The sequence below is a fragment of the Euphorbia lathyris genome, chromosome 2 (genome assembly GCF_963576675.1).
Source record: "Euphorbia lathyris chromosome 2, ddEupLath1.1, whole genome shotgun sequence".
Taxonomy (NCBI): Eukaryota; Viridiplantae; Streptophyta; class Magnoliopsida; order Malpighiales; family Euphorbiaceae; genus Euphorbia; species Euphorbia lathyris.
The window spans coordinates 45648429-45720517 of record NC_088911.1 but is presented as its reverse complement, the minus strand read 5'-3'; the positions used below and the strand labels follow the sequence as shown (position 1 = coordinate 45720517).

Below are 72089 nucleotides of genomic sequence, written 5' to 3'. Positions count from 1 at the left end.
TGTGCCGACTCACAACCTGAGATTTTGTTATATTCTGCAGCATCGAGCGCACAGTGAAGCATATTAATAGCCGAAGCATGGTTTTGAAGCTTCTTAAGATCATCCTCTGTCCATTCAACCTCAGCTTTAACAACTGACTGGCCAGCAACAACTTTCACAGGTACAAACGGGCCTTTGACTATAGATAGCCAGGCACTCATGTTTGTAGCTTGAATGAAGTTTTTCATCCTATTCTTCCAAAAGGTATAGTTTGACCCGAAGAATAGGGGAGGCCTGGTAATGGACAGCCCCTCAGGTAATATCTGAGTTGTCTGGTTTCCAGGGAGAAACCGAGTGCTGTTTTCGCCCATGGTATGGATCAACTCAAGGTTGTTAGACCTTTAGTAATGAGCTTTTAGGCTCTGATACCACTTGTTGGTCCCTTGTTTAGTTGCAAGTATAGTTCCAAGGGGGGGTTAGGAACTATTTAAACTTTTTTCGCAATTTAGGCAGACTTCTTTTTCTAAAGAAAAAGGTTTGAACAACGGCGCTGAGTAAGCAGCAAGATACTGGCTTAGTCAACAGGTGACTAGGTCAGTTCCTCAAATTAGACAGTCCAGGAAGAACAAAGGAATTGACACAAAAATCATCTAAATTTGGAACCCATGGGTCATCCCATACTTTAATACTTTCACCATTTCCCACCCTCCATCTCATTCCTTGTTTAAGGATACTCAGGTCACTCCAAATACCTCTCCAAACCATACTAGGATTATTGCCTAATTTGGAGAGTAACAGGTCCTCCCTTGGAAAATATTTAGCTTTAAACATTCGACTCACTAAAATATTTGGAGTATTAATTAACTTCCACCATTGTTTCCCTAATAAGGCTAAATTGAACACATGTAGGTTCTTAAAACCCATCCCTCCCAAATCTTTTGAATTACATAATTTAGCCCAGTCAAACCAATGGATTCCCCTTTTCCCATTAGGTTTCATTCCCCACCAAAAGGAATTTATTAATTTTTGCAATTCATCACAGGTAGAAAGAGGAATAAGAAACGTACTCATACAGAATGTAGGTAGCGCCTGGGCCACTGACTTCAGCAACACCTCTTTCCCAGCTTGCGATAAGAAACGGAAGCCCCAACTTCCAAACTTTTTCCTCAGCCTGTCAACAAGAAATGCAAAAATATGCCTCTTTGATCTACCAATAAGTGATGGTAAACCCAAATATCGACCCGTATCAAGTGGGGTTTGGACCCTTAACATTTCCTTTATCTCATCCTTCAGTTCCATATTAACATTCGAACTAAAGAAAATCCCAGATTTTTGCAAGTTCACTGCCTGCCCTGAGGCCACTTCATATTCCGTCAAAATCCGCATAACTTCACTAGCCTCCCTAGACGAAGCTCCAAAGAACAAGAAACTGTCATCAGCAAAAAATAAATGTGTTACTGCAGGTGCTTGTCTGCAGATTCTACACCTTGAAATCAAATTCTGACTCTCAGCCCTTCTTATTAGTTTAGATAAGACTTCGGCGCACAGTATAAATAGGTACGGGGAAAGCGGGTCTCCCTGTCTTAATTCCCTCCTCGGCTTAATCGGATCAGAATATTCTCCATTCACTACCACCCTGTAATTCACAGTTGTGATGTAGAGCATAATCCACTTAACCCATTTGTCACTAAATCCCATGCGAATCATGACCAGTTTCAAGAAGTTCCAATCCACCCTATCATAGGCCTTGCTAATATCAATCTTCAGGGCAACATGTCCAGAGTTGCCTCTGTTTTTCCTTTTCATAAAGTGTATTGACTCAAAAGCCACCTGCACATTATCAATTATAGACCTTCCACGGACAAAAACAGATTGTGTTTCTTTAATAATAGCAGGGAGCACACTCTTTAGCCGGTTAGCTAAGGCCTTTGCAATTATTTTATACAAAACATTGCATAGGGAGATAGGGCGAAAATCCTTAAGTAAGGATGGCTTGTCAATTTTCGGAATCAAAACAATTGTGGTATCATTCAAATTCGGAGGGAACTCACCCTGATCCAACCAATGCTTACAAGCTGCTCCCACCTCACTTCCAATTGTATCCCAAAAGGCTTGATAAAATCCTGGATTAAGCCCATCAGGTCCAGGGGATTTGTTCGGACTCATAGAGAATAGAGCGTTCTTAAAATCAATTACCTCGAACGGGGCCGTGAGCCTCTCATTTGTGAGTGTGTCAATCACAGCTTTAATAACATTGACCGTTTCTGACTCAGTTTGACCATTTGAAGAGTACACTGATTGAAAATACCTCTGTGACATATCCAATATAGCTTCTTGGTTACCAGTCTCCCCACCTGAATCGTCTTTTAGAGTTACAATTTGATTCTGTTGTCGTCTGGCCTTTACATTAGCATGAAAAAACTTAGTATTTCTATCCCCTCAGTCAACCAGAATACCTTAGCCCTCTGCTTCCAAAACCTCTCCTCAGCTTCCAGCACCTCATTAAGTTTTCTCTTCACAAAGAAAAATTGAGCAATGGAATCCCTGTCTCTCCTACCATGTAATCGCTCCATTTTCCTTTGCCATTTCCGAATTTGGCTTTTAAAACGGATATTGAACTTTTTTCCCCATTCTTCCATTGACCTTATACATGCTCTCAATTTGTCAGGCACATGCCTTCTCCCCTGACTTCTCCAATTCCCCTTTACCAATTCACTAAATTCCCTCTCATTCAGCAAGCTATCTTCAAAGTAAAATTTCCTTGCCCTCCTCCTTCTATCTGCATACTCTAGAAATTTGGGAAAAAGAGATTTGTAAATAAAGTTTTGAAAGAAAAATGGAAGAATCAGATGCCTTTCAGAAGGGAAATTGAAAAATGACGTCCATGTGAAAATGACAAATTAAAGTAATACTCTTTCAATTTTATTAATGGGATAATCACCCATATTTATATTACGGGTTAATTATAAAAATGGGTCAAATGGGAGGCTCATTTACATATTTAACCTATTTACTCAACCTACTACATATCTAGGCTGATTTTGTGTGACTTTCCTATAATACCCTCAATATTTAAGCGCGGCTGTCTTCCTCCCGTCTGACTTCGCAGAGGTTAGCATATGCGAAGCCTGCGAAGCTAAATATGCGAAGCCTGCGAAGCTAATGTTTGGTTTAGTTGATGATTTTAGTTAGCATATGCGAAGCTTGCGAAGCTAATGTTTGGTTTAGTTGATGATTTTAGTTAGCATATGCGAAATCTGTGAAGCTAGTGTTTGGTTTAGTTGATGATTTTATTTAGCATATGCGAAGCCTGCGAAACTAATGTTTGGTTTAGTTGATGATTTTAATTAGCATATGCGAAGCATGCGAAGCGAATGTTTGGTTTAGTTGATGATTTTAGTTAGCATATGCGAAGTCTGGATGTGTTTTTAACAAAATTCGCTAAGTGGTATATAACAAAAAATGACAAACAACAACGGATTCTAACATTATTTAACAAAAAAATCAGAACATAAATGAATACACCAACAATAATTCAATGAGATTTATAGAATTTGGCATTTTCTCTGCGTTTCCCAATCTTCCGCCTCACGGAATGAGGTTGCCGTTCGCTCTAAAATCGCCATCTTTCTTCCCTTTTCTCTGCTGTTCGCCTTCTTCCTCGTCTTTTCTCTCACTGTTCACTTTCTTCTACCGTCTGTTCGCATTCTTCCTCTTCTTTGCTCTCACTGTTCACATTCTTCTACCGTCGTTCACCTTCTCTCACCGTCGTTCGTCCTAAAATCGCTCTCTCGTTTTTCCTCTACTGCCGTTCGCTTCCCTTTTCTCTCACCGGAGTAGGAGTTGCTGGAGAACGCCGTCAAACAACAACGGATTTTGCAGGTTAGATCCCTGTGGAAGGAGGAGGAGCCATTTTGGGTGAAGAGGAAACCGTAAGGAAGAGGAAGAGGAAGATGAAAGATTGGGGGTATTATGGAAAAGTCACACAAAAACAGTCTAGATATATAGTATATTGACTAAATGGGTTAAATATATAAATGAGCTTCCCATTTGACCCATTTTTGTAATTAACCCTTATATTACAGTGAGTAAATAACTCATTACAATTAACTCTACTACTGTAACTATAATATTTACAACATTACCTTTAATATAATATACTCGATTATTGAACCCAATCTATTATTTTTTTTAATAGAGTAGGAAGTTTGATAGTAAATTTCACTTTTAGTTGCAAGCCTCTAACAACATTGGCTTACTGAGTAAAATTTTGTCTAAAATCTTAGGTTTGAATTTGTTCTTGATGTAGGCAGTGGAGAGATGGGCAGTAGAGAGAGGGACAGAAAAGTAAAAAAGAAATGATGTTGTTATTATTTTTTTCTATATTCTTAGTTTTGTCTTACTTTTGACGAGACTACGCTATACTTTTTTATGCTGTCTTTAATATTCTTAGTTTTTCTTATACACGAGTAAAAATATACATTTAGTTTTTTGTTTTCAAATTTACTTCTTAAACTTTATCTAATTAAATTAATTTTAGATTTTAGTTAAATTTGTTAATTTGGTGTTTAATTTTAGTTTATAATTATTAAAAAATTGATTGATTAGTTAACACTTAAGAGCATCTCCAATGGCCTCCTAAATTGGCTCTTAAGTTAAAATTTGAGGAGGGAGAATAAAAAATCAACTACAACAGCCTCTTAGTGGCTCCTCAAATCACTAAGAGCATCTCCATCCTCTCTCCACCTCTTAGTACCTCCTAACTCATTTTTTATTAATAATTTATTATTGAAGATTCTCTCTCATTTCACTATTGGTAAATATCATAACAATTCATAATTTTAATAATAAAATAATAAATAAATAGTGAATATAAGGAGTATTGTTGGAGATGATATGTCTTAGTCACTCTTAAATCACTAAGAGTCAATTATTTATATTATTTTTAGGGAGTGCACTAAGAGTCTCTTGGAGATGCTCTAATACACTGGAAAAAAATTCCAAACCAAATTTTGTATAAAATATATTTTAAGTACGAAGTAAAGCACAATATATCGTCAGAAAGATCTCATGCCATAAAATGCATTAATGTATTTTAAGTATCACTTGCTTTCTCCTTGGAATTAGAAGGAGAGCTTGGTTAGACTTAATTGATTGCACTTTTATTTCCAAGTACTTTATAGTTTTTAAGTTATTTCAATTCAAAACATGATGATCTAGGGTGAGAATTAATCGACGGGTTAAGTCTTTGACCAGGTACGAAGCATGAAAATGGGAGCAAAACAAAGGAATGCCCAATAGAAAAGAAAATGAAAATGAGTTAACCAATGTTGATTTAAAAGGGAATTTGGAGTTCTTTCATCTCCGCTGCTGTTCAACGGATATGAGTTTTGTCATCTGACAAGTTTGGTTTTGTCTTGTCATTTGACAAGTTTTTTCTTTTCTTTTCAATTCTTGCATTAAAAATTCTTTTTCCATCTATGACATCATCAAGTAATCATCCTGGAGAATGCATTCTAGCTAAGATGAGGGTTTGTCAAGGAAATCTCAGCCTTCAGCTAGCCGAGGCCATGACTATCAAAGAAGCTTTAAGTTGGATTAAAATGCATTGCCCCAGTGAGAAAATTCAAATTCAGTCGGATTGACTCGTCATAGTCATGACAATTCAAATGGGTTTAGAAGGTCCTTCATATTTAGTTGATATTATTTTTGATTGAATTCATTTATTACGAGATTTAGAGTTGTTTAAGCGTTCATCGGATTCGGCTGCCCATGCTCTAGCAAAAGCGGTCAATTCTGTGTCAGTTCGGGGCGAATGGGCATGTCCACCACCATTTCTTAGTAATATTCTTTCATCTAATTTAAGTTAATAAAACTTGACATTATTAAAAAAAAAATGAAGTAAAGCCTTGAATCGTAAAGAAATATTAATAATCTTGTGTTCTGCCGAATTCTTTGTCATATGTGTCATTAACTCTTAACATGTAAAGTGCATTTTTTTTCTTCTTGAAGATTTTCTTTTTCCTTCTTGTATTTTTTCATTTGTTCATCATTTTCTTTCCTCAAACATCTTTTCTGTTTAAATAACTTCTGGCTCTTTACTATTTATGTTGTTCAGTCATGTGATTTTGGTTTGTGCTATTGACGAATATTTAAAGGACCGACGCAAATGGTTTAATCATTTGCATCGGCCAACGGCCGATGCAAACACATTTGCATCGAGGGCTTTTGCATCGGCCAATGACCGATGCAAATAGCCCTAAATGGCCGATGCAAATGGTTTTTTTCCACTAGTGTAGGTTTCTACTTTGATCCGTTCATGACTAATTTTATGATGAATCTCGTACCATTGCTCAAATGATTTTTCGGTCAACTCAGGTCGGGTCTTTCCGCTTATGTTTGGCATCGATCCATCGTTTTTAGTCTCTATTTCGTCAACATTGGAGCCTTGAACTTTCGAGCATTCCGTTTCTTTTCTTAATGACAATTTTCCATTTTTTCTTTCTTAATGACAAATTTTTCGTTTCTTTTTCTTATTGACAATTGCTGGCCCTCAAAATAAAATTTTATTTCTCAAGTATATGTAAATAAAAACTATATAACAAATTCTAAAATATAGTCCAAGGAAAACGGTTCACACACAGCGTGGCTAAACCCACACGCCGTGTGAACCATGTGAGCCTGCCACCAAGCAGGCGAAGCCACTCACACAACATGTGGAACAGCCACACACTGTGTGGGTGTGAATTTGAAGTCCATGTCTAAAATTTGCTAATTCACACGTCGTGTGGCATAGCTCACATGCCGTGTGAAGCATAAAACGTTACAAAAGAAGTGCGTAAAAGAGAGCCACACACTGCGTGGTGTGAATTTCCAACAGCCTATCTACAGAAGGTACAATGATTTTGGATCACGAAACGCACCCTAACGAGCCAGCAATCGGATGAAAGACTAACCACTCCAGCATGATATATCTTTGGTACATGTGCAAAAAGCCATCCACTACCTGTTGGTCCCTCTGTGACCCAAGGATTAGTTCCAAAGGGGGGATAAGGAACTATTTAAAATTTTTATCCTTTAAGGCTGACTTAGTTCTTATATCAGTTAAGATATTTCTTTTAATGCTTAGCACATATATTGAGCGAGGTTAGAGGCATCGTTAGTGAATCAAAGACTAATGCTGCTTCTACCGTTGAGTCAGGAGATAGCACTAAGAAGTCTATTCCTGAGCTCGACGTCAATACGCACAACTCAGTGTTATGTCAGTTAAGCGTTTTATTAGGAACAATATAAAGCAAGCATATAAGAAGTTGAGGGTTCGAAAATAACCCAGGAAGAAGAAGGTGACGCTGGGTGATTATTGGTAATGATGATGCCGAGGTGCAACCAAAACCGCCTAGTTGGGGGCTCGTCGGTCGATTCCTTATAGATCGAGGAATAAAAATTCCTACAATGAAGAATATTATGGAAGATTTATGGCATCGTATGTGCATAAAACTAGGGTCTAACAGATTTGTCTTTGAGTTCTTCCATCCTCTAGAATGTGAACGGGTGGTGAAAGGTGGACCTTGGACGTTCGAGCAAAAACTCCTGATTTCTGCTAAAATACAAGAAGCTCAAAACCTAATGACAACTCTCAATGACAGATTTTTGGATTTAGAGTTGTCAATCAGATTTATGTCGGAGAAGGTAGCAGTTCATATTGAAAATTATACGGATAAGTTTATAGAAGCGGATGCCAATAATTAACAAGCTGATAATTCATGTTAATGTTTCTAGAGAAAACTGTGGACATTAACTATTCCTCATAGAGTTAAAGATTTAATTTGGTGCTCTATCTCTTTTTTCCTTCCAACTAGAACAACTCTTAAAGCCCGATGCGTTCCAGTCCTGGAGCTTTGCCCTCTATTTGCTCTCTTTGATGGAAATGTTTATCATGTTCTTGTTGAGCATACAACTCCAAACAAGTTTGGAGTTTCTCTAACATTGGGAATATCAGCTCACTTTTTACCAATTTAGCTGATTTTTGCTAATAAATCTACCTCGGACTCTCCTATTGCAGCGATTATGTGTTGGGGTCATTGGCATAATCAGAATTAGCTTGTATGGGGTAACTCTTCATCGTCGACGGGAGTATTTTTTTTAGCGTAACCACCGTTTTTTTTATCTCGCTGAAACCAATGTCATACCATTAACCTATTGCTTCTACTTAACCAAGCTCGAAAGCTCGTTGATTACCCCCTGCCCCTGGTTCACTTATTTGTAATGTCGATGCTGTTGTGTTTCTGTTATCTCAACATGTTGGATATGGTTTCATCTTGAGGAACTTTGTTGGTTCTGTGTTGTTGGAAATGATAGGCTTCCTTACACTTCTAATGTGTTGATTGCCGAAGGACTTAGTGCAAGGGAAGCTTTAAGCTGGCTGAAGGCAAATGAGTTTCAAGATGTCGCGCTTTAATTATATTCTCAACTTTTTATTCAAGCTATCAATAATCAGGAGGATTCCATCTCTTGTAAGGACTATCAATAATTGTGGTGTCCAATTTGTTAGTTGATCTGCTAATCATGTAGCTCATACTTTAGCTAGAGTCAGATTTGTTGGGCTTATGGAGACTAAAATATATAGGCCCAACTGAAGCGATGGGCCCAACTGCAGCGATTAGGGTTTCAGACGGTTAGGGTTTCAGGAGTATAAATGTAACCTCTTTCTCTGTAATCCGTATCTTATTCATTATAGTGAAATATCCTGGCTTGGTAGTGCCCCCAGACGTAATCATTCTAATTGAGTGGCGAACTGGGTTAACAATTCTTGTGTGTTTGCTTATCTTTCGTTTATCGTAATTTCAATTATTCCTAACAACTGGTATCAGAGCGAGGTTAATTACGATGGGAGGCGGAAAAACCCCTGTGGAGAAATTCGATGGTTCGGATTTCGGTTTCTGGAAGATGCAGATCGAGGATTACCTGTACGGTAAAGATCTGTACCAGCCTCTGGGTGAGCAGCCGGAGGATATGTATGATGAAGAGTGGAAGCTGTTGGACAGAAAAGCGATGAGCGTGATTCGTCTGTCGCTGTCCAGAAATGTGGCGCATCACACGGTGAAGGCAAAGACCACGAAGGAGATGTTGGAGATCTTGAGTTCGTTGTACGAGAAGCCTTCCACGGCAAATAAAGTTCATCTGATGCGGAGACTGTTTAATCTGCAGATGATAGAGAATGTAGCAGTGGCGGCGCACCTGAATGATTTTAATATGACAATCACTCAATTAAGTTCTGTAGATATTGATTTCGACGAAGAGGTATTAGCCCTAATTATGTTATCTTCTTTACCAGAGAGTTGGAGCGGCACGGTTACTGCCCTAAGTGCTTCAGCAGGGAAAGAAAAACTTAGGTTTGATGATGTCAGAGACTTGATTATAAGCGAGGAGATTCGCAGGAAAGAGTGAGGTTCCACATCTGGATCAGCCTTGAATGCAGAGAATCGGGGCAGGTCAGATCGCAGGTCAAAACAGAATCGTGGCAGGTCTAAGTCCAAAGGGAGAGTGAAACCTGTGAAGGACAAAAGCCACATCAAGTGCTGAAATTGTAATGAGAATGGTGATAGGGGTCAAAAAACCCCTATCTTTGGGTACGGTTTTAGGACGGGTTTTAGCATTATTTAGTTAATAAGCGAACATTTCTCGCATTTAAATGCTTTTGTGTGAGTTAATTAGGAATTGGAAACGTTTTATTTATTTTTCGTTGTTTAGGCTCGTTTTATGACCAATCTAGGCAATTATGGCCAAAATAGCATGCATAGTGTAATTCCGTTATCTTTTGAAGCTAATTGGTCCGTCAAAAGTCGCACCAAACGAAGCGTTTGCTCAAAATAAGCGATTGACGGATCAATTTAGCTTTTGGACTAATGTTATCTGGAGTTTCTGTACGTGCGCAGGTGTAAGTTCGGGCGAAAAAGGACATCGACGACATTCGGCAAGCATCGAGAACATGCCGGGCGAAAACGCTCGATGAGCGGGCATCCGTGGGCCATTTCTGCTCGCCGAGCAGGCCCCTGGAGGCCTACTCGCCGAGCAGGCCCCTGGAGGCCTACTCGCCGAGCAGGCCCCTGGAGGCCTGCTCGCCGAGCAGGCCATCCTTGCTCGTTGAGCAGGCCAGGCGCCTGCTCGGCGAGCAGGGGGCTGCTCGGCGCGAGTAGTCCTGCTCGCCGAGCAGCTCGCCCTACTCGGCGAGCAGGCCTGCGGGAATTGGTCAAAAAGACCAATTCCGCCCCCACGAAGCCACGATGGACCCCACGTCTTCCTACACCAATAAGGACACGAAAATATGTCAAAAAGAGGGCCGAGCCACGCCTATAAATAAAGTTTTTCCAATGTAATTTAGATATCTTTCAATTTTGTAAATTATCTTAGCTTTCCCCTTGTAATTCCTCTCCATCTCCTCCATCTTCTTCAACTTCCATTGAAGCTCCTTCAAAGCTTTTTCTCGAGGAATTATCAAGGTCCGTCCTTAAGATAGATTAGGTTTTTATTCAATAGACCTAATAATCTATCTTCATTATTATCGTCCACAGGATTTATTTAGTTAAAACCCCTATCTTTGGGTACAGTTTTAGGACGGGTTTTAGCGTTATTTAGTTAATAAGCGAGCAATTCTCGCATTTAAATGCTTTTGTGTGAGTTAATTAGAAATTGGAAACGTTTTATTTAATTTTCGTTGTTTAGGCTTGTTTTATGATCAATTTAGGCAAATACGGCCAAAATGGCATGCATATTATAATTCCGTTATCTTTTGAAGCTAATTGATCCGTCAAAAGTCGGACCAAACGAAGCGTTTGCTCAAATAAGCGATTGGCGGGTCAATTTAGCCCTTGGACTAATGTTGTTTGGAGTTTATGTGCGTGTGCAGGATAAAACATGATCAATTTCAGGCAAAAATCGTGTCTCGGGTACCCCCGGCAGTCGCTCGGCGAATTGAGCATCGGCGCGCAGCCCGGACGCTGCTCGGCGAGCAGCCCAGGCACTGCCCAGACACTGCCCAGGCACCGCCCAGGCACTGCCCAGGCACTACCCAGGCACTGTGCCTGCTCGCCGAGCAGGGCGCTGCTCGTCGCGAGTAGCGCCTGCTCGCCCTGCTCGGCGAGCAGACCTGCGGGAATTGGTCAAAAACTTGATGCGCCCTCACCTAAGTTAAAGATGAGAACTCACTAAGGGATAAGTGTACCCCGTCGTTATCAAGTAATAAATTTCTGGAAAGTCCAGGTTATCGTCCACAGGATTTATTTCTGCAAGTATCGAGCTATCGGTTTCAGGTGTTATCTAGGCTTAGGGGGGTTTTGAGTTTGTTTTGCTAAGTTAATCTACTCCTAGGTTGAATTATACTAGTCCTAGCTAAGTTATCTGATCCTAACTAAGTTATTCTATGCCTAATTAAGCTACTCTACCCCTAATTAAGTTAAACTACTCCTAATTGATCTTTCACTAATGCAATTATCCGAAGGAACATGGTATGAACGATAATAATGAAGATAGATTATTAGGTCTATTGAATAAAAACCTAATCTGTTCAAGGCGATTAACCCTACTTACCCTCCTGCAGTTCCTAGCGTGTGATTCCCTAAGGCCGAAACTAGGTCTAAGGCTCAGTAAATTGGCGCTTAATTAACTAAGAGGTCATCAATCTCCTAGGCTCTGACTAGGTCAGATTCAACTCGCAATATGAGCCTACTAGATTTTGGGGCTTTTGAATGAGTTAAACCAATTGAATAAAGCGTAAGACAGAGATTAAACAAATAATCATAGAACAAAATAAGAGCTAAATTATTATTAAAGGCGAAGATAAATGTCACAAGATACAATAAGTCAAGTTCGGCAACTGTATCAAAGAGTACAAACAAGGAAAGATAAAAGGAGATACGAAAATCTCTTTCAGGGAACCTGTTTACTCTGCAGCCGGCGACTTAATCTTAAGGACGAACCTTAATAATTCCTCGAGAAAAAGATTTGAAGGAGCTTCAATGGAAGTCGAAGAAGATGGAGGAGATGGAGAGGAATTACAAGGGGAAAGCTAAGATAATTTACAAAATTGAAAGATATTTAAATTACATTGGAAAAACTCTATTTATAGGCGTGGCTCGGCCCTCTTTTTGACCTATTTTCGTGTCCTTATTGGTGTAGGAAGACGTGGGGTCCATCGTGGCTTCGTGGGGGGCGGAATTGGTCTTTTTGACCAATTCCCGCAGGCCTGCTCGCCGAGCAGGGCTACTCGCGCCGAGCAGCCCCCTGCTCGCCGAGCAGGCGCCTGGTGGCCTGCTCGGCGAGCAGGCTCCTGCTCGCCCGAGCAGGCGCCTGGCGGCCTGCTCGGCGAGTAGGCCTCCAGGGGCTTGCTCGGCGAGCAGAAATGGCCCACGGATGCCCGCTCGTCGAGCGTTTTCGCCCGGCATGTTCTCGATGCTTGCCGAATGTCGTCGATGTCCTTTTTCGCCCGAACTTACACCTGCGCACGTACAGAAACTCCAGATAACATTAGTCCAAAAGCTAAATTGATCCGTCAATCGCTTATTTTGAGTAAACGCTTCGTTTGGTGCGACTTTTGATGGACCAATTAGCTTTAAAAGATAACGGAATTACACTATGCATGCTATTTTGGCCATAATTGCCTAGATTGGTCATAAAACGAGCCTAAACAACGAAAAATAAATAAAACGTTTCCAATTCCTAATTAACTCACACAAAAGCATTTAAATGCGAGAAATGCTCGCTTATTAACTAAATAATGCTAAAACCCGTCCTAAAACCGTACCCAAAGATAGGGGTTTTTTGACCCCTATCAAATGGTCATTACAAGAGTGAATGTAAGGCACCGCAGAAGGAGAAGTCAGTGAATTCAGCCAGCGAGGATTTTGGTGATGCGTTGATTCTGAGTAATTCAACTGCAAAAACAACAGCAGAAGCCCTGGTATTGAGTGTAAGAAATCCTTTGGAGTCTTGGGTATTAGACTGAGGAGCTTCGTTTCATTCATGTAGTAGTGCAGATTTGATGGAAAACTATACCCCTGGGAAATTCGGAAAGGTTTATCTTGCTGATGATGAGCCTTTGGAGATTGTAGGGAAGGGAGATGTTTCGATCAAATCTCCGAATGGATCTGTGATAAAGCTGTCTGGAGTAAAGCATGTTCCTAGCCTAAAGAGAAATCTGTTGTCAATTGGGCAAATGGATGATGAAGGTTATTGTGTAATCTTTGCAGGTGGTGCTTGGAAAATGACCAAAGGAGCCATGGTGGTTGCCCGTGGTGAGAAGGTTGGATCGTTGTACTTAACAGACAACGTTTTCAATAGCATTGATGTCGTGAGGGAGAATGTCAATGCAGATTTGTGGCACTGTCGTCTTGGTCACATGAGTGAAAAGGGGATGAAAGTGCTGTATTCAAAGGGTCTGTTGCCGGGCTTGAAATCTGCTGATCTTGGGCTGTGTGAGGATTGCATCTTTGGGAAGCAGAAAAGAGTCAGTTTCTCTAAAGGTGGCAGAACTTTGAAGAAAGAAAGGTTGGAGTTAATTCACAGCGATCTATGGGGTCCTGCACCTGTGAAATCTCTTGGTGGAGCTTTGTATTACATGGCCCTTATTGACGACTCCACTAGGAAAGTGTGGATCTATTTTCTGAGAAAGAAATCTGATGCTTTTGATTCCTTTCGAAAATGGAAGGCCCTAGTTGAGAATGAGACAGGTTTGAAAGTAAAGTGTTTGAGGTCTGACAATGGTGGGGAGTATGAGCTTAAGGAATTCAAGGAATTCTGTGCTGAGAATGGAATTCGCATGGAGAAGACTTTGAAAGGAACTCCTCAGGAGAATGGAGTTGCAGAACGAATGAACATAACTCTGTGTGAGCGTGCTAGAAGCATGAGGCTGAAGTGTGGACTTCCGAAGATGTTCTGGGCAGAAGCAGTTAACACTGCAGCATTCTTGATCAACAGAGGGCTATCGGCTCCCTTGCAGAGCGGCATTCCAGAAGAGGCTTGGAGTGGTAAGCAGGTAAATTTGTCTTTTCTGCGAGTATTTGGATGTGATTCATATGTTCATATTGCTCCCCTTGAGAGAAGTAAGTTAGATGCGAAGTCTGTTAAATGTACGTTCATTGGATACGGTGGTGATGATTTCGGATATCGGTTCTGGGATAGTCAGAACAGGAAGATTATCCGCAGTCGGGATGTTGTTTTCAATGAGCAGATGATGTACAAGGATGGTCTGGGAGCATCTGATCGAGTGGCGAACTGGGTTAACCTCCCAGTTAAAAAATTTTTTGGGCTTTTTTGGGCGATTAGGGTTTCACACGGTTAGGGTTTCAGGAGTATAAATGTAACCTCTTTCTCTGTAATCCGTATCTTATTCATTATAGTGAAATATCTTGGCTTGGTAGTGCCTCCAGACGTAATCATTCTAATCGAGTGGCGAACTGGGTTAACAATTCTTGTGTGTTTGCTTATCTTTCGTTTATCGTAATTTCAATTATTCCTAACAAGATTCTGGAGTTTAGGTGTTATCCCTCCTCATTTTCTTGTTTTTGTTTTGAGAGCTGATCCATAATATCCTTTCATCTTTTCTAATTTTTTTTTCTACATGTAATGGAGCCCTCTGAACTTTCAATCTTGGCTCTACCACTGGGTCCGTTTTTCTACAATCACCTTGAATAGCATTAAAATCACCAAGCACAACTCAACTGGAAGGACTTCAAATCAAAATAGAGAGCAATCCTATTAATTAAGAACTGTCTTAATTAAAAAAAATAGTTAAATCGCTATTATTAATTTGCTCTTTTTTAAATTTTATTGGGTCTTATCGAGTGGAGGTACTACTTAGTAGTTAGATGTTCTCCCACACAAAATTAGCAGCCATAAATCAAATTTTTGTGGTCTTAAAACTCAAGTGATCAAAATAACAACGAAGTCTGGCAGCCCACTTGGGTTGAAAATAGAACTAATAATTGAGAGAAACAAAAATAAAGATAACTATGCAGATATAATAAACTAATATAATAAGGGTCAAAATATGTGCATATTGAAAGCAAATTTAGTTAGCTATAAATAAGAGAGCATTCAGTTAAAGATTTCTCAACCTTATAGCTTTGTGTTAATTAGCAAAAAGCAATCAATATTCCAATTATAATGAAAGTTTCCATTAGTTTCTTAGTTTTTGTTGCTGTCTTGGCTCTGGCATCCACATTTGGCATTGCCTATGATCCTAGCCCTCTTCAAGACTTCTGTGTTGCCACAAATGACACTAATTTCTCTTGTAAGTACTTAATTTGTTAAGTCCTTAATTTTATCATAGAATATATAATTGATGAAATTTGTTACTTTTGCAGTGTTTGTGAATGGAATGTTTTGCAAGGATCCAGAGAAAGTGACAGTGGAAGACTTCAGTTTCTCAGGATTTAATATTCCAAGAAACACATCCGAGCAACTAGGAGTTTACGTGACACTTTTGGATGTGAGCATTATACCAGGACTCAACACAAATGGCATTTCTTTAGCTCGTATTGATTTTTCACCAAATGGGGGATTAAACCCACCTCATACTCACCCTCGAGCAGCTGAAATTCTAACAGTTTTAGAAGGTACTGTTTATGCTGGTTTTGTTGGTACTAATCCAGATCATCGCCTTTTCGCCAAAGTTCTTCATCCTGGAGATGTTATTATCTTCCCATTTGGACTCATTCATTTCCAGATGAATATTGGAAAAACTCCAGCAGTTGCTATTGCTGCTTTGACAAGCCAAGATCCTGGAGTTATCACTATTGCTAATGCTGCTTTCGGTTCTGAACCAGCTATGGACCCTCGTGTTCTTGCTAAAGCTTTCCATCTTGACCAACATTTAGTCACCAAACTTCAGAAAGAGGAATGGATCAATCCAACATATTAGTTTTCTTTACCTTTACCTGCATAATAAAATCTAATGCCTCTTCGTTATTAATTTTCTTTTTATTTGGAAATCTTTGTATGCCTTTCACCAAAATAAAATTACCTGTTCATTGTTTGTTTAGCACTTCAGTCCCTTATTGAATTAATAACAAATTTAACAGATCTAATCCGTTTTCCCTCATTAATACATGACACAGTCCACTAATTACCTAACAATGGAAAAAGTTACAAAATAAAAAAGAACTGATTTATGGAATTAATTCTCTATACGAAGACTAAAAGATGAGTTAAAATGCATTCATACATTTTGTTCAAAATCTCAGTACAGTAGCATTTATCAAATGTATGTAGTGTACTTTAGTTTAGTTGGAAGATAATTAAAGGCTTAATACATTACCAGCTCCCTGAACTCCCTGAACTTTGCAAGTGTCTCACCAGCTCCATAAACTTGTTTATTTCCTATCACCAGTTCCCTAAACTTGTCCATAAAAATAGATTAGTTCCTTGAACTTTGCAAGTGTCTCACCAACTCTCTAAACTTATTAAACCTAAATTCTAAAAATACGTCTTCATCTATTCGAGAGGTAATTTACTTTTATGGAAGTTTAAGCAAGTTTGAGGAGTTGGTGAGACACTTGCAAAGTTGAGGGAGTTAATCTACTTTTATGGAAAAGTTTAAGGAGCTAGTGATACGAAATAAGCAAGTTTAGGGAGTTGGTGAGATACTTGCAAAATTCAAGGAGTCAATCTACTATTTTGGATAAGTTCAGAGAGCTGGTCATATATTAGGCCATAATTAAAGTGGATTACTATTCATAGCTCTAATTTCCCACATTTAGCCTTTAACAAAGATGAAAATACAGTTTAGTCAAAATCTCAAATCCTCTCAACTCTTCGAATCCTTTCAAATTCTAAACTCAAATCCGGACAAAAAGTATGGATCGGGGGAGGGGCGGCAAAGGAAAGGGAGTAATGTTACGTGACTCGAACGGTTGTTTTTTTTTTTTTTACGGTTTTTGAATTGAAATTTCTGTTTTTTAAAACTCGGTTTCGGGACTTCGGGCTTATGAGTATCACCAACATGTGAGGCGTATGAACATCACGCCCTCACACAGGTGAGGGTGTAATGCTATTACGCCTCACCTGTGGTGAAGGCGTGAGACTCATACGCCCTCACCACAGGAAGGGCGTAATAGCATCACGCCCTCACCTGTGTGAGGGCGTGATGCTATTACGCCCTGGGGTGATAAATTTTTTAAAATTTTTTATTTATACATATATATAAATTGTAAGTACTTAATTTGTTAAGTCCTTAATTTTATCATAGAATATAATTGATGAAATTTGTTATACTTTTGCTATATATGCAGTGTTTGTGAATGGAATGTTTTGCAAGGATCCAGAGAAAGTGACAGTGGAAGACTTCAGTTTCTCAGGATTCAATATTCCAAGAAACACATCAGAGCAGCTAGGAGTTTACGTGACACTTTTGGATGTGAGCATTATACCAGGACTCAACACAAATGGCATATCTTTAGCTCGTATTGATTTCTCACCAAATGGGGGATTAAACCCACCTCATACCCACCCTCGAGCAGCTGAAATTCTAACAGTTTTAGAAGGTACTGTTTATGCTGGTTTTGTTGGTACTAATCCAGATCATCGCCTTTTCGCCAAAGTTCTTCATCCTGGAGATGTTATTATCTTCCCATTTGGACTCATTCATTTCCAGATGAATATTGGAAAAACTCCAGCAGTTGCTATTGCTGCTTTGACAAGCCAAGATCCTGGAGTTATCACTATTGCTAATGCTGCTTTCGGTTCTGAACCAGCTATGGACCCTCGTGTTCTTGCTAAAGCTTTCCATCTTGACCAACATTTAGTCACCAAACTTCAGAAAGAGGAATGGATCAATCCAACATATTAGTTTTCTTTACCTTTACCTGCATAATAAAATCTAATGCCTCTTCGTTATTAATTTTCTTTTTATTTGGAAATCTTTGTATGCCTTTCACCAAAATAAAATTACCTGTTCATTGTTTGTTTAGCACTTCAGTCCCTTATTGAATTAATAACAAATTTAACAGATCTAATCCGTTTTCCCTCATTAATACATGACACAGCCCACTAATTACCTAACAATTGAAAAAGTTACAAAATAAAAAAGAACTGATTTATGGAATTAATCCTCTATAAGAAGACTAAAAGAAGAGTTATTCATACATTTTTGCTCAAAATATACGAGTACAGTAGCATTTATCAAATCTATATAGTATACTTTTTTTTTTTTTTTTGAAAGCAGTGTATATAGTATACTTTGGTTGGAAGAAAATTCATAGTACCCATATTTTAGTGTACTTCTGAAACCTAGACTTTATATTTCAAAATTTCTAATTCTGAAACCTTGATGAATTGTACCCTATTATATATTACAAAATATTTTGTGGTTATTATTGGAAGTTAATTCTGAAATCTCTAAGTTAAAGATTTTTTTTTTATTTATCTAAATATACTTCAATGGTCAAGGAACCCAAAAGTACAAATCGATAGGTAAAATTCAAGGAATTAGCTTAAAGCGTGTACAAGACAGGTTTAGCCATATGTTAAAATTTCATTAACAAATGGACTTGTCAAGACAAGAATCTTTAACCATTTGATCTAAGCGTCTCTAGCTAATAGGTAAGTTTTGGTTCGGGAGCCATGGGGTTGAGGTCGGGAGTGCTAGCATAGCTGGGATGTCCGTCTCCGGTTCCTCCTCGATAACCAGCCTTTAATAAAAAAAAAAAGCTAATAGGTAAGTTAATAGTAATACACTATGTCACGGAACCATTTGATTTAAAAGTTTCAAGCTAATAGATAAAACTAAAAAATAGCTATTATTATTATTAGGGGTGCACAAAATTAATTAATCCACTAAATATAACCAAATCAGCCAATCTAACCTATATAATTTTGTTCTATGGATTTAGTTGAACCCAACCCTTATAAGGGATTGGTAGACTGGATTGAGTTGTTTTTTAATTCAAATATTTAAATGTATTTTTTTTATTTTTTTATTTTCAATTAAAAAAAGATATTATAAAATATTATTATAATTCACATATTAATTAGAAAAACGCGAAAAATCACAAAAAAAAGGAAAAAAAATGTGAAAAACCATATATTCTGCCTAGCTTTTATAGAATCTGCCCAACCTTTTCATTTGCATGTTCCCGATCATTTAAAGTTCGTTTATGTTCCCAATTTTTATATAACCACATTCTTGATTTCCTAAACTTCATTCTAGACTTTTTATTTACTCAATTATGTATCCGAAAGCTCTTATACGAGTCATCCAAAGTTTAGTCCAAATCAGTCCTTGAATTTATGTACTTGTGCCTCTTTCAATCCACCCAAATATTGTTCGAACCAGAAATCTACAAGCGAAGTTCACTAAAGTCACTTTTTTTGTCCAGTACCTTTCCATCACCATTTTGGGCTTTTTAAAGTCTTCTTTTGCTCTCAACTTCTTATAAATACTTGTTCCTGACATTCTAAATTTCACTCTAGCCTTTCGTTTTGTCTGATTCTGTGTCCGGAAACCCATTTTACAAGCCTTTCGTTTAGCTTTTATACAATATGCCTAACTTTTTCATTTGCATGTTCCCGATCATTTAAAGTTCGTTTATGTCCCCAATTTTTACATAAACACATTCTTGACTTCCTAGACTTCATTCTAGCCTTTTGATTTACTCAATTCTGTGTCTGGAAGCTCTCATACGAGTCATCTAAAGTTTAGTCCAAATGAGCCCCTGCATTTAAGTACTTGTTGTTGGTGTGCCCTAGTTCATAGGCATTGGTTCTTATAAAATGTATTTGTGTCACATTAATAAAGGCATTAATCTAGTTTATTGATATCTTGTGCTATAATATGAATAGAGAATCCATTGATTGATAATCGTAAAACCATATCCCAAGTCTATTCTATCATGGGAATGATTAGGACCACAGACTTGTATATTCGACAACTGTATGGTAGTAATTGATACTAGCCATAGCACTTGATAAGTCAGTTGTGAATATGGGTACATGTTGTATACATGTGACTGGATCGATCCGCCCGAGAAAACTACATGGTGGTTGTGTCATTAGTTTTCTTAAGTAGGTCTCTAACTGTCCTCAGACCAGATTTCATTATAATATCAATGTGGGATCAGGTTCACTTTGACATGCGCCTAACAGGTCTGTAACAGGATGCCAAATACGGGTATGATTGGGTGAACAGGTGAACACATTAGTATTGATAGTGAAGTGATGGAATTACCACTCACATAACAGTGAGATGATATCACAGGCCACTTGATAAGTGAGATTGATAAGTGTGTGGCCACACCCTGATAAGTAGTTTACTTATCTGATTCATTAATCTACTTAAGATCAAGAAATATCATAAACATCAGAGAAGATGACATCCGCCATGCCTCTAATTTATAATATCGATGTCAAATGGTAAAAGAAGTTAAGAGATAATTACAGGGTCTCTGCATCTTTAGACTGCTGAAACTCTGTCTTAGTTAGGGGCAATAATGGTTTGCTAGAACCCACTTACTGTCTGTGAGCCATAAGCCCACTGCTAGCTAAGGACAGACCCATAGGATCGTGCACATCGAACATTTGAGTTAGAACTTATAGAACGGTACATTGGAGAGATATAATTTATTAATTGATTGACAATAAAATGTCAAGGTAATTAATTAGTGGTTAATTAATTGATTAATTGATACTTTGTATCAATGTAATTAATTAATGGTTTTAGGAGTTGAGTATTTAATTGATTAATTAATTTGGGAAATGTAATTAATTAATTTGTAAATTAATGAAATTGCATTCGGTGAATAATTAATTAATTGATACGTCAATTTATTAATTAGTGTTGTTTATTTAATTGGGATAGTTAAATTTAATCTAATCATAATTAATTGCATAGAATAAATACTATTGGTATTTATTTATGTAATTAGATTATGATTGGATTAGTTTTGTAATTAACCAATTAACGCTAAACCAATTAGGTTTAGAAATAAACACACTATATATATAAAATTAACCTAATAACCTAATCACTAATTCATATGATTTTCGGCCACAATTCTATTGCTTGGGAAGCAATAAGTTAGGCGGCCACCACATGATCAAAGGTGAGGAATCTTTGTAAAATTACTCAATCTCTCCAGATCTTCCTCCGTTCTTCGGCTAGCACCGGTTCTGGCTCAATAGCTGTTCGTGCACCTGACTACAGAGATCTTACTACCTTGTGGATTCTTCAGCCGTCTCTAGAAGAGACAGTCCGGGCATGTTTATATCCTTAAACGGATCAAAAGGTTTTATTCAATCAATGGTTAACGGACAAAGATCAAGCTATAAGGGATTAGAAATAAATTTTAAACCGCAATTCCGCTGCGCTACAGTTGATTAACTGGCAATAATCCTTAATAGTGGTATCACATCCATGGTTTAGTCCATTTTGATTGATTGAAATATTAAATAAGATTTGGTTTTTACTATTTTTCCAAATCGGTTTTAAAATTCCTATTAATTCCTATATTTAGTAATTAGTTTAGGAAGTCATGTTTATATTTTTCTATTTCGTTTTTGATCTGTTTGTGCTAATATTTTATTAAAACAATAAATAAAACAAAGTGCAGAAAATATATATATATATATATATATATATAAACAGTTTAAGAGAAAAAAAATATAACGGACTCTTAATAGCAGTCGCGGGACTGCTGTCCGCGAACAGCAGCCCCGCGGCTGCTGTTGGGCGGACAGCAGCACTACTGCTGTTCGCCAGACAGTAGCCACGGGGCTGCTGTCCGCGGACAGCAACCCCGTTGCTATCTCGGGTCCGTTTTGGGTCTAAATTTAGTCTAAATTTAGATTGTAGGGACTGGTTTTAAGTTTTAAAATTTTTCAGGGGTATTTTATTAAAATCAGGACCCTAATACCGTTTAATTTATTAAACGTGTTTTGAATAAAAATTAATTGGTAGTAAAACGTTTTTGATTGGCATGCATATTTAATTTTTGATCGAATTGATAATTTGTATAAAATTAAATATGGTTAATTTGTGAAATTGGCCCAATAGACCGTGACACCGGTTTAAATTGGGAGAGCTAAATTTTAGATATGTGACCACCCTAAAATTCAGTGGGAGCAAAATTGTAATTTTGTGTTTAAATGGATGTTAACCGTTTGGGCCTTTATGAGCCTTAGTCACATATGGTAAAATTGGTGATTTCACCCTAAGTAACTCGGCTTAACTTTATTAGATGATTTTGGAATGCCATGATCATTCATTATATTTGTATGTCTTACTGTGCAGCAACGTGTTATAGAGTTCTATGGGCCCTAAATTAAAGTCGGTTTGTAATTTAATTTATTTTGGGAAATATGGCTTGCGTGCCATTCTTTCATTAATGTAATTTTAGAATAGGTTCTATTTTATAAAATTGTAATTGGTCGTGAAGAAGCCCAGATGGTCCAAGCCCATGGTGGGAGCCCAAGGAGACTTGAAGCAAGCCCGTGGAGATTAGATAGTATATCTAGTTTCACTAGGATGTATTATAAGGCCCATAGAGTCTCTATGTTTATTTTGATTATACAATTGCTTAGTATAACATGAAATATAAGTAGCAACGATCACCAGATCATCACCCGCGATAATTATATGTTAAAGCCGTATCACTTAATTAATCCGGATAATGAAATATTGAGTCGTTTAAAAGTGCTTTCCAGATTCACACCTCTTCCTCCCAGGTAGTGCTACAGTGTATGACGTGCCCTAGCAGGTATGCTGTAGTAATTAGTGGGCCGTCGAGGGTTAGGATACTTCGGTATGGGTAACATGTGTATGGTGGTTGGACTCAACGTGGGTAGCATTAGCTCAGAGCGGGCCCTAAGCACAGATGGGCTAAGTGTCACAAAACCCATCAAACCAAGAGTCCTTGTGGAGGATTGGATAGTCTATCTTACCAAATCGTCAATGGTCGACGGCGGAGCCCTAGCTCGGTCGATTATTGATGGATTGTGGATCTTGGTCAAGACAGCCAAATAAATATCACCAATAACAAATTAAAATGGATTATTAATTTGATCTTTTGGCTTAAGCCCTTTATTCTAACTCTAATGTAATTTTTCCACGTAGATTAAACTCCACATCAGAATTACACAAAAAGAAAATTAAATGGCTGCAACAAGCAACAACTCACTCAGACCACTCCTGGAAAAGGAAAAGCTTTCAGGGACTAATTTTCTTGACTGGTCCAGGAACTTGCAAATAGTTCTTAGACACGAGTCGAAGGAATATGTGCTGACTGCTGCCTTACCAGCAGCTCGTCCTACAGGTCGGGGCGTAACCGCTGATCAAATGGCGGAGTACGACCGACATGTTAAGGATGACAGAGATGTGTCATGCATTATGCTGGGTACCATGGTTCCTGATCTTCAGAAACAGTTCATGGAGCATCACACCTTTGAGATCATGGATCAACTCAAAAGGATGTTCCAAGATCAAGCTCGTCAGGAAATATACTTGACAACAAAGGCGCTATACAGCACTGCGATGCAAGCCAGGACTTCTGTTAGCACACATGTGCTAAAGTTGAAGGGTTTTATTGACACACTGTCAAGGCTTGGCTCACCAGTGCCTGCACAACTAGCAGTCGACATCATTCTTGGATCACTTCCGGCATCCTACAATCAGTTTATCATGCACTACCACATGCAGGGCGTTGATAAGTCTGTAGTAGAATTGCATGACATGTTGAAACTTGCTGAGCAATCCTGCAAGAGGACTCCAGAAGTGTTGCTGGTTAACAAAGGGAACGTACCTAAGGGAAAGGCCAAGTATAAGTCCAAAGCGAAGGCCCAAAAGGCCAAGCCCAAGGCTAGGAAGGCGGCAGCTTCTAAAGGTAGGTTGGCCTCAGCAAATGATATCTGCCATGAGTGTAATGAGAAGGGACACTGGAAAAATGCGTGTCCAAAGCTAAGGGAGAAACAAAAGGACGAAGCTTCTGGTTCAGGTATTTATGTTGTTGAATTTAATCTGGCTATTTCTACATCTTGGGTTGTAAACACTAGATGTGGTACTCACATTTGCTCAAATGTGTAGGGACAAAGAAATAGGAGATTGCTGGGATCTGGTGAAGTGGATCTTCGAGTCGACAATGGCGCTCATGTAGAGGCCTTAAAGATCGAAGATTATTCTTAGAGATACCTAGTGGATTAGTTTTAGAAATTAGAAATTGCTATCTTGTACCTGCAATGCGTAGGAATATTATTTCAGTTTCTATGTTGGATATTTATGGTTTTAATTTTTAATATTGGACGTGGTATGATTTCTATACATTGTGACAATATTGTTTATAGAACTGCATTTCTAGAAAATGGTTTGTATGTCCTTGATCTAAAACATAGTGAATCAATCTATAACATAAAAGCTAAAAGGATTAAGACTAATGAACTGAATCCTACATATATCTGGCACTGTCGTCTTAGCCACATAAATGAGAAACGCATAACTAGGCTTCACTTTAGTGGAGCGCTAGGGTCATTTGACATGCAGTCTTATGACACATGTGAATCTTGTTTAAGAGGGAAGATGACAAAGGCGCCTTTCACCAAAACTGGTGTAAGGGCCACGAAGCTGTTGGAGCTGATACACTCAGATGTATGCGGGCCAATGAGCACCAGTGCTAGATCTGGTTTTCTGTACTTTGTTACCTTCACATATGACTATAGCCGGTATGGGTGTGTGTATCTGATGAAACATAAATCTGAAACTCTTCTTAGATTCAAAGATTTCAAAAATGAAGTAGAAAATCAACTTGGCAAGAAAGTAAAAGCGCTCCGGTTTGATAGAGGGGGCGAATACTTGAGCCAAGAGTTTGTCTCATTCTTGAGAGAGTGTGTGATTATATCCCAACTCACTCCTCCTGGTACACCCCAATGGAATGGAGTGTCAGAAAAGAGGAATAGGACCTTGCTCGACATGGCCCGCTCAATGATGAGTCAAGCTTCTCTCCCTATCTCCTTTTGGGGATTTGCTTTGGAAACTACTGCTCATATAATTAACAATACACTGAGCAAGGTAGTTGAAGGAACACCATATGAATTATGGACAGGCAGAAAGCCCAACGTTTCCTTCATGAAGATTTGGGCCTGTGATGCACATGTCAAGAAATTGATAAGTGGCAAACTAAAGTCCAGATCTGTTAAATGCCAGTTCATGGGTTACCCTAAGGAAACTAAGGGTTATTACTTCTACAACCCAGCCGAGAATACAATGTTCGTGGCTAGGTTTGCACTCTTTTTGGAAAAGGAATTTCTTTCCAAAGTAGACAGTGGGAGCAATATTGATCTCACTGAGATTCAAGACTCACCAACTCCCACAGCAGATGCTGAGGATGCTCAGGTAACCGATTTAGGTCCTCAAGAAATTGAGGAGGTTGAACCAGTTACACAGGAACCTAGAAGGTCTAATAGGACACGTCATCAACCCGAAAGGTACGGCTTTATCGTGACTGATGACGGGGACTTTATGGTCGTTGACCAGGAGGAACCCAAGACTTATCAGGAGCCTATTGAAATCTCGCATTCAGATCAATGGCATAAAGTCATAGAGGCTGAAATGCAGTCTATACATGATAACCAAGTGTAGAACTTGGTGGATCCACCTCTGGATGTTAAAATGAAAGGCTGTAGGTGGTGTTTTCAAGTAGATTCATACAGAATTCTGATGAACCCAGTGTGTATATGAAATTCAGTGGGAGCATATCCACTTTCCTAATATTGTATGTCGATGACATATTACTCATTGGAGGCAATATATTAACACTGCAAGATCCAGCAGTGGTTGAGTAAATGCTTCACAATGAAAGACTTAGGAGAAGCCGATCAAGATCTACAAGGTTAGATCCAACCGACTTCTAGGCTTGAGTCAAGCATCGTACATAGACAAGAATCCATCATGTACTCTATGATGTGATATTGGTTATGAAAGAGAAATAATAACCAAATCAACAAGTTTTCCCGATCTATCTTAAGGAATTAATATCATCAAATAACAAGCATAAATTAGTGATAACAAACCAATCCCAAAGAATTAAAGACAATGAAAGGAGATTTAACCTTACACATTCGAATAATTAAATTGGAACCTGAGTGTTTGGTGATTCACAAGTACCTTACCAAAATACTTGTTCACGATCAAGATAATATTGCAAGAATGATGACCCGGTCTCTCAAGCTCACAATAAAGAATTCAATCCCGGATTGAAAATAATTCCCAAAGGAAAAGAAGAACTTTTGTTCATAAAAATATTGATGTTTGATTGATGAAAATAATGAAGAATACAAGCCTTTATATAGGCTACAAAATAAACCTAAACCTAAACTAAAAAGGAAGTTGAATCTTAGTGCACCAAGGTAAAAGAAATCCTAATTAGACAAGGAAAAACATTAAATTCGTTTTTGTCCTTTAGAGCCCAATTTCAGCCCACTAATTAACATTATTTGGGCCTTTTAATTAGCTAGAAATAAGCCCAATCAAACCTATAAGGTTATAGCATTAATTTTAATGAGTCCCAATGGGTTTTGCACATGCCAAACACATGCAAGTCCAAAGCTTCTCTTAAAACATGATCAACCTTTTTACATATCACTATTATGGGCTTGGGCTTGGATACAACACAAAAACACACCATCTTTAATGACTTTGCTAGAATTCATTCGTTGCTTAAAGAAGCTCAAGATGAGTCCATTAAGCATTTGTTGGTCTTTCTTTGCACGATTCTTCGTCATAGGTCCAATTGACAGCTCCAATGGATCCCTCATGCTTCTACTGGGCTCCTTAACTCCAAGCTCCTTTGTTCCATGCTCTTGTGCTTTTGATATCACATCATTCCCTCTCTCTTGAAAAGGATTTGTCCTCAAATCTTCATCTCCTACATCAAACAAAGATAAATCAGCCAAATTAAAAGTTAGTAGATGAATGTATAGCCCTATTATAAGCGAACTCAATAAATGGTAGGCATTCTTCCCATGACTTAAGATTCTTTTGAATGACTGCCCTAAGAAGTTGTCCTAAAGTTCTATTTACTACTTCGGTTTGACCATCAGTTTGAGGGTGACAAGAAGTAGAAAACAACAGTTTAGTCCCCAATTTATTCCACAAAGTCTTCCAAAAATAGCTTAAAAACTTAGGATCTCTATCACCAACTATACTCTTTGGCATCCTATGCAGACGAACAACCTCTCTAAAGAACAAGTTAGCAATATTAATAGCATCATCAGTTTTATGGCATGGTATGAAATGTGCCATCTTAGAAAAGCGATCTACAACCACAAATATGGAATCATTACCTCTCTTAGACCTAGGTAAAGCCATCACAAAATCCATAGATATAGCAGTCCAAGGTTCATTCAGCACAGGTAATGGAGTGTATAAACCATGAGGCATAACTCTAGACTTAGCTTTCTTACAATTAATACAACTAGCACATATTCTTTCCACATCACGTTTCATATGAGGCCAAAAGAAATGTTCAAAAATCATGTCCAAAGTCTTAGCAACCCCAAAATGCCCCATCAAGCCTCCACCGTGGGCTTCCCTCATAAGAAATTCTCTATGTGAATATTTAGGCATGCATAATCGATTATCTCTAAATAAGTAGCCCTCATGTCTATAAAATTTTCCAAAAGCAGTAAGTTCACAAGCTTTATAAATAGATGCAAAGTCTAGATCATCAACATATAATTCTTTGATATACTCAAATCCTAAACACTTAGCATGCATCACATTCAATAAGCTAACTCTCCTACTTAATGCATCAGCAACTACGTTTTCCTTCCCTTGCTTATACTTAATCACATAAGGAAACGTCTCTATAAATTCCACCCACTTGGCATGTCTTCGGTTCAATTTTTGTTAACCTTTAAGATGTTTCAAGGATTCATGATCGGTGTGGATCACAAACTCTTTAGGCCATAAATAATGTTGCCACATTTGCAAAGTCCTAACTAATGCATAAAGTTCTTTATCATAAGTGGGATAGTTTAAGGTTGCACCACTAAGTTTTTCACTAAAGAAGGCTATAGGTCGACCCTCTTGCATTAAAACAGCACCAATCCCTACTCCCGACGCATCACACTCAATTTCAAACGATTTATCAAAGTTTGGAAGTGCTAAAACGGGGGCAGAAGTTAGTCTTGCTTTAAGAATCTCAAAAGCATCCTCTTGTTCTTTACCCCACTTAAACCCAACATTCTTTTTTATTACCTCGGTTAGTGGTGCGGCAATGGTACTGAAGTTCTTCACAAACCTCCTATAGAAACTCGCCAAGCCATGAAAGCTCCTCACCTCGGTAACTGAATTTGGCGTTGGCCACTCTTGAATGGCTTTCACCTTTTCAACATCAACAGAAACTCCTTGTGCTGAAACAATAAAACCCAAAAACACAACTTTCTCCATGCAAAATGAGCACTTAGAAAGGCTAGCGTATAATTTCTGTTCTCTCAAAACATTTAATACAGCCTTAACATGTTTTATGTGTTCTGTAATGACCCGGTCCGGAGTGGGTGGCGCCGGGGTAAGAAGGCCTGAGCAAGGAGCGGCCCTAAGGGATGTCGATGGGGACAGGAATGAACTGAATCCCACATCGGAAATGGAGAGGGAGTGATTGGGGCTTATTAGTAAGATGTGAATCCAATACATGCAGATGCGTTTTAAAGCCGTGAGGCCCAATGTGTTGGAATTGGGCCAGAGCGGACAGTATCTACATGGTATTGGACCAGGGTGTTACAATTGGTATCAGAGCCGACTCTCCACGTACGATGGGTGGTTCGGGGACAAACCAGGCGGAAGCTGGTGGGCCTGTAACGACCCGGTCCGGAGTGGGTGGCGCCGGGGTAAGAAGGCCTGAGCAAGGAGCGGCCCTAAGGGATGGCGATGGGGACAGGAATGAACTGAATCCCACATCGGAAATGGAGAGGGAGTGATTGGGGCTTATTAGTAAGATGTGAATCCAATACATGCAGACGCGTTTTAAAGCCGTGAGTCCCAATGTGTTGGAATTGGGCCAGAGCGGACAGTATCTACATGGTATTGGACCAGGGTGTTACATGTTCTGCCTCAGATTTAGAATAGATAAGAATGTCATCAAAATAAACAACAACAAATTTACCTATAAACTCTCTCAAAACATGATTCATTAATCTCATGAAAGTACTAGGTGCATTCGTTAAACCAAAAGGCATAACTAACCACTCATATAAACCATGCTTAGTCTTAAAAGCCGTTTTCCATTCATCTCCTAATGACATGCGAATCTGATGGTAACCACTCTTAAGATCTATTTTAGTGAAAACAACATCCCCATTTAGTTCATCCAACATATCATCTAACCTAGGGATAGGATGACGATACTTTACCGTGATTTTATTGACGGCTCTACAATCGATGCACATCCGCCAAGTTCCATCTTTCTTTGGTACTAGGATGACTGGTACAGCACATGGACTCATAGATTCACGAATCAACCCTTTTGCCATTAGCTCCTCCACTTGCCTTTGAAGTTCTTTTGTCTCCTCAGGGTTACTTCTATAGGCTGGTCGATTTGGAATTTGTGCTCCGGGAACAAAGTCAATTTAATGCTCAATTCCTCGAATCGGGGGTAACTTATCAGGCATCTCTTCGGGGAATAAATCCTTAAACTCCTGCAAAAGAGGGGAAATACTACAAGGAAGGTTAGACTGACTTATAGAAGATAAACAAAAACTCTTATAATAAAATAATAATAAATTTTTGTTTTCAAAATCAGCTTGCTTTACATCCCTCAATTTAGCATATAAAGATAGATTTTGGCTTTTGTTAATGCTCCTCCCTTTTTCTCTCATCTCACCCTCATTTCTCGGCCTCACTAATGCCTTTTCACTCACCTCTTCTCTCTTCACACCCTCACTGATTTTATCACTCTCATTTTCTCTCGCCTTAACCGTTTCCCTTCTCACAGATTGTTCTTGTAACATTCTTTGCATGTAGAGCCGATCTTCAAACACTTCAGCAGGTGACAAAGGTGGCAAAATATACTTCTTTCCATCTTTAGCAATAGTAAATTTATTTGTTCGACCATGGTGTAGTGCTGATCGATCGAATTGCCAAGGCCTCCCCAATAACACATGACATGCTTGCATGGGTACTACATCACATAATACCTCATCAGAAAAAGAACCAATAGAAAAGTTCAGAAGCACTTGTTTAGTAACTTTGAGTTCGTTACTATCATTCAACCATTGTAACCGATAAGGATTGGGATGTGGAATTGTTGATATCCCCAATCGGCTTGCTAACATGTTGCTCACCACGTTGCAACAACTTCCTCCATCAATAATTAGTAAGCATGTCTTTCCAAGTACCTTGCAATGAGCATGAAATATGTGCTCCCGTTGCTCAATGTCACTACTCACTCCCATCTTCAATGTTCTACGAGTGACTAAGTTAACTCCATGTCCTCCTTTACTATCCACCTCTTCTATATCACTACAATCTTCCAAGACGGGCATATCATCTGATTCATGTTCAGACTCACGTTCGGATATTAACTCCCCATGCTTCATAACCATCACCTTTTGATTCGAACACTCTCTTGCATAGTGCCCTCTCCCTCGGCACTTAAAACAGACAATTTCACGAGTTCTCGTGGGTTTTTCAGTACTTTGGTGTTTTGGAGTAGTTCCACCAATTTGCAACTTTCCAAATGCTTTTGAATCAACCTGAGGCTTTTGATCACTTTTAGAGCTAAATTCTGATTTTGTTTTGAAATTACCTCTTGGATCTGACTTCCATGGAGTGGAAGTAGTGCATTTGAACTTTGATCTCCCTTTCTCAACCTCTTGAAGTTGTCTCTCAATTTTTATCGCTTTATGGAGCATCTCCTCCATGTGGAAATAAGTTTGTAGCTCAAGAGGGTTGCGAATCTCCCTCTTCATTCCCATGAGAAATCTAACCATGGTAGCTTCCTCATCCTCTTGTATATCTTCTCGGATTAGTGCCATCTCCAATTGTTTGTGATAATCTTCAACAGATTGGTTACCTTGAGACATAGATTGGAGTTCTTTCAACAGCTCCTTATAATAGTGAGCCGGCACAAATCTCTTTTTCATGACCTTCTTCAATTCCCCCCATGTTCTTATGGGTTCATCACCATCTCTTTTTCTTGTGCGCTTTAATTGGTCCCACCAAACAGCCGCATATTCAGTTAGTTCAGATACTACAAGTTTCACATTCTTCTCCTCGGAATACTCATGTATGTCAAAGATTGTTTCAACCTTTCGTACCCAATCAAGATACGCCTCCGGTTCACTAGCTCCTCGAAAAGTAGGCATTTTAAGTTTGATAGCATTGAGATTACTATCTTTTCGATCATTACCCATTTTTCGGTATCCAAACTGCTCCTCCTCTTCAGACTCTGATAGTTCATCATCAAAATTCAATCTCCCCCGTCCTCCTTTCTTTTGGCTTGATTTCTTTTGGTTTGAAACCAAATCAGCCACAATAGCCCCTAACCTCTTCATCTCACCTACAATAGCCTGTTGCCATTCTTTAGAATCAACGTCGTTAACGTTGTCCTCTTTAGGTCCGTTAGACATAACAAAATATATAAAGAATGAAAGAGAAGTGAAATCTAGTCTAAAGCAAGAAAAGAAAAAAAAGAAAGTAAAAAAAGTACCTCACAATCGGTTCAATCACTCTTTTATATTATCTTGATAGATCACAAGGATTATCTCGGGTAATATAAATGCCAATAAAGCAAAAGAATGACAAAATAAAGTAGGGCAGAAAATAGAAGCAAAGAAGACTAATATTGTAACGATAACCAAAGTTTAGCACACTAAGAATAGAATAAAAGACGATTTTCGAAGAAGAGACAAAGGTTTGAAAGAAATTTTAAGAATGTGTGTTTAGCATGCAAATTCTAGAAAACTTGTAACTTTAGTACAAACAATGAGCCGGTTTTTTTTTCCTTTTTTTTAAACTAGGCTGAAATTGATTAACAAATTAAACTTGTACTAATGATTTAGCATGCAAAAATTTGAATAAATTCACACACATAAATAGGTTTGGCTAGTAAGAATAGAATCCAAAAATCAATTCGCTACAACTAAGAACCTAAATAACTAGATGCAACGGTATAAGGAACTCGATCAATAATTAAAGACTCTAGATTAAGGTTTTTTTTTTTTGATTTCGACAAACAAAATAAAAACAACAAATTCCTTAAGAGCCAAAGCTCTGATACCAATTGATGTGATATTGGTTATGAAAGAGAAATAATAACCAAATCAACAAGTTTTCCCGATCTATCTTAAGGAATTAATATCATCAAATAACAAGCATAAATTGGTGATAACAAACCAATCCCAAAGAATTAAAGACAATGAAAAGAGATCTAACCTTACACCTTCGAATAATTAAATTGGAACCTGAGTGTTTGGCGATTCACAAGTACCTTACCAAAATACTTGTTCACGATCAAGATAATATTGCAAGAATGATGACCCGGTCTCTCAAGCTCACAATAAAGAATTCAATCCCGGATTGAAAATAATTCCCAAAGAAAAAGAAGAACTTTTATTCATAAAAATATTGATGTCTGATTGATGAAAATAATGAAGAATACAAGCCTTTATATAGGCTACAAAATAAACCTAAACCTAAACTAAAAAGGAAGTTGAATCCTAGTGCACCAAGGTAAAAGAAATCCTAATTAGACAAGGAAAAACATTAAATTCGTTTTTGTCCTTTAGAGCCCAATTTCAGCCCACTAATTAACATTATTTGGGCCTTTTAATTAGCTAGAAATAAGCCCAATCAAACCTATAAGGTTATAGCATTAATTTTAATGAGTCCCAATGGGTTTTGCACATGCCAAACACATGCAAGTCCAAAGCTTCTCTTAAAATATGATCAACCTTTTTACATATCACTATTATGGGCTTGGGCTTGGATACAACACAAAAACACACCATCTTTAATGACTTTGCTAGAATTCATTCGTTGCTTAAAGAAGCTCAAGATGAGTCCATTAAGCATTTGTTGGTCTTTCTTTGCACGATTCTTCGTCATAGGTCCAATTGACAGCTCCAATGGATCCCTCATGCTTCTACTGGGCTCCTTAACTCCAAGCTCCTTTGTTCCATGCTCTTGTGCTTTTGATATCACATCACTCTATGTTATGTACAAGGCCAAATGTTGCGAGTTGCACCAAATATGACTAGTCGGTGCCAGTCAGATCCTGATAAGGAACACTGGAAGATAGTCAAGGCAATCCTGAAGTACCTCAACCGTACCAAGGATGTTTTTCTTAGTATTTGATGATTAGGAGGAATGGCAATATCAGGTTACACTGACCGAGGTTTTAAGGATGATAACCAGTCACATACTGGGTATGGATTTCTCCTGAATGGCGATGCCATTAGTTGGAGATCCTTAAAGTAGCCAACCATTGCCGGTTCTATGACGGAAGCTAAGTACATCGTTGCATGCGATGATGCAGAGGAAGAAGTTTGGATTAAGAAGTTCATAACTGATTTAGGAGTAGGTGAAACTCTCCTAAGATCAGTTGATGTTTTCTGTGACAATAATGGGACAATAGCACACGCACTGGATCCCATGTCACATAAGAGATCCAAACGCGTACTTAAATAGTAACACCTTACCCGATGACATTACATTGTAGAGGGTTGACACTGAGAACAATGTCACTGATCAGTTTACCAAGGCAATTGGTAGTAATAGATCTATAGTGTTTAGGGCAATATCCGTTTGGAACTAGTTCAAGTGGGAGACTGTTGGTGTGCCCTAGTTCATAGGCATTAGTTCTAATAAAATGTATTTGTGTCACATTAATAAAGGCATTAATCTAGTTCATTTATATCTTGTGCTATAATATGAATAGAGAATCTATTGATTGATAATCGTAAAACCATATCCCAAGTCTATTCTATCATGGGAATGATTAGGACCACAAACTTGTATATTCAACGACTGTATGGTAGTAATTGATACTAGCCATAGCACTTGATAAGTTAGTTGTGAATATGGGTACATGTTGTATACACGTGACTGGATCGATCCGCCCGAGAAAACTACATGGTGGTTGTGTCATTAGTTTTCTTAAGTAGGTCTCTAATTGTCCTCAGACCAGATTTCATTATAATATCAATGTGGGATCCGGTTCACTTTGACATACGCCTAACAGGTCTGTAACAGGATGCCAAATACGGATATGATTGGGTGAACAGGTGAACACATTAGTATTGATAGTGAAGTGATGGAATTACCACTCACATAACAGTGAGATGATATCACAGGCCACTTGATAAGTGAGATTGATAAGTGTGTGGCCACACCCTGATAAGTAGTTTACTTATCTGATTCATTAATCTACTTAAGATCAAGAAATATCATAAACATCAGAGAGGATGACATCCGCCATGCCTCTAGTTTATAATATCGATGTCAAATGGTAAAAGAAGTTAAGAGATAACTACAGGGTCTCTGCATCTTTAGACTGCTGAAACTCTGTCTTAGTTAGGGGCAATAATGGTTTGCTAGAACCCACTTACTGTCTGTGAGCCATAAGCCCACTGCTAGCTAAGGACAGACCCATAGCATCGTGCACATCGAACATCTGAGTTAGAACTTATAGAACGGTACATTGGAGAGATATAATTTATTAATTGATTGACAATAAAATGTCAAGGTAATTAATTAGTGGTTAATTAATTGATTAATTAATACTTTGTATCAATGTAATTAATTAATGGTTTTAGGAGTTGAGTATTTAATTGATTAATTAATTTGGGGAATGTAATTATTTTTTTTTTTTGGTAGAAACAGGAAAGGAAAAAACAAAACAACAAGAAACTTAACATGGGATCAGCCTAGGGAAGCTAACCCCAATCCTATCTTCTAAAAGAAGAGAAGAGAGAAACAGAGGAGGATCAGAAAGGGTTGTGACGCCCAACATCTCCTCATGACCAGCCGCCGCCAAGCAATCAGCAACCTGGTTCTGCTCTCTGAAAATGTGACTGAACTTTATGAACTCGAATGAAGAGCCGAGCCTTTTAATAGCTCTGATAAGGTTACGGCTATTAAGACAAATAACATGATTATCAGAAATCATATTAATGGCCTCCAGGTTATCAGACTCAACAGATAACATCTTCAAACCCAGACTCTTGGCAAGCTTAATACCAGGGAGAATACCCCAAAGCTCCGCTGAAAAGGAAGAGCCCAACCCCAGATTCTGGGTGAACCCAGACAGCCAGGCACCCCCAGCATCTCTAAGAACACCTCCAGCATCAATCTTCCCATTATTGAGGCAAGAGCCATCCGTATTCAATTTCACCACCCCTTCTCTCGGCCTGCTCCAACCAAGGAGGTGGACATCTCTCTTTTGGGTAGCCCTAGCAAGGGAATCCCCTTTGAAACTCTCAGTAATATAAGAGAGTTTTTTCGAGAAGAACTTAACTAAGTTAGGAATATAAACAGTTTTATCACCAAAAATCTCCTCGTTCCTCCACTTCCAAATTTGGTGACAGATGATAGCAAAGAAAATATCACCATGCTCCAGGTTAGCCAGTTACTTCCCACTAACTCCATCAGAGAACCAGTCACGCTCAGAGTGGGCAAGGAAAGATGGAAGAAAGTGGTGGGGGAGAATTTTCTTCCACACCTCTTTACTCTTAGAGCAGTCCCTAAGAGCATGGCACAAAGTTTCATCATGGCCTCTGCATCTACTGTAAGCTGCAGAATCCACCAGATGCCGTCTATGCCTATCCGAATTAGTAAGCAACCTGTCCTTAACCCCCAGCCATAGGAAACTCCTAATGCGGTAAGGGATTTTAAGAGCCCAAATGGTTTTCCAGGTATCAGAGAGAGAACCGGGCCTATTGAGGTTAAAGGCTTCAAAGGCAGATTTGCAGGAGTAAGCTCCATTATTAGTCAAGGCCCAGCAATGACTGTCCTTATGTTCCTCTTTATTACTTATCTTCACTCCTCTAATTCTAAGGAGAGTATCCAGGCTAAAAAAGGTGTCAAACTTAGACCAATTCCAGTCCCCCTCAGAATCAACCACATCGGCGATCTTCCAATTACAGATATTACTAGGCGGAGGGAAGCTACAAACTTCTAATAATGGTTTGTCTCCGATCCAGATATCATCCCAGAAGCTGATGGATTTGCCATTACCCACCTCCCAACTAATCCCCGAGTAGAACTCTGCAAAAACAGCACTAAGCCCTTTCCAGAGAAAAGAACAGTTGGCAACTCTCTCCTTAGGGCCCCTAAAATTTTTGTCTTTTCGTTACTTTCCACAAAGAAGACGAACCCAAAGAGAGGAGGGGCATTGCCACATTCTCCAGAGGAGCTTCATTAATAAGACTTTGTTATTATCCTTAGCTTGTCTTATCCCAAGACCTCCCATACTTTTCGGCTGGCAAACCTCCTTCCAAGGGACGAGGTGGATCTTTTTCCCCTCTCTAGACTCTCCCCAAAGGAAACGCCGGTTAATTTTGTCAAGTTCATTAAGAACAGGCTCAGGCAATCTACAGGCTTGCATGATATGATTAGGAGCCGCGCAATTGACCGACTGAATTAATGTAAGACGGCCTGCCAGGGAAAGAGAATTAGCTTTCCAACTAGCACACAACCCATTTGTTTTGTCCAGAGTCTCTTTAAAAGAGGCTTTGGAAACTCTATCACTATGGAGGGGGACCCCCAGATACTTACCCAAAGAATGAGTAAGAGGAATACCAGATAAATCACTAAGCCTTTTACAAACACCTTTATCCATGTTTTTAGAGCACAGCATCCGAGACTTTTGGATGTTGATCTTCTGGCCAGAAGCAGCGCAGGAACAATTGAGGATATCCATAACCACACCAACTTGCTCCTCGTTCCCTTCCACAAAGATCATCACATTGTCAGCGAAGAACAAATGGCTAATAGGAGGGCAGAATTTGTTGATGGACACAGGATGGAAATTCCTATTGCTCACAGCCTCTTGGATCAGGTGCGATAACCTCTCCATTGCAATAACAAAAAGGAAATGGCTCATAGGGTCCCCTTGACGGATCCCCCTGGAGGGAGAGAACTCATCTGACATACCTCCATTGATCAAAACCTGAAAAATAGGAGAAGAGATGCATCCTCAATCAATCTCCTCCAGCTCTCCGGGATACCAGCTCTCTTTAAACTATCCAGAAGAAAACTCCAGTTTAAACGGTCATAAGCTTTCTCCAGATCCAGTTTGAGAGCCATAAAACCTTGCTTACCCTTCTTCATCTTCATGGAGTGCACCATCTCCTGGGCAATAACCACATTATCCATCATTTGTCTGCCCGGAACAAAACTACCTTAATTCTGGCTAATAATCTTAGGGAGAATACACCAGAGTCTATTAGCCACAATTTTAGTAATAGCTTTGTACAAAACATTGCAAAGACTAATCAGCCTCATTTGCAAAAAGGAGGAAGGCTTCTCAACTTTAGGAATCAGAACCAGAAGGGTTTTATTTACCAGCCTGATATCGTTGGAACCACCGAAAACACCTTTAACAAAATTGTAAATGCCTTCCTTCACAGAAGCCCAGTGTTTGTGATAAAAGCTAGCAGGAATACCATCAATCCCAGGAGCCTTAGTAGCTCCAATACTAGAGAAAGCCAAATCAATTTCTTTTTGGTCAATGGGATGGAAAGCTTCCATAATAGTTTCCTCCTCCAACCGAGGAAAAAAGATCCCAGAACAGGCTTTGTCCAGCTCCACATAATCCTCTTTAAATAAGTCTTTATAAAAATCAAGGGCCAAACGACGAATATCTTCGTCCTCGTAAACCCAATCACCATTAGAATCTTTAATAGCATCGATCTGATTCCTCTTCCTTCTAATAATAGTAGAAAGGTGGAAAAACCTGGTATTTCGGTCTCCATCCTTAATCCAAGCCTTCCTTGATTTTTGAAACCAAAGAAGCTCTTCCTGTCTAAGCACAACTTCCAACTCATTCTGGAGAGATCTAAGGTGACAATTCAGACTATGATCAAAACGGACCTCCAAACAGCGTTGAATGCCTTCAATTCTTCTTAAGAGTTTATTCTTTCTTCTGATAATGTGACCAAAGATGTTTTTATTCCATCCCACCACATTCCTTCTAAACCCCTCAGCGGCAAGGAGAACATTGGAATGAGGCTGCCAATTATCCTTGACAAAATTTTTAAACTCAGGATGGGACTCCCAGGCAACCTGGTACCTAAAAGGTCTATCCCCTTTGAGTCGATGAATTTTTACCAGCTTAACGAGGATAGGACAATGGTCAGAATGGCGGAAAGGGAGATTCAGCACATTCACTTTGGGAAATCTACAAATCGCGGTAACATTCGCATAAACTTTGTCCAAACGAACAAACACGCTATTACGTTTCCAAGTAAACTTATGACCAGCGGCTCCCAGATCAGACAGCCCGCACAAATCCATATTTTGCTTGTGATTAAGACACCGGTTCACATAATGATTACCCCCCCTTTCTGATCACTCATAAGGGCAATATCATTAAAGTCCCCAGCCACCAACCAAGCATCCACCATACTTGTACTTATAGAATACAGGATCTCCCACAACCTTTTGCGGTTAGCCAAAACATGATCGGCATAAACAAAGGTGAGAAGGAAGGGTTTATTACCAGGGTAACAAACCTTACTATGAATAAATTGTTTATCCATACTAATAATATCCATATTAACACGATCTGGCTTCCAGAAAAGCCAAATCCCCCCGGCCTGACCAGTAGCCTCAGATCTGATACAACTCCAATTCTTAAACTTTCTAACCACCTCATCTACTTTGCAACCACTAACCTTGGTTTCAAGAAGAGCAAAACAAAAAGGATTAAATTGTTTAATTAAGTCTTTAACATAGATGCGGGTAGCCTTACTAGCCGCACCTCTAACATTCCAAACAAAAAAGTCCATCAGAAAGGAAGACTACTAACCACAGGCCCAAACCCTAGACCATGTATTTATTCGGGGCTCCTGAGAGCCTTGAAGAGGTGCCAGCAGGCCCCCTTTTATCCCAAGAGTCTAAAGAACTATGGTTTTTTTTAGGGTTAGCCTTAGGTTTCTTCATATTCAACTTATTGACTCCCATAGCCTTTCCATTTGAGACATCAACATAAGTTTTCAAATTACTAACCTCATTGGTCATCAATTTTCCAGTTGAGCCAATATTCTGGGAGCTCCCCTTGGCAACAGCATTGGTGTCGAACAGAGGATTAATAGAGTCACCTAGGATGGTAGCTGGATCGGCAGATTCAAGGCGTGGCATGCTTAACTCCATATGCTCATTAGATAAATCCGAATCCTGTCCATCCTCAATAGACAGGACCCCGAATCTTGACCCTGAACCGGATGCTGATTCAACACCAGCACCAATCTTGATGTCGGGGGGCCTGACCTTGATCTCAGGAGCAATTTGGAGAGAATTCATCTCTTTACTGATATCAGGAGATTGATTTCGAACAACATTTGCCCGTGGCTTCCTTCTAACCGATCTTTTGGCCAGCATCCAAGGGCCAAAATTCCTCCCTTCACCTTGACTCTCCTCAGCTCTACCTTTATTAGTCACCATCACCTCCTCAACCACCTTCCTTCTCTTAGGACAACCATCATAAGTATGGCCAAACATACCACACTCATAGCAGATATTGTGAATACCTTCGTATTCAATATGATAGACCGTATTCTGAACACAAAATTTAGATAGAAGAGGCTTAGCAAGATCAATGTCGATACAAACCCTGGCAAACTTGCCTCTCACTGCCCCAACGGTAGTTTTGTCCACATGGTGAACTTTCCCAACAAGGCCTCCAATTTTATTAAGAAATCTCTCGTTATAGTATTCAATAGGCAAGCCTGGAAATCTAACCCAAGTAAGGATCCTATTCACAGAGCAGTCATGAGGATTAAAATTTGGAACCCATGGCCTTAAAGACAAAACATGATTGGATATGATATAAGGGCCACCATTAACAACTGCATTAAAATCCTCCGCCCTTGTAAATTTAATGACATAATAGTCATTCTCTAGGTCCATAATGGTAACCTTCCCTTTCTTCGCCCATTGTGCCTGGATCCTCTGAGCAAAGTAATTAAAGCTAATCCTTTTCCCAAGCACAGTGACAATTAAGGCTAATTTCCACTTGGATCTGAGGGCGCGCTTGTCTTCAGAGGAAAGTCGGATCACAGGACACAGTGGGTCCTCTTGTTCACCATCCTCAACATCAGAGTCGGAAAAGACTTCCTCAGACTCATCCTCGATAATGTCTTCCTCCATCATGGGTTCCTCCTCGACCACCCCCATCACCTTATATCTCTAGGAAGATTTCCCCAAGCCTTTCTCAAAAGTGAAATTATCAACTGTATCCACAATTTGTCGTGGGCTCGGATTAGCACTAGAGTATATAACATTTTGTCCCTCCGCCCCCTGGGCCAACGACCCACCCATCGGGACTGCCTCAACCACCTTTGCTGCCCTAGAACCAGGGGACACAGCCAGATCCCTCGCCTGGGCAGCCACCACCACTGTCGGCACTCCCGCAACATCAATGCCCACCTCCGCACCAGCACCAGGGCACTGCTTGCCAAAATCCCCAGCCGAAACAATGCCCTCTTCTGCACAGGGTGCCTCCATTCTAGATCCAGGACGTCGCTCGCCCAACACCCCAGATCCGGAGCCCCATGTCGGCACCCTCGTGGCATGCGCCGGCGCCCCAAACAGATCTGCTACAACCTTCCCGCCCCCCTCAAATCCTTGCGCCGCAGCCGGATCCATCCAATCCCTAGCCCTGCGCCATCCATGCTAACTGCCGGATCCAGCCCCTCGCCCTCTTTACGAGCCGTCCAATCCCGCTCCCTCGAACGATCCCTAACCCGCTCGCCGCTCACACGCCTATCCCTCGAATAAACTGCCGATCTCCCATCACCCCCCGCCATCTCCCTGTCCGGCACTGGATCCTTATCCAGCTCCTTCCCAGGCGCCCGATCCACCACTCCCTGCTCAGATCGGCCGCCCGCACCGCCCAGCGCCATGGTCGTCCTCGCCCTTGCTTTCTCTCGTTCTTTCGCCATAGGGATTTTTTGCGGGGGAATGTAATTAATTAATTTGTAAATTAATGAAATTGCATTCGGTGAATAATTAATTAATTGATACGTCAATTTATTAATTAGTGTTGTTTATTTAATTGGGGTAATTAAATTTAATCTAATTATAATTAATTGCATAGAATAAATACTATTGGTATTTATTTATGTAATTAGATTAGGATTGGATTAGTTTTGTAATTAACCAATTAACCCTAAACCAATTAGGTTTAGAAATAAACACATTATATATATAAAATTAACCTAATAACCTAATCACTAATTCATATGATTTTCGGCCACAATTCTATTGCTTGGGAAGCAATAAGTTAGGCGGCCACCACATGATCAAAGGTGAGGAATCTTTGTAAAATTACTCAATCTCTCTAGATCTTCATCCGTTCTTCGGCTAGCACCGGTTCTGGCTCAATAGCTGTTCGTGCACCTGACTACGGAGATCTTACTACCTTGTGGATTCTTCAGCCGTCTCTAGAAGAGACAGTCCGGGTATGTTTATATCCTTAAATGGATCAAAAGGTTTTATTCAATCAATGGTTAACGGACAAAGATCAAGCTATAAGGGATTAGAAATAAATTTTAAACCGCAATTCCGCTGCGCTACAGTTGATTAACTAGCAATAATCCCTAACACTTGTGCCTCTTTCAATCCGCCCAAATATCGTTGGAACCAGAAATATGCAAACGAAGGCAACTCCGTTCTTTGCTGATCGATCATGGTGCTCGTGAATCCCAAGCCGACATTAAATATGTACTTGTGTGTTGTGTTGCTTGAGAACAAGCAAGAGTTCAGGTTGGGGGTAATTTGATACGAGTAATATGGATAAGATTACGAGGCTAAACGTTCATGGAAAAGAGCTTTAATGATCTAGTTTTCAACCAAAATTAGGAGAAACAACTAGAAATGACAGTTCAAGAAGGATTCCTCTCGAACGGCTAGGATGAGGAACATAACAGCATAAATAATAACAGAAATGGATCAAAAATGGCGGGTTACAGATTAATGCGCGGGTCAAGCAAGACAAATGATAGAAGAGAATGGGGATTGCAAGGCGGCATCCATCTTGTGCCAAGTGGAGGGTGTTGATTTCATTGTCCTTGTAATAATTGTTTTAGTACCTTTTTGCCCTTTGTTTTAGGGTTCATTTTGTTGCCTATCATGTAGCTTAAAGTTGGCACCTCATTTTCAGCCACCTTTTAATTCTTTGCACTTTTACTTTTGTCAGAAGGAATATTTCAGTTGGAACAAGCTGTTCACTCATGAAAATGAGTGAGTAGTTCCTTTTTTGCAGGCCTAGCCAGCCATAAACGGCGACTGTAAGTTTATTGTTTTATCAATGAAGTATTTCCATTCATGATTGATTGTCCATAGTATGCTAAATGTGTAGATTAGGATCAAATCTATGTTTTAGTTATTAAGGATGGCATGACAGTGCTCCAAAGTAACATAACCAGCTATGTGGCTTACGTCGTTGTGGACGGACACGAAAACAACCATGTATTGAGGTTTCATCTTATGAATGCTTTATGGGTCTTAATGTTTGCATATGCTTAACATAAGGACACTTGGTTAATTTACATGCTTAGAATCTTTGAAAATGGGACACTGGACCTTAGTGAATCTAGAGAAAGAGACTCAAATTAGGAATATGAATTTACTTCGTTGTATGGAATAATATGTTTGCAGTTGCCCGTGGGCGTAGTGTTAGGCCTGTCCCTGTTTAATCTGATATTTCCCTGTTATTTTGTTATTTTGCTTGTTCATGCTAGTAGTATTAAAATCAACTCAACCAATTATTTGTTTCTAACAGTTAAGGTAACTCATTTTATCAATTTAATTCAATCCCTGTGGAATACGACACTTGGTCTTACCAAAACTATATCCGATCTAGGACGCTTACTAGCGTTCATATATAATACACCAAGTTTTTGGAACCGTTGCCGAGGATTGTTTAATTAAAAATGAAAGAATTTGTATACTTAACTTGTTACCTGTTAACCACCTGTTTGTTCAGTATCTTTGGTTTCGAGTTTTAGCTATTTATGCGAAGAGCAGGTGTTCCCATTCTACCTGTAGATCTTGAAATAGAGAGAACTTGCAGCAGAAAAAGGAGACTATTCAGACAAGCTCGACTTGCAAGGATGAACAATGAAATCCCGATACTAGAGGCTAAAGGACTAAAGAACCATGAGGAGGGTTATGGTGAAAACAATGGAAATAATAATAAAAATCGCAACAACAATGGGAATCAGATATTGCGGATGAAGGACTACTCCAAACAATCTACTGAAGGCCATTCGTCATGCATTGTTCTACCTAATGAAGGAAACCACATGTTTGAAATTAAAGCTTCGATGATTCAGATGTTACAAACAGCTGTGCAGTTTTGTTAATACCCAAACGAAGATCCAAATGCCCACATTCAAGACTTCATCACTATGTGCAATACCTTCCGAACAAACAGGAATGAGAGTGATGATGTTATAAGATTAAAGCTGTTTCCGTTCTCTTTGAAGGATAAGGCGAAGAACTGGTTAAAGAACTTACAACCAGGTTCAATCACCACTTGGGAGGAGATGGCTAGCCTGTTTCTGATGAAATGTTTTCCTCAAAGGCAAGCAATCAAGCTTAGAAATGAGGTCTCTCATTTCTTTCAAGAAGAAGATGAGTCGTTATCAGAAGCTTGGGAGAGGTACAAGGAGCTGCTAAGAAGAGTTCCCAACCATGGAATACCTATATGGATGCAAGTTCAAAATTTCTACAATAGGGTGATTAATGCTTACAAGATCCAAATTGAGTCAGTTGCAAATGGAAATCCAGAAGAGCTTGAACCCCAAGCCTTATACGAGCTGATTGAGAAAGTAGTAAATACAAGTTACAATTGGCACTTAGTGAGGAGTGATGGAAAGAGAGTCTTAACCGATTCAAACAATGAAGCCATCACCAGACTATCTGCTCAAATGGAACAGCTAGTCAAAACCATGGGAAAAATGAATGTGTCCGTTATTCACACGCAAGCACCTGTTCCAACTGAAATTTTATCATCTGAAGGATGTGACTTCTACAAGAATCAAACCAGGTGTATCCATGAAAGAACAGTGCGATTTCATTGCTAGACAACCACCTAACCCCTATTCCAATATATATAACCCTGGTTGGAGAAATCATCCCAACTTTTTATGGCAGAACAACCAGAGACAACCAGCCGCTTAACCACCATACATGCAAGAGAACTAGAGGCTGACTTATAAGTCACAGCAAGCTACCACCTCCAACCAACAGTACCTGAGACAACCAGCTGTTCAGCAGGAAGGAAAGCCTAATCTGGAGTCAATGATGATGCAATTCATGAAGCAAACACAATCATCCATCAAAAGTCTTGAGACTCAGATGCAATAGTTTGCGACTATCATTGCTTCAAAAGAAAAAAGGCGCTATACCAAGCAACACCGTAACCAAGCCAAAAGAGGAGGTCAATGCAATCATACTGAGAGGGGGGTAAGGAAATTTCAAAACCTTTTGAAAATAATCGTCTGTCAAATGATGCAGGAGAAGGAAGCCAACCCATCAAACCACCAGAATAGAGGACGCCAACAATCGAGTCATGATAGAAAAAAAGATAAGCAACCAATCAATGAGGAAACAAATGTGCCTTCATATGAAACAATAGTACCCTATCCTGACCGATTGAAGCAGCAAAATAGTGAGAAGAGACATAAGAGCTTCTTAGAACAGCCGACGAAGCTGCACATAAACATACCTTTCATCGAAGCATTATCAAAGATGCCAATGTACGTAAAATTTCTGAAGGATTTACTCACCAACAAGAAGAAGCTTGAAAGTGTGGCAATGGTACAACTAAACAGAGATAGCTCATCAATCCTACAAGCCAAACAACAACTTTCCAAGAAGCTGAAAGATCCAGGGAGTTTCTTTATACCCTGTTCGATAGGAATTTTAACTATTCAGAATGCCTTGTGTGATTTAGGAGCTAGCATCAACCTAATGCCATATTCCATCTATATGCAATTAGGCTTAGGGGATCCTAGACCTACAAAGGTCACTATTCAGTTAGCTGACCGATCCATTCGGTATCCCAAGGGAATAGTGGAAGACGTGCTAGTTAAGGTTGGAAATTCCATTTTGCCTGTTGACTTTGTAATCATGGACATAACTGAAGATCTGGAAGTCCCAATCATCTTGGGATGAACCTTTCTAGCTACTGGTAGGGCAGTAATAGATGTACATAGTGGGCATCTAATTTTGAAAATCAATAATGAAGAAGTTGTGTTTAAAATGCACGAAGCTGTTCGTTATGCTTCTGCTCCTGATGATGCATGCTATTTTTTGGATACGCGAGATGAACAATCTGCTTTGCAGGAATAGTATAAAATTGGCAAAGCTACAGAGCTCGAACAACTGCTCGAGGTTAAACCAGCCGAAGAAACAGCTGATAACTTCCTAGAAGTATAAGAAGAAGAGATTCTGCCAGAACAGCGCCCCGAAGAAGAAGAAGAGTTAAGGTGCCCCAGAGCTAAAGCCTTTGCCAGATCATTTGGAGTATGCCTTCCTTGATCCACCAAACAGACGACCTGCCATTATCTCGGCCACACTAATGAAGGATATCAAAAAGAATAACTGCTCAACATTTTGAGGCGCAATGAAGAAGCATTAGCATGGAGGATAGAAGATATAAAAGGAATCAGCCGCACGATCTGCATACACAAGATCCTAATGGAGGAAGATCATCGACCAACTATCCAACCATAACAAAGACTCAACCCGCATATGAAAGAGGTGGTCAAAGTAGAAGTTATTGATAGGGGCGTTTCGTCCCTATCTTTTAGCGTGATTTACGGTTTAATTTTAGAAGAAATAAATAAGTTTAATTACAAAAATAAAGCGTTTTGATAAAATAAAGAAATAAGAATAAATTTCGTACTTTCAGTTAATTTTCAGTGTTTTTGATTAGTTTAGGAAATAAAAACGTCAAGCTAACTCGGCTCTTAAGATTTGTATTTCAGGTACGAGCAAGGAGCAAAAATCTACTCAAATACGCGGGGCGTATCATCCTTTACGCGGGGCGTATCATCCCTTACGCGGGGCGTAAAATATGGTGTCAGCAATAATTGCCTTATCCGCAGACACCATGTGGAATTGACTCAGCATACGCGGGGCGTATGCCACCCTATGTGGGGCGTATGCCACCCTATGCGGGGCGTATGCCACCCTACGCGGGGCGTATGACACATGTCGGAAATAATTGGCCTAATCCTGAAAGTCAGACTGCATTGTCTCCCGGAGTCAACTCTCCATACGCGGGGCGTATCATCTTTTACGCGGGGCGTATCATCTTTTACGCGGGGCGTATCATCCTTTACGCGGGGCGTACTTCAGCTACGCACGGCGTAAAAGCTCCAATTCAAGCTATAAAATCTCATAAACTCATTTACGCGGGGCGTACTTCAGCTACGCAGGGCGTGTTTGAGACAACAAGACATAGAATTGGTCCACATGCAGGAGATTTCTGACGGAATGGGCATATACGCGGGGCGTGCCTCACCATACGCGGGGCGTATTATGGGATTTCTGCACTCAATGATGTTGATCCATACTTGCACCTTGTGAAGTTACATTTTTGCCCCTAGCTTGATGTATAAATAAGAGTGACTAGCACTCAATTAGACATCTCTTGACACCTTGTACATAGCTACATCTTATTTCTTTTGATAGAATTCTTGTTGTTTTAGATTCAGTTTTATGTAATAAAACTCTACCACCTCGAGAGCTTGTTCATTTGATCCGTCATTTCCTCGAAGTTCCGTTCCACCTTCGTTCACCAAGCTCGAGAGTTCCACCTCCAAGTCCTAAGAGACGGCCTTGAGTCTGGTTAGCTAGTCCCGAGGGCCGATTCTTCCCTTTTTACTTGCTAATTAGCTTGATCTCATCCTATGTACTAGGCTTGGTTGTGTTCTATATTTTTATCCTCCATATTTATAATTTATGATTTGCAATTTCCGTTTCTATATACGTGTTGATGTTTATTGCTTGTTTTGATATCATAATTGACTATTGTGTAGGAGAACGCGATTTTCGACGCCATTCGGGCTATCCTTAGGGAGTTATATAGGTGTTGCCCTACCGGAAGTGACAAACCGGAAACCGTAGGAATTGACAAGCCACGGAACTTACGGGCCCTAGTTTCTGATCCCCAGCATTAGACACGCCTTGACTAGGAACCACGTAGTCTAAGTACTTCACGGGTCGGTCGAACTACACGTAGTCATCTTTGCAAGAGTAAATCGTCAACCGAATATATTCGGAGTTATTGCATATTATATTTATAACTTATCGTCACCCATATCACTCCGTGGAGTTTTCCATTACATAAATCTGTGTCACCAATAGGTTAGGAGTAGTTTGTAGTTGTGTCTCACACCAACTCAAAGTATTCACCGCTTAGATAACGTATAAAACCGAGTCATCTAATACTTGCAGTTATAAATCCCGTGGATTCGATACCCGGTCTTAACCGGATTATTACTTGATACGACGGGGTACACTTGCCCCTAAGTAGTCATAGCGTCTAGTAGAGTTAAGAGCAATTTATAAAGATCACATCCATAGATATAGAGTCCGCACTCATAATATATATATTTCGTCATAGAAACACTACACTAGGCGCCGCGCCCATCAGTTATAAAGTTGATTGATGCTGGAATAATATACTTCAACTGATGTCTACTACATTTACCATGGCCGAAGTCTCATCTCCTCGCATACCAAGAAGCAACCAATTATTGTCAGGTCTTCCACTAAAAGCGAATACAAAGCCGTTGCAAATGCCACTACAGAATAATTATGGCTTCGCTGTCTCCTTCAAGACTTAGGACATCCAATCTCTCGCCATGTTACTCTCTGGTGTGACAATGTTCGGGCCATCTACCTCATAATTAATCCAACGTTTCATGGTCGCACAAAACACATTGAGTTAGACTATCACTTTGTGCATGAACAAGTCCAATCTGGTTACATTGACAAACGTTTTATCTCCACAGATGACCAAGTGGCTGATATCTTAACCTCTCCAGACATCTTGTTTTCAGTGGTTATGCAAACACTCATGTCTCTCCTCTCGGCATCGAGTTGTGGTTGGATATCAATGATAATTATTTACACGAATAATTATCTCCTAATTATCTCAACAACTATTTTACTTAGTCAAATTAAGTTGTTGAGATAATTAAGAAATTCAAATTTCATGCCTGATTCTCATTTTATGTATATGAGCCAGTTAACGATACTGTATTTATATACTAACTATATTATCCTGTAACTAACTAATAGAAAAATATACCAATACAATTTTACCACAAATATACTCCAACAGTTAGATGTTCCGACACAAAAGTAGCCATAAATAAAAAATTTCTGGTCATAAAACTCAAGTGATCAAAATTACTCTTTGCTCTCAACGTTAGGGGTCAAATTGTACCAATTTAAACAACAAAATTACTCCTACTATTGATGTTGGGGTATTTTTGCAAGTTAATAGTTAACAAGTTAAATCATATAAATGGTTAAGTTTGACGCATATTTTATTACCAAAACCATTAAAACTAATTGAGAATTAATTTTCCTCGCATCAAATTTATTGAAATAAGCATATCTGTAAAATAGCGCCAACAAACGAAACAGTTAAATGGTATTATTAATTTGTTGGTTGATATCCAATGGAGGTACTAGTTACTTAGTAGTTAGATGTTCTCCCACACAAAAGCAGCCATAAATCAAATTATTCTGGTCTTAAAACTCAAGTGATCAAACTAACAATGAAGTCTGCTGCCCACTTGGGTTGAAAATAGAACTAATAATTGAGAGAAACAAAAATAAAGATAAACTATGCAGATATAATAAACTAATATAAAGGGTCAAAATATGTGCATATTGAAAGCAAATTTAGTTAGCCATAAATAAGAGAGCATTCAGTTAAAGATTTCTCAACCTTATAGCTTTGTGTTAATTAGCAAAAAGCAATCAATATTCCAATTATAATGAAAGTTTCCATTAGTTTCTTAGTTTTTGTTGCTGTCTTGGCTCTGGCATCCACATTTGGCATTGCCTATGATCCTAGCCCTCTTCAAGACTTCTGTGTTGCCACAAATGACACTAATTTCTCTTGTAAGTACTTAATTTGTTAAGTCCTTAATTTTATCATAGAATATATAATTGATGAAATTTGTTACTTTTGCAGTGTTTGTGAATGGAATGTTTTGCAAGGATCCAGAGAAAGTGACAGTGGAAGACTTCAGTTTCTCAGGATTTAATATTCCAAGAAACACATCCGAGCAACTAGGAGTTTACGTGACACTTTTGGATGTGAGCATTATACCAGGACTCAACACAAATGGCATTTCTTTAGCTCGTATTGATTTTTCACCAAATGGGGGATTAAACCCACCTCATACTCACCCTCGAGCAGCTGAAATTCTAACAGTTTTAGAAGGTACTGTTTATGCTGGTTTTGTTGGTACTAATCCAGATCATCGCCTTTTCGCCAAAGTTCTTCATCCTGGAGATGTTATTATCTTCCCATTTGGACTCATTCATTTCCAGATGAATATTGGAAAAACTCCAGCAGTTGCTATTGCTGCTTTGACAAGCCAAGATCCTGGAGTTATCACTATTGCTAATGCTGCTTTCGGTTCTGAACCAGCTATGGACCCTCGTGTTCTTGCTAAAGCTTTCCATCTTGACCAACATTTAGTCACCAAACTTCAGAAAGAGGAATGGATCAATCCAACATATTAGTTTTCTTTACCTTTACCTGCATAATAAAATCTAATGCCTCTTCGTTATTAATTTTCTTTTTATTTGGAAATCTTTGTATGCCTTTCACCAAAATAAAATTACCTGTTCATTGTTTGTTTAGCACTTCAGTCCCTTATTGAATTAATAACAAATTTAACAGATCTAATCCGTTTTCCCTCATTAATACATGACACAGTCCACTAATTACCTAACAATGGAAAAAGTTACAAAATAAAAAAGAACTGATTTATGGAATTAATTCTCTATACGAAGACTAAAAGATGAGTTAAAATGCATTCATACATTTTGTTCAAAATCTCAGTACAGTAGCATTTATCAAATGTATGTAGTGTACTTTAGTTTAGTTGGAAGATAATTAAAGGCTTAATACATTACCAGCTCCCTGAACTCCCTGAACTTTGCAAGTGTCTCACCAGCTCCATAAACTTGTTTATTTCCTATCACCAGTTCCCTAAACTTGTCCATAAAAATAGATTAGTTCCTTGAACTTTGCAAGTGTCTCACCAACTCTCTAAACTTATTAAACCTAAATTCTAAAAATACGTCTTCATCTATTCGAGAGGTAATTTACTTTTATGGAAGTTTAAGCAAGTTTGAGGAGTTGGCGAGACACTTGCAAAGTTGAGGGAGTTAATCTACTTTTATGGAAAAGTTTAAGGAGCTAGTGATACGAAATAAGCAAGTTTAGGGAGTTGGTGAGATACTTGCAAAATTCAAGGAGTCAATCTACTATTTTGGATAAGTTCAGAGAGCTGGTCATATATTAGGCCATAATTAAAGTGGATTACTATTCATAGCTCTAATTTCCCACATTTAGCCTTTAACAAAGATGAAAATACAGTTTAGTCAAAATCTCAAATCCTCTCAACTCTTCGAATCCTTTCAAATTCTAAACTCAAATCCGGACAAAAAGTATGGATCGGGGGAGGGGCGGCAAAGGAAAGGGAGTAATGTTACGTGACTCGAACGGTTGTTTTTTTTTTTTTACGGTTTTTGAATTGAAATTTCTGTTTTTTAAAACTCGGTTTCGGGACTTCGGGCTTATGAGTATCACCAACATGTGAGGCGTATGAACATCACGCCCTCACACAGGTGAGGGTGTAATGCTATTACGCCTCACCTGTGGTGAAGGCGTGAGACTCATACGCCCTCACCACAGGAAGGGCATAATAGCATCACGCCCTCACCTGTGTGAGGGCGTGATGCTATTACGCCCTGGGGTGATAAATTTTTTAAAATTTTTTTTTTATACATATATATAAATTGTTAATTTTTTTTTATTTTGTATTTTAAATTATTTGTATATTTTTTTGGAATATAGATGCAAGACTAGAAGGAGTTGAAATATAGGATATGAATTTACCAGTTTGACTTATACAATCGAAGCAATGCAATGATCCATGTACGGGTTTCAAGATCAGTTTGATAGTTTGTGTCAGTAAACAAGAGAAACATCTCTCAATGGAAGATGATTATCAACAGGGAAGGTCCATAAGGGTGGAAGCGAGTTTGAATAGGTCATTAAACCACTCGTGCCCCAAGAATGCAAGTTGAAATAGGGCATGATACTCCAACTAAACAAGTGGGCTAAGAAGTAGAAACAAATTCTAATGATGGAGAAGATGGAGGTGCTTGATAAATTGAGAGAAAAATATTGAATGAAGGGAAGAAGATTGAATTCTCATTAACCAAACAAGTCACAACGATTACACTATATAGAGGAGGAAACAGACAAAAGAGCAATTGGCAAGCACGTGTGAGGTGCATGCTCATAACAATCAAAGGCAAATAACCACAAGGGTCCTTATACAAAATAAACTGAAATAACAAAATAACAACTAAATCCTTCAGTCTCCCCTCAAGATGAAACACTTTTCATCTTGCACAAACCAAACAAAATCAGCAATGAAAACCATCAATCTCCTTGAAACTCTGCATCTCCCACCATGCTGATATTAGTGAAATTCATTTGTGCCAAAGAACCTGCCATCTGCTTTCCAGAAAGTGGCTTAGTGAATAAATCTGCCAACTGATTAGAAGAATTGACATAAGGTGTATGAATAAACCACTTTCCATATCACCAAGTGACAATCGATCTCAACATGTTTCATCTTTTCATGAAACACATGATTGGCAGCCTGATTATCACAGTATAACGAAATATGAAGGTTAGGCTGAAATTTGAACTCAGCAAGCAAATAATCAAGCCATTTCAATTCACATGAGGCTATAGACATAGCTCTGTACTCTGCTTCAGCTGAGCTTTTGCTCACCACATTCTGCTTCTTAGACTTCCATGAAACCAGACAATCACCAATAAACACGCAGTATCCAGTTATAGATTTCCTCGTGATTTTACACCTTCCCCAATCAGAATCGTAAAAAGCGCGCATATGAGACAGATCTGTCCCTGCTCCATAAAACAAACCATTATTCAATGTACCTTTGAGATACCTGACCACATGTTCAGCAGCTTCCATTTGGATCTTAGTAGGCTTGCTCATATACTGACTAAGCTGTTGAGTTGCAAAAGCTATGTCTGGCCTAGTAAACCCCAAATAGAGTAGTCGGCCCACTATTCTTCGATACTTTTCTGGATTAGGAATCTCTGCAGAAACTGCATCCAACTCTGCCTCACTTAAAAAAGGACTAGTCACTGCAACTGAGTCATTCAAATCTGCATCAGTAATTAAGTCTCGAATATATTTGGATTGGGAAATAATCAACCCTCGATCATATCTTGCTAACTCTATCCCCAAAAAATACTTTGCTTCTCCCATGTCTTTGATTGTAAAACTTTCATCTAAGGCCTTCTTCACATCATTAATCATTTTGATTGAAGTTCCTGTTATTAGAACATCATCAACATACACAATAAGGGCCAAAAAATGATCTATGCCAGATTTGATGAACAAACAATAGTCGTGTATAGACTTAACAAAACCCAGCTCAAGCAATTTTGCTGTGAAAGCTTTGTTCCACTGCCTTCCTGCCTGCTTAAGGCCATACAAGGATTTTTCTAACTTGCACACCATTCCTGGTTTAGCTTTACTATACCCTTTAGGTGGTTCCATGTATAATTCTTCATCAATGCTCCCATGCAAGTATGCATTATTAATGTCAATCTGTTGTATAGTCCATCCTTTGCTAACCGCTACAGCCAAAAATACTCGGACTGTGGTAACTTTTGTAACTGGGGAGTAACTATCGTGGTAGTCAATACCATACCTCTGATCATATCCTCTAGCCACAAGTCGTGCTTTATATCTAACTATAGATTCATATGCAGCTCTTTTAATCTTAAACAACCACTTAGACATTATTGCATGTTTCCCTTCTGGCAATTCAGTCAATTTCCAGGTGTTGTTCTTCTCTAAAGCTTCAATTTCTTGTGCCATTGCTGCTTCCCACTGTGGTTGCCCTTTAGCCTCTGCATAATGCTGAGGTTCTTGTTCTTTGATCAAAGCAACTAAAAAGGCTTTATGACCTGCACTATGCTCAAAAACAGATCCATAAGAACACTCCTCTTCATCTTGAACTGTATTAATCACAAAATCATGCAACCACTGCGGCTGTTGTGTTTGTCTTTGTGATCTCCTTGCCTGAGGAGCCACAATAGTTCTCTGATCTGCAGTATCAACAGCTTCTACATCTGCAGGTGTTGCTTCTACACAATCTGTATGCACTAAGGGAATGATCACTTCAACTGCAGAATGGATGTCTTCATTATGTTTCCCTGCAGTATTAGTAGCAAATGGGAAAATATGCTCTGCAAAAGTTACATCTCGAGAGACAATGAGTTGCTTTTTAACCCGATCATACATTTTCCATCCTTTCTGATTTCCTGCACTGCCAAGGTGAACACATTTAATAGATCTATCACCAAACTTCCCTCGAGAAGGAGTATTATCAAGTACATAACCCTGGCAACCAAATACTTTTAATGCATTCAACTGTGGTTGAACACCATATAATAACATATGTGGACTTTTCCATCCCAAACCCTTAGTCGGAGACAGATTCAGCAAAATTGTGGCATGTGCCATAGCTTCCCTCCAAAACAATATAGGCAATTGCCCTTGCTTTAGTAAAGCCCTAGCAATACTAGTGAGACTTCTATGCCTCCTTTCCACTACTCCATTCTGCTGGGGAGTGTAGACACATGTCCTTTAGTGTATTACTCCATATTTCTTAAACATAATTTGAGTAATATGCCCTACAAATTCTGTTCCATTGTCTATTCTAATCCCCTTAACTATAGCATCAAATTGAGTTTTCACCAACAAGAAAAATTGCTCAAGTAAACCAGACACCTGATCTTTAGATTTAAACAAAACAGTCCACGTGCATCTTGTAAAATCATCCACTATAGTAAGCATGTACCTATCTCCACTTAATGAACATGTTTTGTAAGGCCCCCAACAATCAACATGTATCAACTCAAAAGCTGTAGAAGCTTTAATACTGCTAAGGGGAAAAGGTTTCTTAATTTGCTTTGATTCAAGACAAACTTCACAGTATTTAAAACTATCTATAGGCACATTAGTCACACAATCAGTATAAACTAACTTAGTTTGAGACATATGACCTAGCCTCTTATGCCACACCATAACTTCACTATCATCATGAGCATTTAAAACTACATCTGGACAACCAAAAGAACCAGTATCAAGGTAATATAACCCTTGCTTCAAATTCCCAAGGGTAATTTTCTTCTTAAATTGATGGTCCTGTAAAACACAACATACTCCTGAAAACTGGACTGAGATATCTTGATCTTGTAGCAACTTGCTCACAGACATCAGATTGTAGTTGAAGTTTTTAACTAACAAAACATCTGTTAGTTTAAAAGCTGCATTAAAAACTTTGTCTCCTTTAAACATCACTAACACAGCTTCTCCAGTTGGAAGATATATTTTCTTGGGTGCAATTTTGGTGACATTGCTCAATGACTTGTGATCAAAAGTCATATGTGTTGTTGCCCCGGAGTCAGTAATCCATTCACTGTTTTCAGTAGTATCAGATTGATAGGAATCATTACCTGCACAAGCTCCAGCAAATGCAGAAAATTCATGAGAGCTGTTACTCTCTTGAGACATCTTTTGCTTCCATGCTCTTTGAACCTCCTTCTGAATCATTTCCTGCATGTTTTCTGATTTATTTTGCTGCTCCACCTCTATACCAAACTCATCCATAGGCGAATTAAACTCAGATTACTCTTGAGTAAAATTAGCTTGATGTGCCACTGGCCCCATAACTCTTTTGCCTTTGAACCACTCCGGATAACCTCGAATTCTAGAGCACTCTTGTTTCTCATGACCTCCCTTTCTACAATATGTGCAGAACTTATCTGCCTTATTCTTTCCTCCATTTGAATTACCTCCTCTATTGACATTACTACCAGCAGTAGCATTATAACCAGTAAAACCACCAGTATTAGAAGATCCTGCTCTATAATTGTTGCTATTATTTGAACGTTGAAAATTATCAGATCTATTTCCTGGAGATCTGTTGCTCATAGTCATATTCACAAAATCACTTTGCACCGATTCAATCATACTGTGCTGCCTATCTATTTTGATCAACATAGAATAGGCCTTATTTATATCTGGTAATGGATCCATCAAAAGAATTTGATCCCTAACATGATCGAATTCAGTATTTAATCTAGATAAAAATTGCATAAGTTGTTCTTCTTCTAACAAATCCTGTGCAATTTTTCCAGATTCACCACAAGTACATACACGAGCAGGCTTCATCACAACATATTCATCCCACATTCTTTTCATTTTGCTAAAAAATTCGGTTAGAGACATACCTCCCTGAGTTAAACTGCAGATTTCTCTACGCAGGTGGAAAATCAAAGGGCCATTACTCTGGCCATACCTCAATGCCAATTCATTCCATAATCCTTTAGCCATTGGCGCATACATGATTTTCTCTGCTATTTCCCTCGATAGAGCATTCAAAATCCATGAGTAAACCAGATCGTCCGTCTCCTTCCATTTGATATACGCATCTGACTTCTTGTTCTCTGGAGCTTCATCTTTAAGAATGAAACTAGATTTCCTCTTAGCATTTACTGCTAACAACATCGATCTCTTCCATGGAAGATAATTCCGTCCATTCAACACTACACTTACAAGTATCAATCACGGATTATCTAGGTTTTGATTTTGATTCACATTCATTGTTTCTTCTTCGTTGTGATTCAGATCTGAGATTGAATCTGAATTTGAGAATTCTTGTTCGCTTTCTTCTTCTTGCCGTTCGCTTTTTTCTTCTCCTGTAATTTCTTCCTCTTCCTCTGTTTCTCTACTCTGAATATTTTCTACTACTTCAGAGTATGATCTTCTTCTTCGAGTCATCTGTCATCTTCTTTGCATTTCCGGATCTATCCATGATGCTCTGATACCATGATAAATTGAGAGAAAAATATTGAAGAAGGGAAGAAGATTGAATTCTCATTAACCAAACAAGTCACAACGATTACACTATATAGAGGAGGAAACAGACAAAAGAGCAATTGGCAAGCACGTGCCAGGTGCATGCTCATAACAATCAAAGGCAAATAACCACAAGGGTCCTTATACAAAATAAACTGAAATAACAAAATAACAACTAAATCCTTCAGTGCTGAAACTAGATTTGTTGCTGGACATGATGACAAACTTGTTGTTTTCTTGGAGTTAGCTGGGAAGAAATTAGATTGGCCTAACTAAAAGGAGGAGGAATTTTCAAATGAGACCGTGAAGGATTTATGGCCATCCGCGACAAATTTCTCATTCCAACAAAGTCCTAAGGTAGAAAATGAACCTTAGAAGAAATAATTTATAGTGGAAGTCGTTCTACCTTCTGGGAAGATCTCATAAGGTGGAGTTGATAAAGTTATAGCTGACTTAATTTGGCATTTTTCAGATGCCATCAAATTCTAAGAGGGCACTTCGGAAGAGACAAGACCTACGTATTAGACTATATATCCATTTATTATTTATCTGTATTATTGACACAGTCTGTTCCTCATCTCTAGCCTAGAATATAGGTTCAGTTGTTGACTATAGTTGTTCACTATAGAGTGAACTGTATTCTGTATATATATACTAAACTACACATCAATAACAATCACTGAGAATCATATTATTACATGGTATCAGAGACCTAACCCTAACCCTAATCTTCCCTTTCTCTTCCTACTCTCACCGAAACACATATCTCCCTCCCTCCCATCTACGGCCGCCGCCACCGTCACCGACTCCGGCCTCCTCCCTCCTCCGATCCAAAAAAGCCGAAACACCACCCCTCTCTTCCCGTCGCCGCCATGAGCACCAACACAAAAAATTCCACCACCGGAACACCGCCCAACACAAACTCGAACATTAATAGCACAGACACAAACCCTAATCACCATCCTTCCCTCACCGTATCCAACATATCTACCTTCATCAAAATAACCCTCGACATAGAAAAAGGGCATTACCCTACTTGGGCCGCCCTATTCAAACTACATGCCAAGGCATTCCAAGTCCTGGACCATATCCATCCTACCTCACCCACAAACCCTTCCGTCAATTCTCTACACCAATCAAACCCCGACCTCTGGTCTCCTATTGATGCCGTTGTTCTTCAATGGATCTACAACACCATATCCCTAGATCTCCTGCATACTATCATTGAAGCCGACTCCACCACCGCCAGGGCCTGGAGTCGTCTACAGGAGATTTTCTCAGACAACAAAAATTCTCGCACGCTATTTCTTCAGCAAGAGTTCTTAAAAACCAAATTCGGTGACTTTTCTGACATCTCCACCTACTGTCAGCACCTCAAATCCCTGTCTGGCCAATTATCCAATGTGGATTGTGAAGGAAAATAGACAAGCCTAGGCGCAACGGAATTATAAAATTTTATCTATTTTATCTATTTCCCTTTTCCAAGATCTGTTAATTGTTATTTCATATAAAGAAGGATAAAGTGAAATACCTTTTCTAAAGAACTATCTACAGTTGCAAACGAAGTGCCCACAACTCTTAATCCGTGTATCACGAACAACAAAAGAAACAACACAGAAAAGAAAGACGATTAGTAATCAACCTTAATAAATAGCAATCGCAATGACTGCCTCTAACAGAATCGATACGAGATCAAAGAGAGAGTAAAAAAGATTGTAATTAGCCGAGACGGAGACGAAACGGTTCCTCTTGCTCTAGTAATCTGTGTTAGTCAAAATTTAGGGGGTTAGGGTGTTTATTTATAGACTTCTCAAAACCCCAATCCCTATTGTGTTAGGTAATTAATTAATTAGAATCTTATTCGGAATAGGATTACTAATTAGATAATTAAATAAACACTTTATTATTATCTAAATAATAACTAATTATATCTAGATAATATTACTAATCAAATTAATAATTTAATTATTGTTAGGGATAATTAATTAGAGTTTCAATCACATTAAAATCTCTAATTAATATTATCAGATAATCCTTTAATTTAATTTATAATCATAATCTAATTATAATTATTAAATCAAATTAATTATCCCTTTTTAACTAATAAATTCCAGCCCATGTAGTGTGTCCCGCTAATTACATTTTCGTCCTCTGGTTCCAAGTCTCATATGCGACCCATTAGGTTCTTTATTGCCACTAGCCGTATATATCCTTTGAAATTTATTCATCCTGATTAATTCCAACATGTATATAACGGAATACCGTCACGAGCTGTTACTAGCAGAACCTATGATATTCCCCCAGAGCAATTAAGAAGTCAGGTTGATAACTGTCGTTAACCTTTCAGCATTAGGTGCAGTATAATACGATCCTTCATCAACTATATCCCGTCGGTCAATTCCTTATAACCATGAAACGTGTCAAGGTTACATATAACGAAGAGTCCGGTTTTACTTGTACAGGTTGAATTCACTCTGAAAAGATAAGTTAAGTGAAATGTTTATTTCTACTCTTAACTCTATCACCTTGCAAGGATTTCAATCAATTCACCACAAGCGGCCATTTTGATATATCTCCCACTTATCGGGAGTGACGAATGCTCAATCTGACATTAACTATTCTGCAATTACTTTGTGTGATACCCAACCCTGCTCTCACACACCCCAGGCTCTCACCTGTTGGATCGTGCTCGCACAGAATCAAAGTACCAGACTCCATAATCCAGAATCACTAATTAACGAATGTTTGAGTCTGAGGATTAGTTATACCTACTAATACAAATGAGATGAACAGTTGACACTTTTAGATAAATTAATCCATGCTGTTATCTCAAGTCGGGTCCCAATCCTAATGAACTCCTTCACCGGATCCATGTAACTGTCTAGATATCTAAATATCTAAAGCTTGTGAGACCAGCTTTCTGTCTCGACAGAAAACAATGTTACATGCAAGTCTCAACAGTAATATGCCAACCCCTATAACATATTACTTGACTTGGGTTGATTTTAAGTCTATTGGTCTATTATAAAGTATAGTCTCACTTCATGCTTGTATGAATACTTTATAACTACGTAAATAAACTTAGGATTACTTTCTTTATGAAAGATTTGTGCCTTTATATATAGTTACATTTTAATGCTATATATCTTATTAAACAAATGACTAAATAAATAATTTATTCATTAATATTTATATCCTAAAACAATTGTCTTTAGGACACTAAACTCCAACATTCTCCCACTTGGACTAAAGCCAATTGTTTCTAAAAACATTCCCATAAGCGTTCGCATGACGATCATGAACCTTTTGGGGTAAGGCATTCTTTTAAATGGATCTATAAGATTGTGCCTTGGTGGGCACTTTTTTAATTCTCACATCTACTCTTGTTATTATCTCTCGGAAGAGATGGTAATGACTGAGGTAGTGTTTGAACGTATTATGAGACTGCGGGCCCTTAGCAAGAGCAACAGCCCTATTGTTAATCTCATTAACAATGTCAGGTACCACGCCTAGTTCATTAATGAACTTGCATTCCAGACTTCCTTTTAGCTGCTTCCGAAGCTGCTACATATATATATATATATACACACACACACACACACACACACACACACACACACACACACACACTGATTTAATTTACTGGCTCGGTCACGATTTCCTGCTCAGAACTATTCCAGCTAATCGTACCTCTTTCAGAATAAACTTGTATTCTGTAAGATCATCTTTATCTGTTTGATGACTTGCATATGAAAGTCTCCAACTTTCAAATTTCATCTCCATATATCCGAAACATATGTTCAGTCATTTTAAGTACTTAAGAATGTTCTTGACAACAATCCAGTGACCATCACTCAGATTGACCTATAATCAACTTTGTCATGCTTAAAGCAAAAGTGATGTTAGGTCTAGTGTAAAATGCTTTGAGCACTTTGTCAATGTATTTAGACTGGGAGGGGTCAAGCAGTCTTCTCAATCTATCTCCATAGATTTTAATCCTTAAGATGTAAGCTGCTTCTCCTAAGTCTATTATGGAGGATTTTATCCGATAACCAAAATTTTCACCGATTGCAGTATAGCTATGTCGTTCCCATTAGTAGAATATTATAGACATATAATACTAAGTAAACGACCAAGCACCCACTAGTTTACATGTAAAGGCTCATACGAGCTCCTACTAGTTTACATGTATAGGTTTACAAGAGCCTTCTCATAAGTCGTGGGTTCATCGTCTGACACATGAACCTCTTCGTCGTCTCCCACTAGAAATCCAAATCTCTTTGGGATTTCATCGGCTCCCACTAGAAATCCAAATCTCTTCCGCTAGTGTTTATCATCTAACACATAACTCGACCAGACCTATGAGTTAGTAGTGTCACTAGTGTCTCATCCTGTGAGACAGATTTGGGTTCCACCATCTCTTCCGCTATTTCAACCAATCATTGTTCTTGAACTTCTTCAAGTTCAATCACGCTTTCTACTTGTGTTTCTAGAAGAAACTCTTTCTCTAGAAATACTGCGTGTTTGGATACTATTACTTTCGATCATCCGAATGATAGAAGTAATAGCCTACTGTTTATTTCGGAATTCCAATGAAGAAATATTTATCAGATTTAGGGTCTAACTTAATCTGATGCTATGTATTTAACATATGCTGAACACCCTTAAATTCTCATGAAAGAGAAACTGGGTTTCTTTTCCAATGAACAATTCAAATGGAATAGAACTTGGCGGTTTTGTGGATACTCGGTTCAAGGTAAATAAGGCGGTTTCTAGGGCGTGGCCTTAGAACATCTTTGGAAGAGAGGTTGTGCTCATCATGGATCGCACTATATCTAATAGAGTACACTTTCTCCTTTCAGATACATCGTGGTGTATACAGAGGAGTCCATTATGAGTGAATCCTATATTTAATTTAGATAATTCAGAAAAATCTTTAGAAAGATATTCTCCACGACGATCTAATCGAAGCACTATAATATTCTTTCTTGTTTGTTTTTCTTACTTCATTCTTGAAGCATTTGAACTTTCTCAAAATCTTCTGACTCATGCTTCATCAAGTAGATGAATCAATATCTGGTATGATAATCTTATGAAGCTAATGAAGTGATTGAACCTTTCTCTTGCTTGTGTTTGACGTATGACTACATACATCTGAATGTACTAGTCTTAGAGTGTCTGATACACATTCTCCTTTATTGCTAAAGGGTGTCTTTGTCATCTTTCCTTTAAACAAGACTTACATGTGCCCATTGATTCAAAATCAACCGAGTCTATAAGCCCATCTTAATGCAGCTTAGACATGTGTTTCTTGCTTACATGGCCTAGGTGACTATCACAAGTAAGTTGAATTATCTATCCTTTAGTTCTAAAAGTAAAAGCACCATCATGACCCTTCTTCTAGAGAGAGTCTAAGTACTTCTTACAGTTCCTCTTCCAATTCCATTCTTTACCATATTGGTGGCATTCCCTTCTTGCTTTTATTGACTTGGGTTTAATGCATTTGTTCTTCTTGGAATCTTTAGAATTGGGAAACTTCCCTTTCTCTCGTGAGATCCCTCAATAACAAGTGCTGACATCACTTTCTTAAAATTTGGGCTCAACTGACTTGAGCATATTCAAGAGCTCTTCTAGAGAGGTCTCTGAGTTTATTCATCTGACAGTTCGAGATGAACTTATGAATAAATCTCTAGGAGGGATTGTAGAACTAAGTCGACACTTAATTCATTATCCATAAAAAATCTAATACTAGAAAGCTTTGGGGATGCAGTCAATCATCTTGACACAAAGTGCCATAACAGAAGAACCTTCTTACATCTTGGAGCGAAACATTCATCGCTATTTCATAGCGTCCGCATTTGAGTATGTTTCCCAAAACACCTCTTCCAAGTGTATAACCATGGAATACGTATCCATGTTCTCATGTTGCTTTTGTAGCTCTAATGCCATAACTGCAAGTATGATACATCCTGTACATTCGTCATCTGATTGGTGCTTCCGGTAAACATCAATCCTCTTAATAGGAGCATCATCAACAAGGACATTGGGTATTGACGTATTTTAATACATACCCAATCTTTTCGAACTTCAAAACAATTTTGATGATGGGTATCATTGTATCTTAATACATACCCAATCATTTTGAATCCTCAAAACAATTTTGAGTTCGCCAAAATAGTTGGTGAATTTTGAACTATTCAATTTGTTATCGGTTAAAATATTACGTAGATCCATTTTAGATATGATGATTCAGACTATTTACTTGAGAGTGAGATAGAGTGACAGATGTTATTCATTTGCTTAATTCATTTACAATTTAAATACGTTGGTCTTTTATGTTTTTAAATTGCTCCCACTATTTTACCAAATTAATAACCCTCAATATTAATCCGAAGAATTACTCAAATTCTTTAATGGGCTAGGACCATATCTAGCGAAGTTTCACATTGAGTGACTCAACAAGCTAGCCCCATTCGATAGGTAGATTCGTGTAATCAATCATATCAACAATATGACTCCTAGGTTATTGGGTTACTAACCACATTAGTAACTAATATATATTTGATTATTAATCCCAACCATATTGCCTACTAGCTTTGAACAACATGAGTGACTCAACCAGCTCTCTTGGGTCTGATTCTCATCCCGCCGACTTCCTCCACCTAGCGAATACATCCGATGAGGGTTTAGGTTTTGACCTTAAAAAGTTGATTCCGCCACCTGTCCCAACCCCTCGTTTGCTATCGAAGAAGGACAGATCGGGAAGCCTAGTTTGTCAGGAGACAATTGATGACTTGCGGGAGCAGTATTCTTGGCTTCAAGGTCTCGAAGCCCTCATTCCCGGGGAGGATAGAGGACCGGGCGACTACCCAAAGGGGTATTTCACCATTTTCGTCGCCCAGATTATCTGCGGTTTCACGTATCCGCTGGCGGATGAGATTGCCTCCGTCCTTGGCGGTTACGGAATCGCACCTGGTCAATTGCATCCCAACGGATGGGCCGACTTAACTCTGGACAAATTTCTGGCGGATTGTCTGGAGGTTCCCTTCTCGCTCAAAATTTTCTCCAAGCTTCATCATTTCAAAAGTTCGGCGGGGTATTTCACTTTCATCCGTCAGAGCGGTTACTATGGTTTCGACGAGAAGCTGAACAAGATCCGCGAGTGGGACCGATCTTACTTCTTTATCAAGTTTAATGAAGGGAATCCAAACTTCCTTCGCTGCTGGGGCCGGCCCAATGTAAAGAGTTTGAACTTCGGTTACCCCAGTGAGGAAGAATCCGCTGTTATAAAGTTCTTAAAGAGTACGCCTCCTTTCATATGGACATATTATCAGGCCTTCCATATGCTAAGGAGTCGAGTAGTGATTGCCTACCGCGAGGGAGATCGCGTTGTCTATATCCCTTATCGCGTTTTTGTTCAAGGTATTTTTTTATTTCCAAGTTGATGATTTCTTTTAACCCTTTGCAGGGGTGATCCTTTATCTCAACTCGCTGCAGATCGGGAGGCGAAAGCCCTAGCGAGAAGGAAGAGGCGGATGGCGGGGACCACTTCCATTGTAGGGGCGAATTCTCCTGGAGGGGCGATTACTTCTATTGAGGCGGCTTCTCCCGTAAGGGCCTCCGTTTCACAAGGTCCAGCTTCTGCTTCCGAGGACCTTCCCTTAACTAGGAAGCGGAAGCATAATGCGGATACAGAGTCTTCTCGTCCCAGAAAGAAAAACACCTCTATGTCCCTCACTGTTGGCGGCACACCCGTATCCGCCCCGTCCAAAGGAAAGAGCAGTACTCCAATTCACAAGGTATCTCAATCCATTCCCCCCTTTTTTTATGTTGTTAACTTTTCCTCATGAGTTATCTGCTGTTCTCCTGATCTTTCTCCTTATGCATTCGCAGCCGATTCCCGACATCAGCGGGTGGTGGACTAGGACCTTCGGTATGGCCGTGAGCTTTTCTTGTAAGGACATTGTCTCTTCCATATGCAATGTCCTTGGGCGGCTCCCCTCTGCTTCCCGTGTGCGAGAACAAGTACCGCTTCCTACTGCAATGGAGGGGATTGAGAAGCGTGCCATAGAGGTATATTGTTGTTTTGGGGGTAGAGGCTTGTCATTCCCTTTCAAGGATCTTGTGTCCATAGTAATCGAATGTTTCTATTCGCCCTTTTTATTCACGAGCCGTCTTATATGCAGATTATCAATTTCGCGGAGGGCGCTCTCCAAAGGGATGCTGAACGAGCCAAAGAGTTGGAGAACCTTGGTACTGAATTGGCGACTCAGAAGTCACTTTATGATGATGTCCAAGGGAAGGTAAAGGCTCTTGAAGGCGCTTGTCAGAAGGTTATGAGCGAGAAGGAGGAAGCTCTCAGATCCCTCCAGGATAAGTCCGACGAGCTGCAAAAGGTCCTTGATGATCTAAATTCATCCAAGGAGGCTCTGGAGATGCAAAAGAAGAAAGCTGAGGAGATTCTAGCCGAAGATGGTGCTCGCATCTATTGGTATGGGGAGCGAATTCATGCCTCTTATGAGCATGGGCATCCAGATCGAGTACTTAGCCGCCCCAAGGTTCCCATCCCCGAAAAGGATCTAACTGAGAAGTGGGACAAGCTGGAAGCCGAGGATGCTGATATGGATGAGGTACTCTTCTTAGATTGGCAGAGTTTTCAGAACTCTCTAATTAGCTGCGAGATCCCTACTCAGAATGCGGAAAAAGAGGCACCACAAGACCTTTCTCAGCTTGAGCAAGAGGTACCGCCCTCTGAAGCGGTTACTGATTCGAGGGTTGAGGATTCGCTTGAAGCAGATCCGCCCACTGGAGGAGATGAGGGAGCCGCTGAAGGCGAGGGGGGCCATAGGGGTGAAGGAGAGGAAGCTGTAGCATAGTTTGATTTATATCTGGACTGTTGTATGTAACAAACTGCCCGTATATATATATTTTCTTTTGCTTGCCGCTTTACCTATACGTGCGATTGTTGTTTTATTCCTTATTGCCCTTTGTTTTCATACGTGACCCTTGCCTTTTGCCGACTCCATATTTGTATTTCCTCGTAGTTTAGTTTCGTTTCCGCTAGGGTGGCCAGACCCTTTTTGCAATTTTTTGAGTACTCGTTAATTCGCTTAATTTTATGCCTTATCTTATAATTTTTCTTTTGAAAATAATCATAAGGTTAATCATAAGGTTTTGCGAGTGATGCGTAATCATGCATCCGCCTTTCTTTAAGAGGCAACACATTTATGTGTTTTTAAGTTTAACCATAAGGTTTTTACGAGTGATGCGTAATCATGCATCCGCCTTTCTTAATAGGCAACACAGTTATGTGTTTTTAAGTTTAACCATAAGGTTTTTGCGCGATTTACCCGCCTTTTGTTTGTAGATAACACACTGAAGTGGTTGTCCTAAAAAGGATCCGTACTCAGACGCTGTATGCAACAATTGAATATCTTTATTGATAAAAGAAAAGACTTTTTGTTACATTGGTATATGAAATGTGTGGGATCAAAGCCTCATTAAAACCTTTTATCAGAAAACCCAGTGGGAAAAAACTCATAAAAGGAAAAAGAGTACTCGTCATTTCCCTGAACTACCCGGCCCGTTTATATAGGCGCAGATTTTCTAGATTCCAGGTGCGCGGGAGCTTTTTTCCGCTCATTTCTTCTATTTCAAAAGTTGATGGTCCCAGCTTCTTGGATACTCTGTATGGTCCGATCCAGTTGACGCCTAATTTGCCTTTGCCATCTCTGGATTGTATTTTATCCGCTTTTTTCAAGACCAAGTCATTCTCGTTGATTATCACTTTTCGCACCCTTCTGTCATGATATTTCTTGACCCTATTGCGGTATACTGCCATTTGCATGTAAGCTTTTTCTCTTCGTTCTTCAACAGAATCCAATGCATCTCTAATGTTGATAGGATTTTGTGTGTCGCAATAATAAATTATTCGATCTGTAGGCGACTTGATTTCAACAGGTAGGACTGCTTCGGCTCCATAAACCAGCGAGAAAGGTGTTTCGCCAGTTGCTGCTTTTACAGAAGTTCTGTATGCCCATAACATATGGGGTATCTCATCCGCCCAACCTGTTTTTTTATCGCCTAGCCGCTTCTTGATCCCTTGAATCATGGCCCTGTTGGTAACCTCTATCATACCATTCGATTGGGGATGGTTTACGGAAGAAAAATGATTCTTGATCCCCATGCTTTCGCAGTATGCTTTGAACTTGACACAGTTGAACTGGGTGCCGTTGTCAGTTATAAGCTTTTGCGGGATTCCAAATCGCATGATAATGTTCTCTCGTAAGAACTCGATCATTCGTTCAGGTGTTTGAGCGGTTACTGCCTCCGCTTCTACCCATTTGCTGAAGTGGTCAACTGCGACTACCAAGTACTTCCTTTTCTTTGTCGTTTCTGGGAATGGACCCACTATATCGATTCCCCATGTTGCGAATGGCCATACCGTCATTATAGAGATTTGTTTGGCTCCGGGAACGTGCTTTTCATTCGCATGGATTTGACAGCTGTGACATTCCGCTACCATCTTCTGGGAATCCTCCATCACCTTTGGCCAATAGTATCGCATTAGCTTGACTTTTCTTACCAACGCCGTGGATGCTTCATGTGCGCCGCACATTCCTTCATGGAGTTCTCGCAGTACGTAGTCTCCTTCATTGCGGCTAACACATTTCAACCATGGACATGTATATGATTTTCGATACAAAGTTCCATCTCGAATTGAGTATCTCGCTGATTGTCCAATTAGCTTTCTGGCTAGGCTTTTGTCATCCGGCAAATCTCCCTGCTCCAGATATTGGCGGATGGGTATCCGCCAATCTTCATCATCTTCCAGCTCTTCAATGACCATAATCTGATCGACTTCAAATGCCGGTGCGGATCTTATCTCCAAATTGCATGCTTTTTGATTCCATGGTTCTCTACTCGCCGCTGCTTTTGCCAGTTCATCAGCCTTTGTGTTTTGGCCTCTTGGAACATGCACCATTTCCCAGATGACTCCCTTGTGTGTTAACTCCTGCGTCAATCTGCCTACTACCTGATGGTATTTGACCAGATCTTCTTGTTTCACCAGATAGTTTTTTGTGATCTGATTTATCATTAGTTTAGAATCGCTGTAGATCACCACTCTTTCTGGCGTAAGTTCATTAAGCAGCTTCAATCCGCATATCATTGCTTCATACTCTGCGGCATTATTGGTAGTTTCGAATGTTAACTTTGCCGCATAGTACAGGCGAATAACCTCCGGACCTTTGATGACGACTCCTAGTCCAGCTCCATCCGTGGACAATGCCCCATCTGTGAACATGCTCCACTCTTCTTTTTGTGCCTTTGGACGTTCATCTTCATCCCACGTGAATTCATTCACGAAATCGGCAAGTACTTGACCCTTTAGTGCTGGTCTTCCTTCGTAGCGAATATCGAATTCCCCCAGGCGAATTGACCATTCCATTAATCGGCCGGATGCGTCAGGTTTCTGTAGTACCTTCCGCATTGGAATTCCGGTTCTCACAATGATAGTATGCGCCTGAAAGTATGGTTTTAGCCTAGCCGCCGTGGTTATCACCGCGAGAGCCATTTTGTCCAACTTCGAATACCGAACTTCTGCATCCTTCAAGACTTTGCTCACATAGTACACTGGATATTGTTGGCCCTCTTCTTCTCGCACCATCACAGTGCATATCGCCATACTGGTGATGGATACGTAAAGAAATAAATCTTCTCCATCCTCCGACCTGCTCATTAAGGGCGGATAGCATAGCAGTCGCTTTATCCCTTCGAATGCTTCTTGGCAATCCGCCGTCCATTCAAAGGACTTAGACTTTTTGATGGCGTTGTAAAAAGGTAGACATCTCCTAGCTGAGCATGATATGAATCGCCCTAATGCCACCAGCCGCCCGTTCAGTCTCTGTACTTCCCTTATGTTCCTCGGTGTCTTCATCTCCATTACCGCTTTAACTTTCTCGGGATTCGCCTCGACTCCTTTGCCACTAACAATGAAACCCAGGAATTTTTCCGCTCTTGCCCCAAATGTGCATTTCTCTGGATTCAATTTGAGGCCATATTTGATTAGCACTTCCAGGATTTCCTTAATGTCCTTCGGGTGGTTCTGCATCTTCTTGCTTTTAATGATCATGTCATCCACATAGATCGAGAAGTTCTCGCCCGATTTGTCTGAAAATATTTTGTTCATCATTCGTTGATATGTTGCTCCCGCATTTTTCAGTCCAAAGGGCATCACCTTGAAGCAGTAAGTTGCCTGATGAGTTATGAATGATGTCTTGATTTTATCCGCCTTCTCCATGGGTATCTGGTGGTAGCTGGATTTCACATCGGTGAACGATAAAGCCTCAAATCCTGCAGTTCCATCTACTAATATATCAATGTTAGGCAGCGGATACATATCCTTCGGGCATGCTTTATTCAGATCTTTGAAGTCGATGCACATTCTGTACGTTCCATTTGGCTTTTTGACTAGCACCACATTGGCTAGCCACTCCGGATACGTGACTTCTCGAATCGCATCCGATTTTAGCAAATCTGCCACTGCTTTTTCAATCGCCTTCTGCCGCTCTGGAGCGTGTCCTCTCTTTTTCTGTCGCACTGGGGTTGCACCTTTGTCCACATTCAACCGATGGGTTGCTATATCTGGACTTATTCCTTTCAGCACTTCATTCGGAGTGGCGAATGCCGACTCGCATTGGATCAACACCTCAGTAATGGCTTTCTTCGTTTCCTCGGGGAGTCCTGCCGCTATTCGTACATTCTTGTCATTTGAGATGGCGAATAGTTCTGTTTCTCCTAATGCTTCTACCGGCAACTTCTCATCAACTTTATCCTCTTCATCTGGCTTTGGTTCAAGTGACAATGTATAGGCTTGTTGAGACACAAGTTGATCTCCTTCAACTATGACTCGCCCTTGGTGTGTTGGCAAATGCAATGTCAAATGCTTCATTGAGATGAGCGACTCCGTTTCCGATAGGAACGGACGCCCTAGAATTATGTTGTAGGCCAACGGGAGATCAACAATTGCGAATTCTAGATCACCTCGCCATTTTAGATTCTTATCGCCCATTTCTGCTTCCAACACCACCTGTCCACTTGTTTGAGATGATTGACCCCCAAAACCAGTTACATCCATGAATGTATATTCCACTCGCTCGTCATTAATTCCCAACTTGTTGAATGCAGTCCGAGTAATAACATTACAAGAACTGCCGGTATCAATAAGGACCCGCTTAACGTCCCATCCTTCTACGGCCATCGTAATCACCAAGGCATCCGCATGCGGCTCCGTGATTCGCGCAAATGAGTAATTGAGGGCATCCCCCCTATGCGTGTTGCTTTTTCGCTGTTCACGGCGAGCCCTTTTTGTTGGCGGCTCATAGATCCCACCAGCTATCACGTTTATCACCCCTTTCTTCTGTTTCTTTTCGGGCCTTGCTTCTCCCTCATGCAGGAGCGTTGTTTTCTCATCAATCGTTTCTTTTCTTATGAATTGGCTTAGCTTGCCCCTCTCAATCAGCTTTTCTATTTCCTTCTTCAGTTCATAGCAATCGTTCGTGTCATGGCCGTTCAATCTGTGGAACCTGCAATATTTGTTAGGATATCGCCCCAAACTAGTTCGGCCTTTTGCCTCGGGGAACCGCACATCCTTCTTCAGGGGGTTCTTTTCGATCCAAAGTAACACCTCCTGGCGAGTCGTATTCAATGGTGTTTGTTATCCTCCCCCTTGAAAGGAGCGATCGCTTCTGCGAACAAAATTACCCTTGGACTGGGTCTGGCGCCGATTGTCCGAAGTGGATCTAGCAGCATCTCTCTCTCTCCGGGTTTGAGCTCTATGTTCTCTGTTGACATCGTCCACTTCCATGAATTCCTTAGCTATCTTCATGAGTTCGGCCACTGTGCGCGGCTTGTTGCGGATGATTTCCTCCCGCATGCTCCAATTCGTGGTTCCATCCGCCATGATGTTGCGAATGCTCACGATATCCGGGTTCTGCAACCGCACCAGAATATCGTTGAATGCGACAACAAATTCCCTTAGGGAATTATAGTTCCTCTGTTTGATCTCCTTCAGCTGCCTATCCGTCACATCCGCTGCTTTATATCCCACGAACTTTGCACAGAAATCACGACTGTATTGATTCCAGTTGTGAATAGATTCAGCAGGTAAAGACCGAAACCAATCAGATGCCGCTCCGCCCAAAGTGGTCGAGAATAATCTGCAAATTATGCTTTCACTCGCTCCGGCAACATCCATTAATTCTCTGTAGTTCCTGACATGAGCCTCAGGATCAGAATTTGGATCCTCATAGTATTTAGGTATCGCCGGCGCCTTTATCCTGTGATCTGGTATAAATTCCCGCAACGACGGAGCAAAAGGCGAATCACTCTGCACCTCTGCTCTCGCCCTAGGCGTGTACCCCATTCGCTCCATCATGTTCCGTAGTTGATCTTCCAACCCAGGATAGGGTATTCACCGAATCTCCTCCATCCGCTACTGGTGAACTCTGGGTGACATCCACCCGCCAATTGATGTTGAGATTTGTTCTCGCTGTGGTTCTAGCCGCCATCCGGTTATAGGATCAAAGTTCCAAGTGTGCCCCTGCCCAGACGTCATTAACTCTGAATGCCCGCAAACCAAAGGCTCCGTGTGTTGTAGTGGAAGGATTCCTGGTATTCCCGACGTCGGTTGGGATGTTTGCCAGGTCGAATGGATCGTCATACTAGGATCGTGATACGAGTAGTTGCCTGGGTGGCTGTGTGGGTTCATGCAACTACTCTGACCTATCTGATTTGGCTCTCGAGATGGCTGCGGAAGCGCAGATATGGTGGCAGTAGTCGATGGTTGTGTGGAGATGACAATAGGTTGTTGAGGAGCAGCCGCCACGGCGTTATTGTGATCAACGATTGCGGTTAGTAAACCAATCATCCGATCCCCCGCCGCTTGGCTCATATTTGAAGCCAAGACTTGTCCTGCCATTTGGACGAAATCGCTATTGGACATCTCCATCTCAGTTTGCACTTGGACTTCCAATTAATGGACTCAATTGTCCCGAAGGGTTCGTCGAGCTAGGCACCACAGGTTGTGTACTCGCAGGCTGCGAATTCGCAGTCCGTGGACCCCTTGAGTTCATACTAGTTGATCTGGTTGTAATGCCGGTCGTTCGTGATGGTTCTGACATGTTCTTTGTGTACCTTTAACCAAATGTTGGTAAAAAAGTTCCACGTTCACCGCACCAATGATAACTTGCTGAATCCGATTTGACGATCTCCGCCGGAGTTACCTGCAAAACAGAACCGGAGACGGGATCTCCGGGAAAACTCTCCGACGATCTAGTCAGTTCTTTGTATGAAGGTTGGTAATAATAGCATTACGGGGAAAAATGTGAACGTACCTCTCCCCTTTGGCCTTATGGCTTTTTATAAGTGTTCTTAAGTAACCGCCGAGGGCGGTTACTCCTTCCAGGCCACGTTCCGAGGGCGGTTACTCCTTTTTAGGCCATGTCCCTTTCGTGGCTTTCGTGGCAACAAACGTGGTATCGTTTGTTCTGAGTGGGAGTTTTGATGCTCCATTTAGGAATTCGGGGCAGTTACTTACTTCACCCGCTTCCTCTATTCGGGCTCTATTCGGGTCCCATCCGATCCTAGACCATGGGTCTAAGTAT

The 72089-nt window shown here is 39.7% G+C and overlaps 3 protein-coding genes and 1 non-coding gene across 4 annotated transcripts; 3 read left to right on the top strand and 1 right to left on the bottom strand.

Annotated features, from left to right (window-relative positions):
* The first annotated feature begins 15054 nt into the window (after window positions 1-15054).
* Window positions 15055-16015, top strand: LOC136218029 (germin-like protein subfamily 1 member 16). The gene is made up of 2 exons (XM_066004754.1): window positions 15055-15265; window positions 15339-16015. Exons 1-2 carry the CDS (start codon window positions 15139-15141, stop codon window positions 15893-15895), a joined length of 684 nt encoding a protein of 227 aa, XP_065860826.1. The 5' UTR covers window positions 15055-15138; the 3' UTR covers window positions 15896-16015.
* Window positions 16016-17263: 1248 nt separating this feature from the next.
* LOC136220374 (germin-like protein subfamily 1 member 16) lies at window positions 17264-17941 on the top strand. The gene has a single exon (XM_066008197.1). It carries the CDS (start codon window positions 17279-17281, stop codon window positions 17819-17821), a length of 543 nt encoding a protein of 180 aa, XP_065864269.1. The 5' UTR covers window positions 17264-17278; the 3' UTR covers window positions 17822-17941.
* A 25829-nt stretch (window positions 17942-43770) lies between these two features.
* LOC136221271 (small nucleolar RNA R71) lies at window positions 43771-43877 on the bottom strand. Its single transcript, XR_010685047.1, has one exon. It is a non-coding gene; the product is annotated as a small nucleolar RNA R71 (small nucleolar RNA).
* A 5246-nt stretch (window positions 43878-49123) lies between these two features.
* On the top strand, window positions 49124-50077 carry LOC136218028 (germin-like protein subfamily 1 member 16). Its single transcript, XM_066004753.1, has 2 exons — window positions 49124-49327; window positions 49401-50077. The coding sequence occupies exons 1-2, from the start codon at window positions 49201-49203 to the stop codon at window positions 49955-49957; spliced, it is 684 nt and encodes a 227-aa protein (XP_065860825.1). The 5' UTR covers window positions 49124-49200; the 3' UTR covers window positions 49958-50077.
* Window positions 50078-72089: the final 22012 nt, after the last annotated feature.

What these genes read in the sequence shown, in the direction of transcription:
- LOC136218029 (XM_066004754.1), top strand. Translation starts at nt 15,139, where the DNA reads ATGAAAGTTTCCATTAGTTTCTTAGTTTTTGTTGCTGTCTTGGCTCTG. An exon ending in AAATGACACTAATTTCTCTT is followed by an intron (nt 15,266 to 15,338) that starts GTAAGTACTTAA and finishes TTACTTTTGCAG; the next exon opens with TGTTTGTGAATGGAATGTTT.
- LOC136220374 (XM_066008197.1), top strand. Translation starts at nt 17,279, where the DNA reads ATGTTTTGCAAGGATCCAGAGAAAGTGACAGTGGAAGACTTCAGTTTC.
- LOC136218028 (XM_066004753.1), top strand. Translation starts at nt 49,201, where the DNA reads ATGAAAGTTTCCATTAGTTTCTTAGTTTTTGTTGCTGTCTTGGCTCTG. An exon ending in AAATGACACTAATTTCTCTT is followed by an intron (nt 49,328 to 49,400) that starts GTAAGTACTTAA and finishes TTACTTTTGCAG; the next exon opens with TGTTTGTGAATGGAATGTTT.